A 56,870-nucleotide genomic window follows, 5' to 3' on the forward strand; every position below is an offset into this window, starting at 1 on the left:
TAGTCTATAGCAAATGATCAGTAAGTAGTCTAATAGCAGATGATCAGTAAGTAGTCTATAGCAAATGATCAGTAAGTAGTCAAATAGCAGATGATCAGTAAGTAGTCTAATAGCAGATGATCAGTAAGTAGTCTATAGCAGATGATCAGTAAGTAGTCTATAGCAGATGATCAGTAAGTAGTCTAATAGCAGATGATCAGTAAGTAGTCTATAGCAGATGATCAGTAAGTAGTCTATAGCAGATGATCAGTAAGTAGTCTAATAGCAGATGATCAGTAAGTAGTCTAATAGCAGATGATCAGTAAGTAGTCTATAGCAGATGATCAGTAAGTAGTCTAATAGCAGATGATCAGTAAGTAGTCTAATAGCAGATGATCAGTAAGTAGTCGATAGCAGATGATCAATAAGTAGTCTAATAGCAGATGATCAGTATGTAGTCTATAGCAGATGATCAATAAGTAGTCTAATAGCAGATGATCAGTAAGTAGCCTATAGCAGATGATCAGTAAGTAGTCTAATAGCGAGGCGGTCAATGCGCACAGGGGGTGAACTTTCAAACTTTTCAGGCCAGGACCCAGAAAATAAGGCGTCAGAGAGCCGCGGCCCAATGCACATCGTCAGGCTTTTTTTTTTTTTTTTTTTGCCAAGCAACCGATTTTTTAAGCCAAATATCACTTCAATCCTATTAAGTTAGTTCAAGTTAGTTATTAATTTATATGTGCTATTTATGAGAGGGCTAACTTGTTGCAAAATAATAATGATAATAATAATAATAGCCTCATTAAAATACTATTGTTGCTTCGGTTGTTTTCAGTGTTTTATGTGCATAATCTGTTATTTAGTTTGAAATGTTCGTTGAAATAAGTAGATTTTTTTGTTTTTGTTTATTTATTAAGTTAATATAAAACCATATAGTCACATTTTAGAATACAATAGAATATAATACAACTAGAAACACTGTCCTGGCCTGCTTCTAAGTTCAGTGGCCTGACAAAAAAAAAAAAAAAAAAAAAAAAAAAAAATGATTTTTATTTTTTTAATCATCTCGCGGCCCACCCGTGGCTGCTCGCGGCCCACCTTTGGGTCGCGACCCCGACTTTGGGAACCACTGGTCTATAGCAGATGATCAATAAGTAGTCTATAGCAGATGATCAGTAAGTAGTCTAATAGCAGATGATCAGTAAGTAGTCTAATAGCAGATGATCAGTAAGTAGCCTATAGCAGATGATCAGTAAGTAGTCTATAGCAGATGATCAGTAAGTAGTCTAATAGCAGATGATCAGTAAGTAGTCTATAGCAGATGATCAATAAGTAGTCTAATAGCAGATGATCAGTAAGTAGTCTATAGCAGATGATCAGTAAGTAGTCTAATAGCAGATGATCAGTAAGTAGTCTAATAGCAGATGATCAGTAAGTAGTCTAATAGCAGATGATCAGTAAGTAGTCTAATAGCAGATGATCAGTAAGTAGCCTATAGCAGATGATCAATAAGTAGTCTAATAGCAGATGATCAGTAAGTAGTCTAATAGCAGATGATCAGTAAGTAGTCTAATAGCAGATGATCAATAAGTAGTCTAATAGCAGATGATCAGTAAGTAGTCTATAGCAGATGATCAGTAAGTAGTCTAATAGCAGATGATCAGTAAGTAGTCTATAGCAGATGATCAATAAGTAGTCTAATAGCAGATGATCAGTAAGTAGCCTATAGCAGATGATCAATAAGTAGTCTAATAGCAGATGATCAGTAAGTAGTCTAATAGCAGATGATCAGTAAGTAGTCTAATAGCAGATGATCAGTAAGTAGCCTATAGCAGATGATCAGTAAGTAGTCTAATAGCAGATGATCAGTAAGTAGTCTAATAGCAGATGGTCAATAAGTAGTCTAATAGCAGATGATCAGTAAGTAGTCTAATAGCAGATGATCAGTAAGTAGTCTAATAGCAGATGATCAGTAAGTAGTCTAATAGCGAGGCGGTCAATGCGCACAGGGGGTGAACTTTTTTAATTGCCGTTTTGAGAGGGTCGAGCGCGAGGAGGATAAAAGAAGTGAAATAAAGAAATCAATATTCAATTAACATCGACTGTGTGAATTTGTGGCTTTCCACGGAGAGCAGTGGGAAGCCAGTGGCACTGCGGACTGGAGAAAGATGATTATATACCATATTACCTTGTAGCGTGTTGAAGGAACTCACAGCTCCGGGGGGGGGGGGGGGGGGGGGGGGGCATATTTAAGGGCTTTACCTTGTTAACCAATCAATGTGCGGTCACATCAGCATTGTAATTTAGTGTTGTGTTACTGACTGTATACATAATCAGAGAGAGAGAGAGAGAAAGAGAGAGAGAGAGTAGGGTAAAACTGCAGTGGAGTTACATAGGAGGGGCCTGTACTGTGCGTTGGGGGCCTGTACTGTGTGCTGCACTACTGTGAGCGAGAAACAAAGTAACATATAATATAGGACACTAGAAACATAAAGTAACATACAGACCATAAAGTAACATACGGAAAATAGGACCAAATGTCCAAAATATTTTTGTCTTAAACTGAATATCAATTGTATTAGGAGTAACCAAATAAAGCATTCAATGCAACCAATTGTCTATAGTGTAGTGCCGGAGGAAAGAGGAATAAACGGAGGTAACGTAATGCTTGTTTAATATACAAAGCATTGTCAGTAAATACAGAACACAAGAGCACATGAATCGCTAGCACAGTAATGACTACAACTGCGAGTGCAACCGCAATAACTGTCCCCTCTGGCCGCGGTGCCAGATCATTTGTTCCCTCCCACTACACAACACAGTCAGAGGAGAACACGAACCAATACTGTAGTCACTAGTTTCAAGTTTCAAGTTGCTCCCGTCGTAAGGAGGACGTAGCGGAGTCCTGTGGCCATCGTGACGGATGAACACGAACCTTGCAGAGTGCAGCTCCGGGGGCATCCTCGATGTAGGGACCCCATGCTGCGTAGTTGGGACCGGGACGAAAGTCCTGCCGCTGTCCAGCAGCGAGGCGCGCTGAGCAGCGGCAGACCAGGGCTCTGTCGACCTGGGAATAAAGTCACCGGGGACCCGTAGCGGCTGTCCAAAAACCAGCTCGGCCGACGACGACTGGAGGTCCTCCTTTGGCGCTGTCCTGAACCCCAGCATGACCCACGGGAGATTGTCCAGCCAGTCGCCGTCCGTGAGGCTGGCTCGAAGGGCGGCCTTCATGGAGCGATGAAAACGCTCGCAGAGCCCATTTGCCTGTGGATGGTAGGCGGTCGTGCGGTGGAGCTTGACCCCCAGACTCTCCGCCACCGCCGCCCACAGTTCCGAAGTGAACTGTGAGCCCCGGTCAGAGGAGAGATCAGCCGGGGTGCCGTAGCGGGAGACCCACACCGCGTTGAACGCCCGGGCCAGGTCGGGGGCCGTCGTTGAGGAGAGCGGAACTGCCTCCGGCCAGCGAGTCGTCCTGTCCACCATGGTGAAAAGGTAGTTGTATCCGTGCAAGGGGGGCAGCGGTCCTACTAGGTCCACGTTGACATGGTCGAACCTCCGCTCGGGCACGGAGAACTGTTCCAGGGGGGCCTTGATGTGCCGATGCACCTTGGCGCGCTGGCAGGCGGTGCACGTGTCGACCCAGGCTCTCACATCCCTCTTGAGCCCTTGCCACACAAACTTCTCCGACACCAGTCGTGAGGACGGCTTCCTGCCAGGGTGAGACAAGCCGTGTATGGCCTCGAAGGCAGGGCGTCTCCAGTTGGCGGGGACTACCGGCCGCGGCTGACCCATGGAGACGTCGCACAAGAGCGTAACCCCCGCGTCACCGAACACTACCTCCTCCAGGCGCAGTCCAGTGTCCGACGACTTGAGAGCTTAGATGGCAGGATCGGCGGCCTGGTCCGCAGCCATGCTGACGTAGTCCAAACCCAGCTGCACCGCACCGCCCACCGCCCTGGAGAGACAGCTGGCGGCTGAAGAAGGCAAGAGGCTGCCAGGCGTCCCCAACCCACTGCTCGTACACCGCTCCCACAGCAAAGTCAGAGGCGTCCGCGGTGAGAGCGGTGGGCGCCGAGGGCGAGGGGTGGGCCAACATGGCCGCGCGGGCCAGGGCCTCCTTGGTGTCTTGAAAAGCCTTGACCCGCTCCGCCGTCCAGTCCACCGGCTGCTTCAGCGACTTGCCCTTCTGGGCGTCGTACAGAGGCCGCAGGATGTGAGCGATGTGGCGGAGGAAGCGATAATAAAAGGTCACCATCCCGATGAACCCCTTGAGCTCGCTGACTGTGCAGGGGCGCGGAAATGCGGCGACAGCTTCCACCTTCGAGGGGAGGGGGGTCACCCCCTCTGCGGAGACCCGGTGCCCGAGGAAGTCGATGGCGCCCCGCCCGAACTCACACTTCGCCGGGTTGACGATCAGCCCATGCTGGCTGAGCCGTGAGAACAGGGTTCGGAGGTGGGACAGGTGCTCCTCCTCTGTGGCGCTCGCTACGAGGATGTCGTCCAGGTAGACGAAGAGGAATGGTAGGTCCCGGAGCACCGAGTGCATGAGGCGTTGGATGGTCTGCGCCGCGTTCTTCAGGCCGAACAGCATTCGCAGGAACTCGAAAAGCCCAAAGGGCGTGACGACGGCTGTCTTGGGGACGTCCTCGGGGTGCACCGGCACCTCCCCCCTAACCGACCTTTCAATCACAGTCGAGAATGCAGCTGTGACTGCGTCCCCGACCGCCAAGAACCTTGGTGTTGTCCTCGACGACCAGTTGAACTTCTCTGCTCACATCGCAGCGACGACCAGAACCTGCCGATTCCTCCTGAGCAACGTCAGAAGGATACGCCCCTTCCTGACAAAAGAAGCCACCCAACTCCTCGTCCAATCAACAGTCATCTCCCGCCTCGACTACTGCAATGCACTGCTTGCTGGCCTCCCGGCCGCGTGTAGCTTTATGCCAAGCAAGCAGTGCAAAAATTTACCGTAGTGGCATGCAGTAATGCGCCTTTCATTTTCCGCCGCCCAGCGCCCAGGTCGCGCGGAAATAGGCTGTCTATTGCCATTCTCTTTGACAAACTCTAACCATAACCAGCTCCTTAACAACGCCTAAACTTAACCGTTCTAACCTTAACCAACTCCGAAACAATGCCTAACCTTAACCTTAACCTTAACCATGCCTAACCTTAACCATAGAAATTATATTGCCATTCTCTTTGACAAACTCTAACCTTAACCAGCTCCTTAACAGCGCCTAAACTTAACCGTTCTAACCTTAACCAACTCCGAAACAATGCCTAACCTTAACCTTAACCTTAACCATGCCTAACCTTAACCGGCGAAAGAATACACGTTAAAAAAAAATCACGTTAAAAAATATTTTCGATGGGATTCGAACTCGCCAGCAAACAAGCCATAGGATCCACAGCCATGTGTCCTTGCCAATTGAGCTATTGCTAGATACTGAATAAGGGGCGGTGACTTATATATATTGAGCTCCGCTCGTGTCGGATCTCATGCGCATGCGCGGGCACCTCGCGCGAGCACGCCGGCGCACGCACGCACCTGAGCGAGCACGCCGCCGCCGGTGCACGCACGGTAGCATTTGTCTGAAAAGAAGGGCGCTTTACCGCACTAGCGTGCGGTGACGAATGCGGAAGCATTTTTGCACTGCTTGCTTGGCATTAACGTACAGGCCTCCCGGCCACTGCCACTAAGCCTCTTCAACTCATTCAGAACGCAGCGGCCCGCCTGATCTCAAACCTACCGAAGTCGGCCCATGTCACCCCACTTCTTAGGGACCTGCACTGGCTCCCCATTGCTGCACGAATCCGCTTCAAGGCCCTCGACCTAGCATACCGTGCGGCAAAGGGAACCGCTCCCGCCTACCTCCGGTCAATGGTCTCTAACTACACACCCTCAAGACCCCTACGCTCTGCATCTTCTGGCCGCCTCAGACCTACTCCTATCCAAGCTCCGGGAGGGTCATCAAAGAGAAGTCGCCTATTCTCAGTCCTTGCCCCACAATGGTGGAATGAACTACCCACCCCAGTTAGGACAGCCGAATCACGTCCAATCTTTCGCCGTCGACTAAAGACGCACTTCTTCAACCATTATCTGAATAAAAAAAAAAAAAAAACTAACCCTAACTAACCGTACTGTCATGCACTTGTCCTAATAAACTAACCTACACTGTAGCACTCAACACTTTGATGAACATTGCTGCTCAGCTGATAGAGTTGTGCCCTTCCTGATGGCTTGTCGTACAGAACTTGTAAGTCGCTTTGGATAAAAGCGTCAGCTAAATGACTAAATGTAAATGTAAATGTAAATGATGGTACCCCCGTACCAGGTCCACTTTTGAGAAGAAGCGATTGCCTGCCAGGTTCGCCGCAAAGTCCTGGACATGGTAGGTAACGTAATGCTTGTTTAATGTACAAAGCCACGTCAGTAAATACAGAACACAAGAGCACATGAATCGCTAGCACAGTAATGAATACAACTGCGAGTGCAACCACAATAACTGTCCCCTCTGGCCGCGGTGCCAGATCATTCGTTCCCTCCCACCACTACACAACATAGTCAGAGGAGAACACGAACCAATACTGTAGTCACTACAATAGACTAGAATTTTTATCTTAAACTGAATATCAATTGGATTACCAGCCCTGACTGTCTAAACTTAACCTCTTCTGGATGAGGGCCTAAACTTAACCCTTAGACTAGATTACTTTACTTTGTTTCTCGCATGCGCAGTAGTGCAGCGCACAGTACAGGCCCCCAACGCACAGTACAGGCCCCCAGCGCACAGTACAGGCCCCTCCTATGTATGGGGCTGCGGCACTGCAGTTTTATGCTATGCATACAACAGCCACATGCTGGAACGTAACAATTAGGTATTACAATGTTTTCATCTATATAATTTCATGGTACTGTACTGTACAGTACGGTACTGATGTAAACAAGATGAAATCAGCCAAATAAATCAGCATAGTTTATTTTTTTTTGAAGTGGCCCTTTAATGTTTATATATTTATTTTAAGCTGCCATGACGTCACTCGCCACCAAAGAAGAAGAAGAACAAGAGTCCTAACCGGGCACCCGTATTGAAGTTGGAGAAGAAGAGGTAAGAAGTAAGTACAAAACAAACTTTCATATTTAGCTAATAATTAGCAATGCACGAAGTATAGTCATGTTTATTGTTCTGTTGCCAATATTGTCATATTTTAGACTTAGTAAATCCGCTTCTTCTTGTGTTGAGTGTTGACTGCAGATAATAAATAACTAGCGTACCGCTGGCTAGCTTAACGTTGGTTAAAAATACTCTGGGGAGCTCTCTAACCTGTGACATGGAGAAGAACGTTACAGAGCTGTTAGCTCAGAATGTCAACAACTACGTTTGTACTGCATTTAAAATGTTCATGTCTATGTAGTTTGTCAAATTGTTATCTGTGGTCCTGTTTTGTATCGCTTGTCTGTCTGAGACCAAGGACCACAATGTGGAAATAAGTCTTCTTTTTGTGTAGCATCCTTGACGTTTTTCTGGAATGTTTTTTTCAAATCTTTTTTATGTCTATAAAATAAAATAAAATCAAGGATACACGGCCGATAGCTATAGCTACCACGGAGGTTTATGTGCAACTAACGTTAGCCAGCAAGCTTAGCAGTTCTAGGTTATGTTTATGTCGCTGTTAAGTTAACCTCCACACAAGAGTTGATTGTCAATGTACAGTAGTTTCTTTGTCAAATGTATACTCTCTTTTTTAGACTATTTTTGTATCGCAACAAACGGTACTGTATTTGTAGATGGTATGTCATAAATGTCTAGATGTAGCAGTACTGTCTTATTTGTATGTCAGTATGTCGTATATGAATTGAAAATGGGGGACCCTGATGTAAACAAGACGAAAGTCTTTCTCTGGTCTGCATCCCCTTGACAATTGTGTGTATTGAGCCGTACTGTATTGTACCCATTCTGCAATCTGTTAATACAATTTTCAATTCAATCAATCAACCTCCACGAGAGTTGATTGTCTAATCTGATCTATTTTACATTAGTCAACTAAGACCTGCTGTTACGTGTAAAGTGATGGACATTGTATGGCTAAGGCTAATATTATATCCCTGGTCTGACATTTTATGTGATTTTTGGTGTTGTGGAATATTAATAAGGCCATTCATTGACCTTCATTAGCATTAAAATCGCAATACTGTCCTGACCGGACAAGGAGCTTTTGATATATATTGAGCCTAGTTGTCATTTTCGACTTAATCACTGCTCCAAGTGTCTCTTTTTGGATGGACTGAACGGCCTGTCAGTTTGTGACAAATCAGATAGGCTTCTCCGAAATAGAAGGCTTCTAAACGTGTGCCTAATCATATTTGGGATGGTCTTCTATCTTTAGCCTCATTGATTGATTGATTGAACATTTTATTAACAGATTGCAGAATGGGTACAATACAGTACGGCTTAATACACACGTTTTGTTTTTTTATCCACTTTTTCTCCTTATTTGTTTCTATTTTCTCCCATCCCAATTTCGCATTGCCAATTCTCCCCTTCAATTCTCCCCTCCCCTGTCTTGAACGTTGCTAGACTATGCTTCCCACTGGTCGGCTGTAGTGAGGATAGAAGCCTTGCATCACGTGTCCCCTCCGGTACACGAGGAGGCAGCCTGTTGCATCTTTTCACCAGACAGCGCAGACTCTCAGTGGCGAGGAGTAACGCGTGGGAGGCTCCCGCTGCCCCAGATACTTCCTGTCTCTGCTGTGCAGGCGCACCAACCGACCTGTAGGAGTCGCTGTCCACAACGTCCAATCCCCACCCATCGACTTTCCACCCGCTGACTCTGCCAATTGAGATAGTATGACGACTGGCCCAAGCCGCAGGCAATGCTGACTCGGGGAGTCGAGAGACTCGAGACCGGAGTCTCTTGAATTGGTGACAAGCGCAATCTCCGCTACGCCACCCAGCCGCTAATACACAATTGTTAAGGGGATGCAGACCAGAGAAAGACTTTCGTCTTGTTTACATCAGGGCCCCCCATTTTCAATTAATCATAACATTTATGACACACACAACATACTCGACTGTCGGCATCAGCCACACAGAACATATTATGCATTTTATGCACTGGTATAGTCAAATGCTTATAGTCTCATCTACCACTTTTGGATGAGAAATATTCGCTTCACTTGACACTCGCTCCATTATCCTATATTGTTTTCTTCCCATTAGCGCTGTTTGGAATAAGACGACATGGGCAACACCAGTGACAGGGTGTCCGCGAAGGCTCATCGCTCCGACAGCGGGGCGGGCAGCCACAAGGACCAGGAACCCAGCAGTAAGCTGGTGGACAGCACGGATGACCCCAACATCTTCAACACGCACGGGCCAGAGTCCAAGGTACACGCCACTAATAATAATAATAATAATACATTTTTATTTATAAAGCGCTTTTCAAAAACCCAAAGACGCTGACAATGAGCAAAACGAATGAACAGAACCACAGGGAATAAGCAACAGTATGAATACGCAAGACATAAAACCAACGGGTAACAAGTAACTAATACAGAGTCCAGTAGGGGAACAGTCAGGGAAGTAAGGAAACCGAGGGGGGGGGGGGGGGGGGGGGGGGGGCAGGAGAGGTAGGGAAGGGGAAAGGGAGGTGGTAGGTTGGAGGAGTCTGCAGGAGTCTCCTGAAATGGTGTTTCTATATACCATTATGACAACTGAAAATACGTTTAATCTTTCATCAATGTCTCTGTTCAACTGTCATGTTGATGTAGTAGATATATATATATGACTACCATACACTGGCACACATCACACTACACAATGACTACCATTACACTGGCACCAGGCACACATCACACTACACAATGGCTACCATACACTGGCACCAGGCACACATCACACTACACAATGGCTACCATACACTGGCACCAGGCACACATCACACTACACAATGGCTACCATACACTGGCACCAGGCACACATCACACTACACAATGGCTACCATACACTGGCACCAGGCACACATCACACTACACAATGGCTACCATACACTGGCACCAGGCACACATCACACTACACAATGGCTACCATACACTGGCACCAGGCACACATCACACTACACAATGGCTACCATACACTGGCACCAGGCACACATCACACTACACAATGGCTACCATACACTGGCACCAGGCACACATCACACTACACAATGGCTACCATACACTGGCACCAGGCACACATCACACTACACAATGGCTACCATACACTGGCACCAGGCACACATCACACTACACAATGGCTGAACGGCTCGGGAGACAGGGATTGATACCAGCCAATTAAGGGATGATTAGATGGCCTTGATGTCGGAGACCTGATTGGGAATTTGGCCAGGAACGTCGGGGAACCCCCCCTACTCTTTGCGATAGGCGTCCTGGGTTCTTTAATGACGAGATTCAGTCAGGAGTCAGGACCTCGGTTTAGTGTCTCATCCAAAGGACATGACTTGCTATGTATCCCCAAATATTTTAGCAACTATTTCCCTAGTGTTAGTGAATCACACAGCCACAGAACAAGATCTAGCATAGCAAACCTGCATCCTCCAAGGTGTAGAACAAAGATGGGACAGTGCTCATTTGCTCACAAAGGAGGAGCACAGGAGTGGAATGAGTTGCCTTTGACCACTAAACGGATCTTGAACCTGTATAGTTTCAAGGTGAACGTTAGGAAATGGCTCCTAGAAAATGTCCCAGAGTAACTAAGGACGGTTCTAGTTTTGAATGTAGTGTAGTTTTAGTGTGTCTGTAAATCTTTTACACATTTGATTAATAATGATGTTTTTTCTCCCATCCCAATTTTTAGTCGTTATGCCAATTCCCCCCTCCCCTTCCTGGTCGTTGCTCGCATGTGCCCCCCACTGGTCGGTCTAGGGAGCCCTGAAGTCTATCGGATGCTTCCTCCGAGACATAGGAGACAGCCAGCAGCCTCTTTTCACCTGACAGCGCGGACTCTCATTGGTGAGGTGTAACGTGTGGGAGGTCACACTACCCTCACCATCTCCCTCCCTCGCTGTGCAGGCGCCCTGACCGACCTGTAGGAATCGCTGTTTACAACGACCAGAAAACCACCCCACCGGCTTCCCTCCCGCTGACTCTGCCAATTGAGTCAGTATGACGGCCGGCCAAAGCCGGAGGCAACGCTGAAAGCTGGATTTGATACCAGTGTCTCTCGCGTTGGTGACAAGCGCTTAGTCCGCTGCGCCACCCAGCCGCCTGGATGCATGACTTGTTGTAACATGTAATGTATTTTAATAATTGTCAAATAAACGAAACTAAAACTAAAAGCCTTCTCCCCTCCAGGCGTCGGGAGAGAAGGAGTCCACCCCAGACCTAGATGACCTGGTGAAGACGGGCCCTCAGTCCAGACCCACGGTCATCCGCTGGGCCGGAGGAGGGAAGGAGGTCTACATCGCCGGCTCGTTCAACAACTGGAACAACAAGATCCCCCTCAACAAAAGGTACACAGGTGGGCTGTTTTGAGTTCCAAGTTCAAGTTTCTTTATTAGTTGTCATACACAAATACAGAATACTTTTATATGAAATGCAATTTTCCTGTTTTGCTCCTGAGAGTGTGCTAGAATAGAATAAAATAAAATAGTAGTAGTAGTTTATTCAGTCATCATCTCACACAATACAATATACATCATCATTTAACAATATTTGATTTTACAGTGACTGAAAAGGTACAGACTGAAGCATAATGCTTATATATGCCTGTCCTATATTCTTAACAAAAGATTAAGACTCAAACAGTATTCTAAAAGAAAATAGCAAAAGAAACAGTATTATTCACCCTTGTATAGTTTTCAAAAATAGCTTTACAAACCAGAAAAATAGAAAGTCAAAAGTACGTAAACAAGTGTAAACAAAAGTGTTCAATATACATACAATATACAATACAGAGTAGAAAAAATTTGTTACAGTACAATGCAGAAATGGGATGAGGTACAATTTAGGGTAAGGTGCAATGAGGTATGAGTTGTGGTGCAAATCTCTTTACCAATAAAGATAAAGTGTCTAAAGTGGGTGCTACAGTGAGTTGTTTATTTAAGATAAGCTGTAAGCCGTATTTCGCCTAAAGGTACATGCCTAAGTAAATGGAAGATTGCTCCACTTTTGCAAGGTCAATTAGCATGTTCTTGGTATCTAGGAACATCTAGGGACCTGGGGGTATGTATTTCCAGTGTCAGAAATATTGTGCCCGTTACTAGGCTTGAGTAAATTGTGATGAAACAAAGGAGAATATAAATTATGATTTATGATTTTTGCATCTTTGATCAAAAATTGATACGGGTAGGAGAAAATGCTCACTGAGCTCATTCACCACCTTATTGAGATCATGTGTACAAAAAATCTAAGCAAATGAACCGCGGGAAGATGATTAAACGGAAGGATTTGTAGATACAGTAATTAATGATGATCGATTTTAATTATAAATTAATATTTGACCTTGAACTTGACCTTATTATGGCCAAATCTATGGATAGGGAAAATGCTCCTCATTCCAATGGCAGGGTTGAATCTGGATTTAGTCATTTCCTTTCCATACATTTGTATTTCCGATAAATCGTATAAAACATTGGTAAAAATGAAAATATACACTTTGACTACTGTTTTTGATAGGGTTATGGTCTTTACTCTTGGCTACAAAAAAAAATATTTAAAAACATTGACCTTAAAGCCCAACCTCTAGGTTAAACCCTACTGATCAATTATGGGTAGTTTACATCATTGGTATATAATTTCATTATTTATTTTTTTCCATTTGACACCGGAAATGCCACTCTGAAAGAGTTAAAAAGGTCCACGCACGAATAACATGCACGCGCGAATCAAAAAAGCTTATCAAACGCCGACGTCACAACAGGACAACAGGTGCATATTAATGAGCCGAATCTAAAAGCTTATCAGACGCTAGCACCTAGCACGGCCGTGACGTCACTCCAGGAAACGTATGCCTTATGTCCGTCCGGGTCATAGTACTAGATCAATGGTGGCTCACTCGGTGCATCACAGTTAGCCTATATCTCCGCCGTCCCTGCTACACGCAGTCGGGACCACTACACTCACTGACGTTAGCCTATTAGCCCGCCGTCCCTGCGGGTGGTTCTCTCCTCTTTGTGTGCCCCCGTCCCCGCGGAGGAGCTTGTGGGCTCGACGGCAGCGGCGGCCGCAGGGCGCCGGAGCCCGCAGCGCTAGTTAGCTCATAGCTATCGTGTAACACTAGCCTTTGCGGGCTCGGGCGCCCTGTGGCTGCCGCCGCCGTCGCGTCCATGGGCCCCCCGGCAGGGCATCCGTGGGGACGGGGTGTACAGAGAGGAGAGAACCATTTTGGGTCAGCCGTTCATGCCGGCCAGCGAGCCGGATGTCGGGATATGTTGTTAGCACAATAGCTACCAAGCTAAGCTATGTTATCTACTAACGTTATAAACACAATATGTGTACAACGACACAATGATTTACATTATTACAAATATGGTAACGTGGTTGTGGCTTTTACAAATAGTGGTTAGCTTTAGAGATGGATGGATGGCTATAATCACGGAGCAATAGTGAGGTGAAACGGATACATTTCCATTCGGCTAGTAGTAGCAAGCATATCTATGGTAGCAAGGCTCTCTGCCTGCCACTAGCTGTGTGACTCTCAGCGCCCCCTGGTGAGCCCCCTGTTGTCCTGCACCTGTTGTGACGATTACACACGCACGTTATGAACAATTGATTAAAATATGCACGTGCGTGGTGATTGTGTTGGGCAGACAAAATGTTTGATAAAAACGCTAAAACTGGGTCAATTTCAATACTTTTTTTCCCCTTCTTCATGAAAGCCACTGTTGGCCTAGTCCACATTGTTTATTGAACAAAAATACAACATGGAGGTTGACCTTTAACATCCAAGGGCCCACATGTGGACGATTCTTTGCCGACCTCTAGTGGCTCGGGTGTGCATTTCTTTTAATACAATATATAGATGGAATTAAAGCCCTATTTGTTGCCTGTCGATTGCCCTTTCAGGTGACAAAATCCGTTCAGCGGTTCTCGAGTTACATGCCGATATGTGAGGCGTGCCCCAAAGTACGCAAAAGTACACATTACCACCCCCGACTCCCGGGGCTCTAGCTCCGTCAATCATTTGGCGATCTCGGAAAATCTTTGCACAGGGTTGTAGCCAATGAGTGTGGCTTTCCAACGATACCCCATGATATGATAATTGGGGATCTAATACGGTCTCTATTGATCGATGATAAAGAAAAGCTTAAGGCTTAACAGGCTGTGTGTGCTGTGAGTGTATTTGATGGTTTGTGTTACATAGTGTTCCAAATGGGAGATATCTTGCAACATGCTGCTCATTGCTCACTCTCTGATTACATGACCTTGAGAGTGCTGTGCCAGCGCTTGTCGCAGGGTTAGATTTGACTGATACAGGTCTGTTTCACTCTCTCTCTCTCTCCGAAGCCATAATGACTTCGTAGCGATCCTGGACCTGCCCGAAGGGGAGCACCAGTACAAGTTCTTTGTGGACGGACAGTGGGTCCACGATGCCGCAGAGGTAAACGACGCCCAATGGCAGCCTGTGAAACGACTCTCCCCAACTGTAACGCATTATGTCTTTATATAATATTTCCTGTATCTTATAGGGGTGGGAATCACCAGAGCCCTCACCATACGAGATACTATCACGATACTTGAGTCATGATACGATAGCGATACTAAATATATTGCGATATTAATATTGTGATATATTGCGATTTATTATCTTTTTTCAACTGCAAAGTAAAACTTTGTCAACATGTTTTATCTAATAAAATAAAGTTCAGTCTGTTCATCTCACTTCAATAATTTTTATTGCAGAACATGGTATTTTCTCAAGCAGACAGATGTCAACACTGTAATCTGTGTTGCATGTACCTGACAAACTGAACTGTTTGTATTACAGTCATATTCCAACTTAACTGAATGCACATGTGTGCGTGTGTGGACTACTGTACTATTACAGGTATTGAAATGAACAATGCAACTTCCTTATACAATTTTTTTTTTTTTTAATTTTTTTAATTTCTTTTATGAATAATTAAATATCGATACTTGCCGTCCCTGTATCGATACAGTATCGCCACGCAACGTATCGCGATACTACTACGTATCGATTCCCCCCCCCCCCACCCCTAATATCTTATAATAATGATATTATATATCATTCCAGCGTTTTTAAATATCCGATCATATTTTGTTTTCGTGTCTCCCTCTTTCCTCCAGCCGGTGATCACCAGCCAACTTGGCACCATCAACAACCTCATCCATGTGAAGAAGTCTGACTTTGAGGTGTTTGACGCGCTGCAGGTGGACTCTCTGGAGTGCTCCGACACGTCAGGTCTGTCGGCACCTTGACCCTTGACCCTTAACCCTAACACAGACATGTTTGACCCGCTGCAGGTGGACTTTCTCTGGAGTGCTCCGACACGTCGGGTCTGTCGGGCACCTTGACACGGACATGTTTGTTTCAGACGGCCGAAGCGAAGTCTTTGTCTTTTTTCTATTACCGGTAATACAGGGTAGGGTGGAACATTTAGAAAAGATATTGGTGTACCTGTAGTAGGGCTGACCTCGACTAGTCGAATAGTCGACTAATCGATCGAAAGGAGCCGTAGTCGACTGCCAACCTCTTAGTCGAATGCAAAGAAAAAATATTATAATTTATTTATATATATATATATTTTTTTTTATATAAATCATTCTTAACCAAAAGCAAAGAGGCCTAGAAGCGTGGCTAATGCTAATGGCGCGCATACCAGTGAGGCTAACTGCCTAAGAAAACGGGCACAGAGGCACTGAAAGAGGATTTCACCTAATGTTCATCTAATGAACACACTAGACTAGACAAATATCAAGATGTATCCATCAGTGGACCAATTGCATGCTTTCGCAGAGGACAAGAAGCCTTCAGTCGACTCCTTCAGACATTAAGCACCTCCCACAGCCCAAATGGAATGATCCCCCCCAAAAAAGTTAAAAACAAAAAAAAGTATATATATTTTGTTTTGCATTCGGGGGGGGGGGGGGGGGGGGGTAGTTACTATGGGCAAATTTCGGCCAATCAAAGTCGACTGTACAAATCCTTAGTCGGTGACAGGCCTAACCAGTAGTGACCCATATACACGGTTAATATGTTAATATTCATCGGACAACGTTTCAACCAAGCAATCGGATTGGACAGTTGGGCCTTGGCAGCTATGGTAACTATTCCCAACTGAAAAATGATATTGGCTGATAAGATAACTACTTGTGGTGATGTGACGGTGGCCCATTCAGTCACATAGAACTTACACTCTTAAGAATGGCAGCAATAATGTAATTGGTTTGCACCATATAAAGTGCATGATTACTGTAAAACCAAATAAAGATCAATTGTTTGCCGTCTACGCCACTTTTGTTTTCGAGGTTAAAGTCCCCGGGTGATACCATTTAAATTAAAACACATAGGTTCGTTATTATAGAGAGAATGACACTGAACCTGTTCATTAGGTATAGAAATATATATCTATTATAAAGGATATTACTAGCATAGAATGTAGAATACAATGATACAATAATACCAAAAATACAATACTACAATAATACCAAAAATACAATACTACAAAAACCTATGGCGCCAACTAACTAAATAAACTAATAACCCTTAAAATATTTGCGGCTACAAAATGTGCAATACGGCAGTGTGCAAATAAGCGTGGTGCAAAACCAGCAGTCTAGCATGGGTGAAGTGTGTGTGTGTGTGTGTGTGTGTGTAGGAAAGATGCCGTCTGTCTCCAAGCCGGAGAGCGCTGGACGTCCGTGTACGTTTTGATAGTTTGTTTTTGGATTTAGACCAACATGGAAAAAACGGAAATGCCATGGTTTTTACGTATTTCCGTTTTAAACCAAAATCTAAATACAGAGCCGTTTTTCGTATTTTGTTGTCAGAATCAAAAGAAGAAAAGGAGAAAACCAAATGTAAATACCGTACTTTTCGGACTATAAGCCGCGGCTTTTTTCCCCATTTTTCGACCCTGCGGCTTATATAACGGTGCGGCTTATATGTGACTCGACGTGACCAAACCCGAAAATGTTAAAATCTAAATATTGCTTTTTTGACTGCATTGAAATGTTATTTATCTGTTCCCTTATTTGCTAAACTTAATACAACTTGTAAATGAGTTAATTCTTGTTATTTGTCCGACAGTATTGTGTCCCAATGCTAATTACATATGGTAATTAAACATTAAAACACCTGCGGCTTATAGTCCAGTGCGGCTTATATATGTACACATCATTCAATTTAGCTGCTGCGGCTTATAGTCAGGTGCGGCTTATAGTGCGAAAAGTACGGTAATGGGCCAATTTTGGTTTTTGCCCATTCCTTATTTCATGATTCCTTTTTGATTTGAAGAACGGACCCACGTGACAAGTAAATATATCAAAGTAAAAGCCAAGAGGATAGTTTAACATTATGCAAGCACATAACGTTATAAATAAATAAATTAAATATCTGGATTTTTTTTGTTTTTTTGTAATGTCGGATTGAAAAAAATACTCACACTCCTACCATTAACTCATTCAATGCCAGACCCGATGATAGTCGGGTTAACTCGCCGACCGTTCAGCGCCAATCACGAGTATAGTCGGGTTTTAATCGTTATTTCTTTTATTAGCGATATCTATTCATTTTCATCCATCCAGCCTGATGTTATCGTTGGGAATGGGTCTGAGCTCGCAAAAGGGCAAATACCGCCGCCTACGCCTTCCAGCGGGTATTGCACTCTATTAGAAATGGTGTAGTTTATTTTCTGGGACGATCCGAGCCATGCGGGCGGGGTTTAAATACTCAGGCGAGGTAGGCCTTTACAACGGTGGCATGGAACAGTAACCCCGCCCGCCCGCCCGTTCATGTGTAACACTCGGTAATGTGGGAAGGACCTCCACGAGCAGTATTTGGAATGGCGATCAGATAATTGGATTATTTCTTTTGCATTACATCAGATACCAGGTAAGGACTCTATATAAAATCTTGCGTTGATCTGATATTTCTTTCTACCCCGATCGAAGCTGTCTCTGTGTGTGTGTGCCGTTGAGTGGGAGGAGGTGGCGGGGGAGCGCCGCGCTACTAGGGCCATTTCATTCTTGCATGAGGAAGGATAATAATGATAATCTAGCGTTGGTTTCAGGAAGATTCGATAATCAGGCGAAAAATGTCAACGTGTTTAGTGTATTCCACTAAAGGGCTATTATCGCGTCTTTTCCTGGGATTACTAAGAATCACAAACTATATTCTTATTTAAAACGGAAATGTACGGATGAAAAAACAATCCGTTTTGTACATACACAAGTTAACACATTGGGCCTCATGCATGAAGCGATATAAGAACAGATTTTGTTCTTAACTAGCATTTCCTCTTACTTTGTTCTTACCTGGGGTTCAGCAAAGTTTTCTTATTGTTGCTTTTTTCTCAGGCAAGAACATAAGAGTGGTCGAGAGCACTCGAGAGTACGCTCTATCATGTCTCTGGAAAGTAATCCACTCGCAATCTGACATTGGTCGCACACATGCATTGAGTCATGAGTCGTGAGACGCCCGTGTGTGTGTGTCAGTGACTAATGTCAGATTGCGAGTGGATTACTTTCCAGTGACATGATAGAGCGTACAGGGGGACACTGAACACAACACTGCTCCAGGTAAGACCTAACTTTGCTGTTACTCCCGGAGGCACAGAGAAGTGGGGCAGACTGGTGTCAATTCTGATCAGCGTTTTTTCAATAATGGAATATTCTCCGCGATGCAACGAAACGCATCTGACATACCTCTGGCAACACCGCAAATCAAAGGCAATCGATCCCGCCCCGATATATTTGATTCCCTGTTTATTTAATATAATTTGTGGAACCAAATAAAGTATTCAAATGTGTGTCTTGTGTGTGTGCGCTCGGACGTGCACTAAGGCTGCCTCGCTAAGCCGCTTATTTATTTATATGTATTTATTTCTGGAGCATTAAATGCATTTATCCTCTCTGGTTGGATGGTGTATTGTACTTGTGCTGTATAATAACAATACATTTTAATCTAATCTCATTTTGAGATCAGTCGCAACTCGCAAACCGCTTCCTGTTGAATGGATCAGCATGCAATACCAGAAACTCTCAAGCTGTTTTGCATACACCTCACCTGCCTTATAAGGAGCATGCAGGCGTGACTCTATGCAAATTAAGTGAGTGCGAACGCGCATTTGAGTTTAAGAATGAGTGGGATGCATGATGCAACCGACCTGGGTAAGAACAGATTTGGACGTTAAGAACGGCTTGATGAATGTGGCGGTGGCTTTTCTTATTGTTCTCTTAACAAGACAGGTAAGCAAGAATATAAGAAAAATAATAAGAGAGTATTGTTGAATGAGGCCCATTGTGCCTTTGCTGTCGCAGCCCCTGAACTGTGGAACAGCATCCCCACCTCCATTAGGCTTGCCCCCTCGATAGATGCCTTCAAATCTAGGCTCAAAACCCACTTCTACTTATACTAGCTTTTCCTGTTCACTGACTCATGCCCTGTTTTCCTATGTGTTTGCCTGTGTGCCCTCCCATAAAACGGAGTGTGATTGTTGTCAATATGTATCTATATGTATCTACCCTCTGTACAGCACTTTGGTTGACACGTGTCATGTTAAATGTGCTATATAAATAAATCTGATTGATTGTGTGCCGGCAGGGGGTGCGCTATTTATCGCTTGGATGCCACCACTCTAGTCAATGAGAGGGCGAGCACATTTGCAAACGCATAAACTATATCTTAAAATTATGGCTATGTGTCTAATACGCCCGTCGCTTATCAATGACTTGCTTGCAGTCAACATGTACGAAACGGATTGTTTTTTCATCAGTACATTTCCGTTTTATACCGTTTTGAATAGGAGTATAGTTTTGAAGATTTTATAGTGATTCCAGAAAAATCCGTGAAAATAGCCATTTACTGGAATACACAAAACGCGTTGTAATTTTTCGGCCTATTTATGAATAGTTTTCAAATAAACGCTAGATTATCGATAGTATATGTGTACTTATGCACGCTAGAGAAGCGGGCTGAAAAATCTATTATCCATGACCTGGTCAGCGCTAACGTCATACACGCACACACAGCCACACACGCGTTGTGAAATGTGTGAAAAAAACATCTGATTACCCCAAAACTGGTCAAATAGATTCCTTACCTCAGATCAGATGTTCTGCAAAAAGATTATTCCAATTCCTGATCGCCATTCCAAATATTGATCGCGTTTATTGATCCAACGTTAGACCTCGAAACAGATAATCCATGCTGCTTTCGGTTGCCTCAATGAATGCAATAGTCTCAGGTTACATGCCTGAGAAGTAAAATGTGGAATCCGGAGTTTTTTTTTCTCATGTATTTCCATTGAGTCCATTCCAATGGGTGCAATACCATCCGGGAGACGATAGGGGGCGGTATTTGCCCTTTTCGAGCTCAGAGACAGTCCCAATGATAACGTGAGGCTGGATGGATGAAAAATGAATGGATATCGCTAATAAAAGAAATAACTATTAAATAACAAGATTTCTCGTTGGCACACAATGCATGGCGGCCAACAACGAGATTTCTCTTCGTTGGCACACAATGTGTTAAGGGACAGAAAACGTCATAAAAATATTACGTTGAAATAAATCTCCACTCCCCCCCCCCCCCCCCCCCCATAAATCTTTTATTCAACTACAGCCCTGATTATAACCTCCAAATATGAAATATATTTTATAATTCTAACCCTTTAAATGCCAGTGTGTGTGTGATGGCATCACAAATTATTGTAAAAAAAATAAAACTACACATAAACTTCAATATATCGAATGCAATGTGGATTTTTCTGGGGGGGATTATTACAGGCTAGTATATGTCAATGATTAGCAACAACACTGATTTTGATGGATTTAGTTTTTTTGTAATATCGGATAAAATAAATACTCTGCCAATAAATGCCAGTGTTAGCTAGAGACCTATGCCTAGAGAGTAACTATGCCAAAGTTACTCATAAAAGTAAAAAGGTACTGTATAGTTCAAGGTCAATGTGAACCCCCTGCTCCCATGACCTCATAACATCACCTTTTTTTTTAACCCTTTGCTAGTTTGTAGTGCAGAGTCCTATTACCTTATTTCACACTAGAAATGAATACAACATCACTTTGAACAAGAACACGTTTATTTTTCAACAAAAAACAAAACATTCAAACGTGTTGTTGTGTGTGAGTTCAGTTTTTGTAACAGCTGTGGCAGTATGTACGCATGTGGTATTTTGCAAATGTGCATTTTACACTCTCAGCAGGTGATGATAGTGGCCTTCTTTCTGTCGGCGGTGCACCGCTGCACACATGGTGGCCTTGTTGTGCTAGCCGCCAAGCTGCGGTTTGATGATCCCCCCGGCGTCAGAGGAACGACAACAAGCTCGTTGCCATTTCAACGTGTTGTGGGAGAAGTGGGAACACCGGCTCTCGCTGCTCTGCAACCTACGACGTCTGTGTGGACGGACGAGCAGCTGGTTGCATTCCAGAGGCCGCTGCAGCTCCAAGCAGCAATAACATAATAATTAGTGCTGTTGGGTGATTAAAAAAAATGTATCTAATTAATTACAGGATTAATGCCTGATATTCTATAATCATATTTCAAATAGCATGTGTCCGGATGGCAGAATTCAGTACTGTATCTATACAAAACCTTCTGATTAATCATCTTTCATTTATTAATTTGCTTAGATTTTTCAGGTCTGGTCAATTTTAGCATGGTGTTATTCACAGTCAAAGATAAAAAAAAAATAATGTAATTGATATTCTCATTTTGTTCATTACAATTTACTCAAGCCTAGTAACAGACACAGTATTTCTGACACCGGGAATACATTCCCTGAGATCCATAGATGTCCCTAGAATCAGATACCAAGAACATGCAAAGGGACCATTTAAAAAAAAAAAAAAATCTGTAACTGTGTATTCTACATTATTATGGAATGAATAATAAATTAAAAAAAATACAAATTAAATAATTATTTTTTAAAATACATTTTGAGTTAATTTTCATAACGCGATAATTTGCTGTGTAATTAATTAATGCGATAAACTGACAGCCCTAATAATAATACATATTTTATATAGCGCTTTACATAAGGTACCGGTATCTCAAAAGCAAAGTGTGTGTAAACACAAACAAACTCCGATGAGAAGCGGCAGCCAAATGCGCACAACGTTCTCTCAGTCGGAAGCGACGTGACGGTGAACAAAGTCACTATGGTAGTAAGTAGGGATGCTCGATATTGGCTTTTTTACCGATACCGATATTCCGATATTGTCCAACTCTTAATTTCCGATACCGATATCAACCGATATCAACCGATACCGATATATGCAGGGTTTCCCACCCCAAAAAACGGAATAATTTCAGGTAACTAATAATTTCACTGGATATATATATAACAAATATTGTTATTGTTTTTTATTTTTTTTAAACCGATACCGATATTTTCCGATATCACATTTTACTGCCGATATCGGCCGATAATATCGGTCGGCCGATAATATCGGACATCCCTAGTAGTAAGTCATACTCGCAAGCAGCATGACTAGTAAGAGTCAATCTAGAGCAGAGCAGCAGAGCAGGGCAGGGCAGATGGACGCAGACCTCAGCTACAGCAGCAGTACATCCCCAGCAAACCAGCCAGATACGGGATCAAGGTGTGGGGGGTGGGTGGCCTGTGACGCCGGGACCTCATGTGCCCTGAGGATGCGGGTCTACACGGGGAAGCAAGAGGGCTGGGAGGCCACGGAGGTCAACCAGGGGAGGAGAGTCGTTCTGGAGCTTACGGAAGGACTGGCACGACATACCTGGCTGTGACCATTTCTTCACGTCGTATGGACATGGGGAAGAATAGAATGGTATAGAATAGAAATACTTTAATCATCCCGAGGGAAATTTGACACTACAAATCGCTCGCAGTAAACAAAGTCACGAATAAGAATAACGAAACAAATTGCCTAAGAATAGAATAGGCCTGAGAATAAGATAATAATAATAGAGTACGGACCGGGATTCACATTTCATATGTCATGTATATACATTCTAGTATAAAAGATACAGTAAAAAATATACAGAAGTCTACAGTAAGTGTAATATTGAACAGTTGTCGTTTTAAAAGTAAAAGTCCAGGAAGATGGTAACTGTCACTCTGTGCTGCGTCGATACTTTCCGTAGCCGCATTTCTGGCAAGACGCTCTCTGATTGGCCGACGCCTGTTTCTACACTGGTTAAGCTTAGGCACTCTTTCGAAGTTTGTTAAGGTTAGAGTTTGTCTTAGAGCATGGCGATAGAACGCCAGGTAGTTTGCAGGCTGTTCTCGACGCGGAAATGGGCAAAGACACAGCTCGTCACGCGATTGGGCAACAGTGGCCAATCAGAGAGCGTCCGCCAGAAATGCGGCTACGGAAAGTATAGACGCCTCTCTGCTCAGTGATGCATTGTAAAGTCTGATGGCTGTCGGAATGAAGGACTTCCTGTGCCGTTCAGTGCTACATTTAGGGAGTGTTAGTCTGGCACTGAACCTGCTCCTCCTGTCAGCCGAGTCTGTGTATAGTGGGTGGGAGGGGTTTTCCATGATGGCCTGGAGCTTAGCAAGGCTCCTCCTCTTCGCCACCACCGCTAGAGAGTCCAACCACGCTACTGGCCTTCCTGACCAGCTTATCCAGCCGGGTTGAAACTGCTGCTGAAACGCAAGATGGGCCTGGTTGGAACAATCATGTTTACAACATCCTGGACGTCTCCGCATTCAATGCCTTTGTGCTAGGGCTGCACGATTCTTGCTAAAATGTGAATCACGATTTTTCTCTCTAAGAATTGAGATCACTATTCTCTCACACGATTCTTATTTTTTCAATAAAATCATTTATTGCACTCTTTCTTAAATGGGTAACATATATGAAAGTGCTTGACTTAAACATAACGTATATGAAAGTGCTTGACTTAAACTTAAAAGTATCTTGTAACATACAAAAGAACTCGAGTCAGAATCGTCATCATTTAAAAAAGTTAAGTAAAAAGTAAAAAAATAAATAAATAAAAAAATTACATTCTTTTAATAAAATAAATTGTCATAATTTAGAAATGAGATTGCATAGGTCTATGAATTGAGATCGTGCAGCCCTAATATGTGCTGTGGATCCAACCTGGAACCAGGGTAGCTGTACAGGCGCCACCTGTTCCTGGAGGAGCTGGGAGCAGCACTGGCGACTCCACAGAGGCCCAGAGTCGCTGCCAGGATGGCTGAAGCACAAGGGCAGACCAGTGCCAGTGGGGATCCAGGGCCCTCAACAAGGCCACCATGTGGGGATCCAGGGCCCTCAACAAGGCCACTATGTGGGGATCCAGGGCCCTCAACAAGGCCACCATGTGGGGATCCAGGGCCCTCAACAAGGCCACTATGTGGGGATCCAGGGCCCTCAACAAGGCCACTATGTGGGGATCCAGGGCCCTCAACAAGGCCACCATGTGGGGATCCAGGGCCCTCAACAAGGCCACCATGTGGGGATCCAGGGCCCTCAACAAGGCCACTATGTGGGGATCCAGGGCCCTCAACAAGGCCACTATGTGGGGATCCAGGGCCCTCAACAAGGCCACCATGTGGGGATCCAGGGCCCTCAACAAGGCCACCATGTGGGGATCCAGGGCCCTCAACAAGGCCACTATGTGGGGATCCAGGGCCCTCAACAAGGCCACCATGTGGGGATCCAGGGCCCTCAACAAGGCCACCATGTGGGGATCCAGGGCCCACAACAAGGCCACTATGTGGGGATCCAGGGCCCACAACAAGGCCACCATGTGTGCAGCGCACCGCCAACAGAAAGAAGGCCACTATCACCTGCTGCAAGTGTAAAATGCACATTTGCAAATACCACACGCGTACATACTGCCACAGATGTTACAAAAACTGAACTCACACATGCACACGTTTGAATGTTTTGTTTTTTGTTGAAAAATAAACGTGTTCTTGTTCAAAGTGATGTTGTATTCATTTCTAGTGTGAAATAAGGTAATAGGACTCTGCACTACAAACTAGCAAAGGGTTAAGAGGTGATGTCATGAGGTCATGGGAGCAGGGGGTTCACATTGACCTCTGTGTTATCAAGGATACTTGACCTATACAGTACCTTTTTACTTTATGAGCCACTTTGGCATAGTTACTCATGGTCTCTAGCTAACACTGGCATGTATTTCTTTGATCTGATATTACAAAAAACTCAATCCATCGAAAATCAGTGTTTCTGAACATTGACATATACTAGCCTATAATACCCCCCCCCCCCCCCCCCCCCAGAAAACTTTGCATTTGATATATTGAAAATATAAAAATGTTTGATTTTTTTTACAATAATTTGTCATGCCATCACACACACTGGCATTTAAAGCGATAAACATTTAAAAATGTATTGAATTTGTGGTGGTTATGATCAGGGCTGAAGTTGAATAAAAGATTTATGAAAATAAAAGTGGACAATTATTTCAACATATCATATCTTTATTGCGATTTTGAAGAGGACAATTTTGTCCCTTACTGGTAAGAGTGTAACACTTTTTTTTTCCAGACATGAGGGTTAATTGAACGGAAAAAACGGATGAAAAATATTCAGATCTAAATAAGTACATGATGATGTACTAGATGATATGTTCTAGTTCTATTGATTAAAGAAAGTGCAGGACATCTGTTTCTTATATGCTGCTACATGTTTGGATGATGTTTGTGTGGGTTATGAGCTGTTTTAATCTGTACAATATGACTGCATTCAAACTCTAATTAGCCTGGAAGATTTGGCCCAGTTCCTGCAAATTAGGGTCCAGTATTTGTCTGATTTATGTGGGTGGTTAGTTTTGCTCTTTGACCAATATCCATGTACTGGTATATCTTCATACACCGCCCCTTGTCGTGTATGACGGCACTTGTCATAGTGTTCTGATGTGGAGTTTTATTACATTCAGGGCTGTACCGAATGTAATTTTTTTTAACATTCGAAGCTTCTATTGAAGTATTCGAACAAAGCTTCGAATGTGTCGTCATATTTTATGACTTATTCAAAAAAAATAAAGTGTGTGTAAATATCCTCAAACTAAATCCTCAATTTGAATAAAGTGATTAATCTGATTAAATGTATCAACTTTCTATATAACTCATCAGTTTCGTCAACATAAATAATCCAATCAGGGCACGGTTGGTGATGGTGACGTCTCGATGGAGCGCCGAGCGGATGCAGACAGGCTACATCATTTATGATAAATGTTTTATTTACATTTGTATGACGAGTCATATACTATAATAGTATAATACTATAATATTAGTGTAGCCTAATCTTTATCTGCAACTGTGAAGACAAACCCCATTGGTTTAAACAGAATGAATAGACAAATTTTTTATATATATATATATATATATATATATATATATATATATATATATATATATATATATATATATATATATATATATATATATATATATATATATATATATATATATATATATATATATATATAAGGGATGCTCGATATTGGCTGCTATATAAGGGATGCTCGATATTCCGATATTGTCCAACTCTTAATTTCCGATACCGATATCAACCGATACCGATATATGCAGGATTTCCCCGTCCAAAAAACTGAATAATTTCAGGTAACTAATAATTTCACTGGATATATATATAACAAATATTGTTATTGTTTTTTTTTGTTTTTAAACCGATACCGATATTTTCCGATATCACATTTTACTGCCGATATCGGCCGATAATATCGGTCGGCCGATAATATCGGACATCCCTAATATATATTAATATATATATATATATATATATATATATATATATATATATATATATAAAAGAAATTAAAGAAAATAATAAAAAGAAATTAATTCAAATGTTGATTTAGAATGACAACATTATGAACGAAGCTTGGAACTATTCGGTGCGGCCCTAATTACGTTGTATTTCTGTCTGCCGTGTGTCCCCTCAGATCTGTCCAGCTCCCCCCCAGGGCCCTATGGACAGGAGCAGTACATGTTCAGACCCGAGGAGCGCTTCAAAGCCCCGCCCATACTGCCCCCGCACCTCCTCCAAGTCATCCTCAACAAGGACACCAACGTGTCGGTGAGCGTCTCTCGACCTTTCACCTCTACCTCTCGTCAACTCTCGTCTGCTGCTAGAACTCACTAGCGGTGGGAAATCACCAGAGGCCTCACGATACGATGTTATCACGATACTTGAGGCACGATACGATAGTATTGCGATTCAAAATATATTGTGATACATGCTGAGTATTGTCATATTAATATTGCGATATATTGCGATTTATTACCTTTTTTCAACTGCAAAGTAAAACTTTGTCACCATGTTTTGTCTAATAAAAAAAGGTTTTCAGTCTGTTCATCTCACTTAAATATTTTTATTGCAGAACTTGGGATTTTCTCAAGCAGACAGATGTCAACCCTGTAATCTGTGTTGCATGTACCTGACAAACTGAACTGTTTGTATTACAGTCATATTCCAACTTAACTGAATGCACACGTGTGTGTGTGTGTGTGTGTGTGTGTGTGTGTGTGTGTGTGTGTGTGTGTGTGGACTACTGTACTATTACAGGTATTGAAATGAACATTGCAACTTCCTTATACAAAAAGAAATCAATATATATATATATTTTTTTAATAAATAAATAATAGAATATCGATACTTGGCATCCTTGTAGCGATACAGTATCGCCACGCAAAGTATCGCGATACTACTACGTATCTATATTTCCCCCAACCACTAGAACTCACCCTTCACTAGGGCCGTCGCTTGTCCCTAAGAATACCATTCAGCTATGAATAGGCTCAAATGCAAATTCAAATGAAATATTAATATTAAAGGTTAATAACAGAGTTTTTCTTGTAAACGGCTCGCTTTTGTTTTTATTCACATTTTCACTCAAATGGACATCGTTTCCTATTGTGCTTCTATAGTCTACAAGCTGAATGCATTTCCTACCTCATATAACCTTTTCAAAGTCCACTTTCGCTGTTCTCTTGGCTCTCGCAAAGTGTTTAAATATCCCATCCGTGTTCAGTTTCACTTTCAGCTTTGCAAAGTTGTAAGTCCGACCTCCTTTGATTGACAGGCAGTTTGCTTGTTATGAATGAATGCATGAATTAATAGTTTATTTCCAACAAAATAAAAATAACCTAGAATAACCAAAGACATTTTAAAATACAAAGATAATTTGCTGTGAATAATAAAAAAATAAACAAAACAGTCTCTTGTCCAAAAAGGAATAGGAAGAAGCAATTAGCTTATCAGGTCCTCCCCCTTATTGCAATAAACCTGTAACAATGTTTTCAAACACAGTGTTCAATTGTCTTCCAACAAACGATCACTATTTATCTGCTGTAACATGAATTGCCCAGTTTGGGCCTTAACTAATAAACTTGACCTTGACCTTGTCCATCGATCAAGTTAATATATAATCCGATTTCAAGGAAGATCATATATAGGCCAATCAAATTGAAGCACAAGGGCATGTTTACTTGCCTCCAGTGCACTGTTTTTAACACCATGCTAACATTGAGTCAGCACCTTCTTGAGATCAAGTGTACATACGGTAATATCTAAGCAAATGAATAAAGGGGAGATGATTTACAGCGTTTTTTTCTTTTTAGATACAGTACTGAATTTTGCCACCCATGCAATTTGAATTATAATGCATTTGAATATCAGAATATCAGGCCTATAAATTACCTTATTATGGCCAAGTGACTACTCACCTTTTTCCGATGCAGTGCACAGAGAATTCACATTATTCACAGCGAGAAACTCTTATTTTCGAAAGATTTTCAAATCATTGGTAAACAAACGTAGTGCTGAAAATATACACTTTGACTGCTGTTTTTTTTTTTTTTTAAGATTTTTTTTGGCATTTTATTGCTTTATTGGATAGACAGAGGAAGGATGGGGGAAGATATGGGGGGAGGAGAGATTCGGCAAATGTCGCCGGGTCCGGGAGTCGAACCCGGGACGGCCACCCTGGCGCCCATGACTGCTGTTTTGACAGGGTTAGTTAGGGTCTTTACTCTTGGCTACATTTGAAAAAGTAACACAACATTAATTACCGTAATACGGTCTGTATTGATCCATTCATGATGAGAACGGCAGGGTCCCCCAATCAGCTTAACAGGTTAATCAATGTGTCGTTGTTACTGCTGGCTCACTCCGCCTCTTCCCTTCCTCCCGCAGTGCGACCCCGCCCTGCTGCCGGAGCCAAACCACGTGATGCTGAACCACCTCTACGCTCTCTCTATAAAGGTGGGTTGTGGCAGCAAGACTCTTTAGACGCTTTATTTATCCTCACAAAGCCCCCGCCCTCTCTTCTTGATCCTCCAACCACGTCGCTTTTCCTCTGAGCAACAGTTGGGAGGGTTGGAGGATCAAGAAAAGTTGCATGAGTAGCCGACACAATTTAAAGAAAAAAGTCAAATCATGGCTCCTCGACAATGTCAAAAACTAGATTTTAAAATGCATGAAAATGTTTAGGGGTGCACCGATGTATCGGTCGGGTATCGGTATCGGCCGATAAGTGCCTTGTTGACTGCAATCGGCCTATCGGCCGATAAGCTCGAATGTGCCAATGGCAGTAGCCGATAAATATCCATCAATTTGTGTCACGTCAAAAGGCAAAAAAAAGTTCAGTCAAGCGACCTGCACAACGCCGCCCCCACACACACACAAGCTACTGCATCAAAGTTACTACTTATGATTAACAAAGGCATTTGTTTTGTGGCATTAACGTTATATAGTTAGTGTTACACGTTCAATAACATCAGCATATTATTTACCCGAACATAGCAAGTAGGGATGGGTACCTTTCACATTTGAACCGATACCGGTACCGGTACCTGTGAATCGATACCGGTACCCAACGGTACCTTTTTTCGGTACTTTAGTCTCAAGAAATTTAATTTACCTACCTCAGTCGTAAAAAAAAATCCAAACTTCAAATAACTACAATTTCGACAGTTTTCAGCTTGTCATTGCTCCGACTGCTTTGTTGTTGAATCAAGTAAAATCCTAGGTAAGCATATATTGTGCGTGAGAACGTTGACATGAAAAGAAAAAAGTAAAAAAAAAGATTAATAAAAAATATTTTTATTTATTTTTATTTTTATTTTTTTTCGGTTTCTCACTTGATTCGATACTCGGTAGTACCGACGTGTTTCGGTTCGGTACCTCAAAAGTACCAAATTCGGTACCCATCCCTAATAGCAAGTAGCAAGCATTACTCAATTCATAGCTCAGTTCCTTCCGTTGCTCAGAGCCCGTACTGAGTTGTACCCATTCTGTTAATAAAGTTTTCAATCAGACAAATGTATAGAAAAGCTTTGTTTTATTATAACATTCGTTGCAGTAAAATCATTATGCCTCGTTTGGTCATCCTGCGGAGCGCTGGTAATCTACTCGTGGCCGGCGGGGAGCTAACGTTATTAGCACGTTGGTTTGTTGTTGATCTCTCGCTGCAGATCAATGGCAGACATCCAGGAAGTAAAAAACAAATACGCGCTTGCCGATTGGTGGTAACAGCAGAGGCGGGTGCAAGCGGTGTGACGTAATTGGCAGAATCGACTGTCAATCTAAATTGTTCTGTTGCATTGCTTTGGTTGAGAGCTCTGGTTGAGACAATAGTATCCAGCTGCAGCCCGGCAGACCATACTGAGAGAGATAGTGCTACATGGCATGGTGGAATTAATACCATAAACATATTTCTTGATGTTTCCTTTTTTTAAGTAAGTAAAGAGGCCTATGTTCATATCGGTGAGCACAATTTGTAGCACAAAAAGAGAGACGTGTAGCCTATTTATTTAATAATTTATTTATTCATTTTATTATTATTATTTTATTTGTTGCCATGGCTAAAATAATAGTCAAGCATAGGGCTAAAACATTTTCATAAACAATAATATAATTTTTTGTTATTTGGTTATAATAAGGGCTTTTCTATGCATTTGTCTGATTGATTGATTGAAAGCTTTATTGACAGATTGCAGAGTGGGTACAATACAGTACAGCTCAGTGGACTGGAGGATGAAGACCAGAAAAAGACTTTCAGCTTTTTTACATAAGGGTCCTCCATTTTCAATTCATCAAAACATTTAGAGACATACTGGTGATACAGTAGTTTCATAAAAAAAAAATATTATAAAATTTTTTTGCCACAAATATCGGTATCGGTATCGGCCGATTGTGTTAGTTGAACAATCGGTATCGGTGGCAAATTTTCATATCGGTGCATCCCTAAAAATGTTGTCTGATACATTGTCGTCTGTGGCTACGTTTGTACTGCATTTAAAATGTTCTATGTCTATGTAGTTTGTCAAATTGTTATTTGTGGTCATGTTTTGTATCGCTTGTCTGCCTGAGACCGCAATGGAAATAAGTCTTGACTTTTTTGTGTAGCATCCTTGACGTTTTTCTGGAATCTTGTATTTTGTTTTAAATGGCTAATAAAATCAAACGAGGGCGGGGCTTGAGATACCGCAGGCCAATCGTGACGGCACTGATGTCTCTCGTGTCTCCCTTCTCTCCCCCCCCCTCTCAGGACGGAGTGATGGTGCTCAGCGCGACTCACAGATACAAGAAGAAATACGTCACGTCTCTGCTTTACAAACCCATCTAGAGGAGACGAGTGCCGTGCCGCTCCCACGGTGCTTTTTAGAGAGCGGCGTGTTTGTATTCTACTGGTTTTAATCATCACATTTAGCCTAGTATTTGCACTGAGAGAGGACAGTTGATCTGCAGGCCAAGGGGGCCGTGACTGTGAAAAAAAAATAAGAAAGGCTCCTTTACACACTCTGAACAAAAGCAGCACACTGACTGAAGTTGGTGGTGTGTGTCGTCTGCAGTAATGCACAGTTTTCCACTGAGAACCACTGTGTGTGTGTGTGTGTGTGTTGGGAGCACTATGGGGGGGGGGGGGGGGGTTCTTTGCATGCTGGTGTGTCACAAAGGGAATTTGGCTGCGTCACATGTTTTTTTACTAAGATATAGTCGGATGATGACTTTTCTAAATGCCTAGAGATGCATGGATACAGTGTTGAAGGGTGCGTCGTTCTATTCACCGTGCTTTTACTAGGAACAAAGGACCGATGGACACTTGTCGTCTTCACAAAAAAGTGGGAACGGCGGTACAAAGACGTTCATCAGGTTGTCTTACAAGACAAAAGGAGAGACCATCTTAAAACCTCTTAACTGGCAACGGCCCGGGCCCTCTTCAGGACGATTTTGCCCACCGGCGCGACACGGCACTTTGCTAGTGGCTCAGTCTGCATTTTTTTATAAAACATATAATACATAGAATTAAAGCCCGACCATATCCGTTCAGCGGTTCTCGAGTTACACGCCGATATGTCAGGCGTGCAACTTTGTACAAGCGAGAGTCAGATCGCCACCCCCCGACTCTCGAGGTTCTAGGAACTGTCGATCATTCGCCGATTGCGAAAATGATTGGACAGGGTTGTAGCCAATGAGTGTAGCTTTCCAATGATACCCCACGTGGGGTTGTGCGAATCAGGGATCTAGGTGAACATTTACGAGCGAAAACAGGAAGTGAAAAATACACGGAATGCATTGCCGTCGATGAGGAAATGGATTACTGGAGAACTTATTTATTTTGTACACAGTTTACCAAAATCGCTCAATCAATTTCGCAATCAAAAAACGCTCTAATGAAATTTGGACCTGTACTACATAAGACTTCAGGCTATGGACCCATGTTTCTTTCCAGCTTTCTTTTGGGGATATTGCAACTACTACAGAAAAACGTGAGTACACAATTACAAGTACAACTCAATGCCCTATGCTACTCTATTTCATTAGCACTAAAAGTGATTTTTCTTTATTGTGTAAGACACTTCAGAATGTTATCTTTCAAAAGAGACCAGGCTTATGCATGTGCTACAAGTATAAAGTATAAAGATACGCCTTTCAAAAAAAGTATGCAGTCCTCAAGTTCAAATTTAAAAAGGGCCACTTTTCTGGGTGCCTGTTAGAGGTTAAAAAAAAGGTTTTAAGATGTAAGACGACCCGATTTGAAGGTCTTTGTACAGAAGCGTTCCCAATAAATCCTTTTTGACTGCAAACGGAGAAGGTGAGGCAGGCCTTTGTTCTCCTGGTGCCGGCCCGCGGTCTTCTGTCCATCTACCCGCCCGCGAAGGTTCTGCTCCCCGATATTCACTTAAAAAAAAAAGGATGTTCTGAGCGAAAGAGGGATTATGAATGGGTGTGGGTCGTTCTGTCTCGTTCCCTCTCCATGGCACTGAAACGGTTACGTTTCCCCGTTAACTTAAGGTCAACCTTTGTGCGTGTAGAAAACAGTCCGAAGCTAGGTGGTGATGAGAGCAGCAGGGCTGTATAATGAGTAGGCCGCCTGTCCCCGACTAAGGATTTGTATAGTCGACTTTGATGCAAAAAATATATATAATTATATATTTTTTATTTTGTGGGGGAGGGGGGTCATTCCATTTGGGCTGTGGGGGGTACTTAATGTCTGAAGGAGTCGACTGAAGGCTTCTTGTCCTCTGCAAAAGCATGCAATTTGTCCACTGATGGATACATCTTGATATGTCTAGTGTGTGAAATCCTCTTTCAGTGCCTCTGTGCCCGTTTTCTTAGGCAGTTAGCCTAGCTGGTATGCACGCCATTAGCGTTAGCCACGCTTCTACTCTTTGCTTTTGGAAAGAATGATTTATAATTTTCTTTATTATAATTATATATATATATATTTTTTTTGCATTCGACTAAGAGGTTGGCAGTCGACTACGGCTCCTTTCGATCCACTAGTCGAGGTCAGCCCTAATAATGAGACGAAGTAATGAAGGGTGAACAGTGTGACTCTGCAGAGGAGAACCTTCTTTCAGACGGAGATCATGTTTAACGAGGACGGTGTGGCTCATACCTTTTGTGTTTAAAATAGGGCTGTCAAAGTTAATGCTTTAACTTTGGAGATTAATTTAAATGATTTAAAGCGTTATTTTTTTTTATCTAGATTAATCTATGAAGTGAAATATTTTCAACGTTCTGAACTTTCAGCAGTATCTTTGCTTGTTCTTTTTTTGCATTGACTCATGCACCTTTTAGAAAATTGTTAATATGATGTATATTACTGGTAGTTCATACAAGTTTGTGTTGATTCTACATTAATTCCATGATTTTACTCAAGTAAACATCTGTTACAGGCTTCGGTAGAAAAATGCGATTTTTAATCTAGATTAATTACAGAAAATTGTGAGATTAATTAGTAAAAAAATAAATGTAATCTATTGACGGCACTAGTTTAAAAGCTTCTCCGTTGCATGTTGTGCTGATCTTCTTCCATTACGTCCCACCGCCGAGCCAAACACCAAAACACAGATGAGGGGGCGGTTAGGTGGCCGAGCGGAGATTGCGTTCGTCACCAACCCCGGAGCTGTGAGCTGGATTCGCCTGTTCGAATCCAGCTCACAGCTCCGGGGTTGTCACCAGCTTGGCTGGCCGTTCACACTAATACAATTGGCTGTATTAGAGGGTGGGAGAAGCTGGCGGGGTGGGTCCGGGTCGTTGTAAACAGCGACTCCTACAGTTCGGTCGGGGCGCCTGCTAAGCGCGGATAGGACTTGAGGGGGATAGTGTGATCCTTCCACACGCTACGCCCTCTCGATGAGAATCCGCGCTGCCAGGTGAAAAGAAGCGGTGATTGGCTGGACGTGTGTCGGAGGAAGCACGTGGTAGCCTCCACTCTCCCAGATGATCTGACTGTGGGGGGTAAGTGCGCAGCGACCAGGAAGGGACTGGGAATTGGCATACGACTAACATTGGGATGGGAGAAAATCGGAGGAAAATGGAGGGGGGAAAAGATCAATAATAAAAAAAAAAAAAAAAAAAACACAGATGAACTCAAGAGAGTTCCAAAACCTTCAGCAGATGTAATAATAATAATAATAATTAATTCAATTTGTAAAGCACTTTATATATTTGTGACAATCTCAAAGTGCTACAGGGGAGATAAAGATATAAAAAAAAAATTAAATGAATAAAAACAATTACAATGAATAAAACAACCAATGAAATGGAAGAAACATACAGATACAAATCTAAAAGAAAAAAATAATAATAATTCAGGCAAATGCCTTGTTGAAAAGAAATGTTTTTAGGCCCCTTTTTCTTTTGTTTGTACCGGTTATGTTTCAGTCCCATTATCCAAATTACGCTTGCACCAAAATCCTCATAATAATAATAATAATGATGATGATGATGATGATGATGATGATACAGAGCAAAGTCGTCTCTGAGGAATGGAGCTCTAAGGGCTGCAGGCCTGTGATTGGTTCTGCTAGTGCCTTTATATCTTGACACCAGGCCGCCAGCACTTTAACCCTTTTACTGCCACACTACAGAAGGTTAACCCTTTGCCGTCGGTAGTGGGATAGTAAAAAGGGTTAACCTTCTGTATTTTGGCAGTGAAAGGGTCAAACGTCTGTATTGTGGCAGTGGAAGGGTTAACCAGACTGAGCAGGAATGTTGAAGCGTTTAACTATGCAGCAAACAAATCGTACTGTAGATTCTACTTATTTTTTTGGGGGGGGGGGGGGGGGGGGGGGGGCTCTAAAGTTTCAATCTGCGTTTTATAGAGATATTTGGTGTGCTATATATATATATATATGTGTGTGTGTTTGTGTTAATTTCTATTTATGAAATAGGAATGTGCTGTATTCATCAGTCACATGTGTATTTATATACAGTGGCTTCTTATACATCCAAAGTATGACGGTTGTCATTGCATGTATTGAATGTCTATGATTTATGAGTATGGTTTCATCAGCGATGTCTCCTGATTTAACATTTTGATTTGATTCTCTTTCAAACCAACTGCCAATGTTCATGATGATTGTAACCTCACTCTTGGTTTCTGAGATATAGACCCACGAGAAATGAATAGGATCGTAATATAATTTCATTCTCCACACACTATTCGAATGAAAAGAAATACATAGTAACCTGTGTGTGTATTATCAGCAGCAAAAAAAAAACGCAAAACATTTGGAGCCATTTCTCCAATATCTCTTAATTGATTAGGAGAGCCGAGTGTTTGGAACGCCTTTTGAGGCAGAAAAAAGCCTGGTAGTTATTTTTACAACTATACTTTTGGAGTAAAGTGGTCGTCCTGTCGTTTGAGTTTAAGAATCTCTTCCGTTTGACCTTAATATTAGTTCATACAATTTGACTTGAGTTTATTTAATCAATAATAAATATATATATATATATATATTTTAATATCACTTAAAAAAAAGACCGCAAAAGAAAACATTTATCGGAAATAATTCGACGAGAGTTGAGCCTGGCAACGGGTTTAGTTTGAGAACATTAGAGACGATTCAATTGGAACAGTGTCTCTGAGGTCTATATAAGGAGTTATATTTGTGCCTATATTAAGGGAAACTATACAAACGGGTTACGGCTCCATTAGTCTAAACCAAACTTGAATTCTACAGCTCTATCATGTTGTTGTTGTTTTTTAAAGAAATAAAAGAAGCCTACCAGAGGAGCTGTGTTACTTAGTTTGACAATAAAAGATATAAAACTGTGACCTCATCCCTTTATTTCTCATTGGTTGGGGAGATGTTACTGCTTTAATGTGTGGCATCTGTCCTATTGATTGAAAACTTTATTAACAGATTGCAGAATGGGTACAATATACAGTACGGCTCAATACTAACAACTGCTAATATAAGAGGATGAAGACCAGAAAAATACTTTTGTCTCGTTTACATTAGGGGCCGCGTGTGTAGTCTTTTACCAACGCCCTTGCAGTTTTCCCGCGATCTGATTGGCCACTGACGTTTCTTCTCTCAGCGCCAATCACGTAACGCCTAGTTCTATCACTGGTTAAGCTTGGGCGACTCTTTCGAAGTTGGTTAAGGTTAGAGTTTGTCTTTAGAGCAGGGCGATAGACCACCAGCCCTGATTCCAAACTCTAACCTTAACCAACTTCGAAAGAGTCGCCTAAGCTTAACCAGTGATCGAACTAGGCGTTAGCTAGCTAGCAGGCTGTTAGAGGCAGAAATTGGCGCTGAGAGAGACGTCAGTGGCCAATCATATCGCGGAACTGCAAGTGCGTTGGTAAAAGACTACACGCTTAGGGGCCGGGTGTAAAGGTACAAGTATCCATACCGAACCGAACGGCTGTGTACCGAATGAATACAACGGTATGTTAACCACTAACGACCGCCCACCGGGGGTTGTTTTTTCACAATCCGATATAATTATAATAATAAAAAAAAAAATTACAAATCGATTATTAATTTCAATATAGAATATTCGTTTGACAGCCCTACAAGTACAATTAGTTACTGCACACTACATCACCCCTGAGTGGAACATGGAAAGCCAAACTTTCCCCCACTGTACCGAAAACCCGTACCGAACCTTGACTTCAAAACCCAAGTTTACATCAGGGTGCTCCATTTTCAATTCATCAAGAGGCTCAAATGATCCGATATGTTGATATAGCTGAAGATGTGTTTCTGTGTGTATTCACTTCACTCGTGTTATTGTCCATAACTTCTGCTGTACGCAGATGTAGAGTTGACCCATGTCTCTTTCTGCGGCTGATGGAAGTATGCATACCACTAGGGTTGGGCTTAATTCACTGTCGATGAATTCAACAAAGTTGTTTTTTCAGAATATTTTTAATAATGAAAAACCTAGATGGTTGATCTAACCAAGCTTACTTTGAAATGAAAGTGAAATCATGAAACTGATCAGCCTGGTATCTATATCTGTCTTGTCTGTCTGTCATCTCTCTCTCTGTGTGTGTGTGTGTGTCTGTCATCTGTGTGTGTGTGTGTGTGTCTGTCATCTGTGTGTGTGTGTGTGTGTGTGTTTTCCATTGACTTCACTTAAGTTAAACCACACAGACATGTGCTTTTTTTTTTTTTTTTTAAACCTTTTATTCTTCCCCAAAATCCATCATTGATAATAATGTGCTAATAGCCTCCAACACTGACTGGAGGCCTGTATTGTCATTCTAGTTCACTTCATCATCACCACACAGACACACAAGCTCAGGAAGCAAGTCGCGCCTCAGTCACATAGCATAGCTGTCAATCAAATAGCACTATATATACATATAAAACCTATAGGACCAACAATACACCGTTTCATACTGCTGTTGGGATTCCCTTCTACACTACAAACACGCGGTAGAAAGGCCTTGTTTTTACGCTCTGACAAGGTAAAGTACTGAGACGATCGAATCGCCGGTTCGATAAAAAAAAAAAATAAACTGCGGTTTCTCTAATTGAAATATGCAATTGACCCATCTCAAGCCCCACCCGCCCTCTTTTCTTGATCCTCCAATCACAACTGTTGCTTTTCCTCGGGACAAACTCAGGGAAGCGACGGTCGCAATTGGGGGGGGATCGAGAAAAGAGGGCGGAGCTTGAGATAGGTCCATTCTTCAAATCTACTCCTTTTACCATCTTTGATTTAAAAAATAATAATAAAACACAACAACGATCAACTTGGTATTCCTGTTATAATATTTAGACAAATTACTCGCCACCTTTTCTAAATAGTGAAGCGCAAACAAGACTTAATTTGGCAATGCTAATGTCGTGTCCGTCTAAAAGACACAGATACCTAGTTCAAGGCCGTGTCTACAGTGGAGAGTAAAATCGCAGAAGCTCTCCAGCTACATTTAAAAAGGCAAAGCGAAGCGACATTATCCCACAGCCTTAACCCTTTCACTACCACACTACAGGAGGTTAACCCTTTCACTACCACACTACAGACGGTTAACCGTCTGTAGTGTGGTAGTAAAAGGGTTAACCGTCTGTAGTGTGGTTGTGAAAGGGTTAACCCTTTGTCGCACAGCAGTGAAAAGGGTTGACCTTCTGCGTTGTCGCGGCGAAAAGGGTTGACCGTTTTGGTAGTGAAAGGGTTCATAATACTGTGATCCGTGACTTTAAATAACATGAAGGCGTGGCTTGTTGTGTGGATTCAAAACGGATTACAGCCTATGAGACTATTTATTAAGAACTGGCACAATTCTTCCAACATACACACACACACACACAACCAACAATGGTCATACAAAGCAGCGAAGTGAATGCACACAAAATAGGCAAAACATATTCACAATACAAAATGATGTTTAACATCAAAACGAAATCATATCAAGTAAAAGCTATTGCACAGCTACCCAGATATTCCACTTTTGCGTAAAGCAAAAGGTAGGATGTGATTATCCTCCACACACACACTGAAAAAGGTCAACCGAATACAGAATAACAGCGGGTCATTTACAGCATGAAAATAGCTCAAATGTACAGCGAGAATACACACATCAGAAGCAATTGGGGAAGGACTTAAAATTGTTAACACTTTTTTTATCAGTAAGAACAGATGGTCCCACCAGTAGCGTGCCAAAGTTTGTATTAACTAGAAACACAATAACATTTATTGCCGGTTGCCATGGGAATGCTAGGATGGAATCTGAACCAAAGACAGATCACTTGAAACAAAACACAACTCTCTCCCCCATTTTAGAATCAAATTTCCCCCTAAAAGAACGTCGTTTTAGGACATGGAAGTGTCACTTGTCGTATACCGTGTATACCTAGTCTTGTGGGAAAGGTCCAACTTTTTCGAATTGATTTGGTCCATATTACGAGCTCACGTGTGAACCGCATGTCTAAACGGTTACCGTCTCTCTGGTTCTCTCACGTGTCGACCACGCGTGTAACGGTCACGTGTGAACCACGCGTCTTAACGGTTACAGTGTGTCTGATTCTCGGACGGGCTTCTCTCTGAAAGAAGCCCCAAAAAAACACGTCTTCCATCGCGGCGGCGCTGACGATCTCAGTCACCGCCGGGGTCAGACTTGACGACGACCTGGTGTTTTCCATTCGCATGGGTTTTTAAAAGGCAAATAAAAGTTGACATAATAATAACAAGTTCAAAGTTCAAACTTTGGCAAGTATTGGCGATTCCTCCGCTCCACAACAAACTACACACGGTTTTCTTAAACGTCTCTCTTTTCGAAGTCTCTCTCTCTCGCTCTCTCTCTCATGCATTGACACTGCAGACGAAAAAAAAAAAAAAAGAAACTCTACGATTCCTTTAAGTCGGTAGTATTTTTTAGAACCGAGTCGTAGGGTAATAATATTGCAACCTTGCGGTCTTCTCGCCTTTTTATATAGGGGTACATTTTGTAACGTTCCAGTGTCGGGCAAAGAAAAAGGAAAAAAAAGCTGGTGCGATCATTCAATAAACAAACGTCATTATTGCACATGCTCGTATGAGAACCCCTGTGGAGGGGCTTGAATACGCGTGTTCGGCTGATTCCATTTATTATAAGCCTCTCTCCTCGGACCCCCACCCTCGACTGTACATACAATCTATAGTCCTGAATGAACCCGGATAGGTAAAGATCCGGTACTTCCGGTACCGGCAGAAGGTGGGGGGGGGGGGCCTAGAAGAGGACCGTGGACTGAAACAGAACCTCGTACTTTTTTGTTCTGCTGCTACTCAGAACCCGTCCCGACTCCCGACCCACTCACTGGCTTCCTTCACATCACGATATATATATACGGTATAGCGACTAGCCTAGTACACGTTTTACTTAGTAGTGTTCACCCTATACTTACATTCCTCCATTGTGTCGTGTGATAATAATAATAATAATAATAACAACATGATGGATGTCGTTTGCATTTGCATTGTATTTGCAAAAAAAAAGAATACAAAATTATTCTTCATTCATTTTAAGGAAGTGCCACAAATAGTAAAACTTGCATTTCTGTGGCAGTTGAAAAGTTGAGGATTTCTTGTCTTTGAATGAGCTGATTTATCGTGTACGGGTATTGTATGAAAGTGTGTGTGTGTGTGTGTGTGCATATGTGTGTACTGTATATGTGTGTGTGTACAATTCCTTTCACAAGCCATGAGTAAACGTGCATTAACACTTATCCTGTCCACCAGCTGTCTGGCTCTTAGGAGAGGATGCCCTTTAATAGACACAGATCTGAGACCAGTTCATTCTTTTCAAAACTCCTAGTCTGCCGTAAAAAAAACAAGACTGGGGAGAGAACGCAAATCTGATCCGAGATCAGTGTCTTAACTCATTCAGCGCCAAAAACGAGATATCTCGTTTTCTGAAAAGCCAGCGCTTGCTTAACCCTTTCACTGCCACACGACAGAAGGTTAACCCCTTTACTATCACACTACAGACGGGTTAACCTTCTGTAGTGCGGTAGTGAAAGGGGTTAACCTGCTGTCGTGTGGCAGTGAAAGGTGTTTTAAGGAACAACCTCTTCCCCCAACTCCCCCCCGTCTGTATCTCCGGTTAGGTCGGACAGACACACGACGCACTACTGAAACCACCGGAGTCACACACGTCTCAAATACTTTCTTCTGTTACGCTTCACACAACAAGGCAAACTGCAGCAGACCGTACCACTCAAAGACACTGACGACATGTAGGGGGGGGGGGGGTTCATGGGAAGGGAGAGAGAGTGAAGGATGAGAGGAGAGGGAAGATGGGGGGGGGGGGGGTGACATTTTGGGTAAGGCTCAAGGTGCGGGTATCTTAGATAAGATAAGATATTCCTTTACTGATGCACTTAGGGAAATTCTGCGGGACGGGGGGACGCAGAGGGTACATGGTACGGGGGGTAGATGTAGAGGGTGGGGCAGGTAAGGCTGAAAGGGTGTGGAGTGAAAGGGTCTCGGCTGTGTTGTTTTCGTGGGGGGGGGGGGGTCGAGGTCAAAGTTCAGAGGTGGTAGCGTTTAGGCTGGTGCTTCTTTTTTTAACAGGTCAGAGTCTCGATCAGGCATTGGTTGCCGCGTTTCCTGGTGGCGGGAAGACGCTGACTGGCTGTAGCCATGGCGACGAGGGCCCTGGGGGCGTCGTCGTGGAGCTTCAGGACACTCCGCTGGCTGGAAGCACTTCCTGGGTTTTCAGCTGGAGGGGGAGAAAGGAGAGGGGGGGGGGTTACTGTCTGTCTGCTGGATAACAGCCACACAGCCCGGATGATGAACACACAGCCAAATGGTTGGTGGAGGTGAAATGGTTAACAGGGGGTTCCCACAGACATTTGCTAAATGAAATTAAAGGACTTTCAAGTACTTTTCCAAGCACTATTTTTCATCTTTAAAAGGGCATTTAAAAGGATACAATACGATTCACTTTTAAATGCTTTTTATATTAAAAAAAGAAAACTGATCCAATATTTATGGATTAAAACCAATTTCCGACAATTAGTTACACTTTAAATAAAAAAAATATATATTTCTTGATTCAGAACAATTTTATCATGGATGAACAAAACTTTCAATGCGAATGGTTGATTTTAATTTCAAGGATTTTTTAAGCACCTTGTTAATTTTTCTTTTGCTGTTTTCAAGGAATTCCAGGCCTAGACTTTTTTTGGGTAAAAAATCAAGCACTTTAAGCAATTCAAGGACCTTGTGCCAACCCCGGATTAAAGAAAACAACACTGCAACCAGGAGCGGAGACCGCCGGGGTGACGTTAGTCCTACTGACTGGTACTAAACAATTCCCCTCCACTATGTGGTCGTCGAGCAGCTGAGAATGACTGATTGGCAATGATCGCCGTTCAACCCCCCCGTCACTCAAACACGCTTACACACACACACACACACAGACCACACCTGTTGTGTGTTTATGTCTAGTGTCGGGTGGTGTGTGAGAGGGTGGCGAGGGCATTCCTCCTGATGCCAGGACCCCCAGCAGTGAGGCTTGTTTAAAAGCCGGCAGGCTATATCTGTGTGTGTGTGTGTGTGTGTGTGTGTGTGTGTGTGTGTGTGCGCGTGCGTGCGTGCGTGTGTGTGTGTGTGTGAGCGAAGTGATCTTTAAATGACTTGAGTGATCTTTAAATGACCCACATGCATAGAATGGAAACTATGCAGCCACCCACACACGTTTCATGGGCTGTGGCGTTCATTGTGTGCTGTGTGTGTGAGTGTGTGTGTGTGTGTGTGTGTGTGTGTGTGTGTGTGTGTGTGTGTGTGTGCGTGGGTAGGTGGGGGGGGGGGGGGGGGGTGGTGGTGTGTTTACACTGAAGAGTAAACAGTTTCATCGTTAACGGAATGACACTCAGAAGTAAACACAGCCACACAAGAGGGATGAGTTCGAATTTGTCTAATAGTCTCCACATTCGATTTTCATGTCAGAGTCGAAAAATATATATATAATTATTATTATTATTATTATTATTTAATTCTTTTAAGTGAAGCAAACCATTCTTATTGAATACATTTTATATTTAGAAAAGATGCACATGCTACTGTTTCTGTTGGTTTATTAAAACCGGTTGATAGGCCAATGCAACGCTGTTATTATTATAGGCTACGATGGTGAACGGTGTCATTTTGATTTATTGTCGGTCAGCTGAGCCGATCAACGTTCTGAAGGATTATCTGAAGTGCCTATGTATGTGCAATACCCTTTAATTTGAATGATCCATTCTTTAAAAAAAAAATGTATCCACTTTTTCTCCTCATTTTTCAAATTTTTTCCCATCCCAATTTCGTATAGCCAATTCTCCCCTTCAATTCTCCCCTCCCCTGTCTCGAACGTTGCTAGATTATGCCTCCCACTGGTCGGCTGTAGTGAGGATAGAAGCCTTGCATCACGTGTCCCCTCCGGTACACGAGGAGGCAGCCTGTTGCATCTTTTCACCAGACAGCGCGGACTCTCAGTGCCGAGGAGTAACGCGTGGGAGGCTCACGCTGCCCCCGATACTTCCTGTCTCTGCTGTGCAGGCGTCACCCAACCGACCTGTAGGAGTCGCTGTCCACAACGTCCAATCCCCACCCATCGACTTTCCACCCGCTACCTCGGGGGTCGAATTTTCGAATATTCGGTCTTAAGAACAGTAGGCTATTCGAAAATGATTTTGGTCAGCCATGCACATCCATAGCATACAGCTTTGTCTGTCTGTCTGATAGGATGGTTAAGCGGTGATGTCACAGCCATACAGCGGTCTGATAGGATGGTTAAGCGGTGATGTCACAGCCATACAGCTGTCTGATAGGATGGTTAAGCGGTGATATCACAGCCATACAGCTGTCTGATAGGATGGTTAAGCGGTGATGTCACAGCATGAGAATAAACCCCACGCAGAGATAGAAGTTGCCCCTGATCACAGAGCTAAGATGAAATAACCAAAACGACCACAGGGGGGGCGAAACACCTGGTGCTCTGGTGGGACAACCTCTACCTCCTCCTAAAGCCAGGGCGTGTCAAACCTTTACCAGCATAAGAAGAGGAAGAGGAGGAGGAGGGGCACAGGGAGGAGAGCCTCAGCTCATTCTTCTGGAGGTACTCAAGAGGAAGGTCACACAGGGGGAGATGGGAGGGGGGAGGGAGAGGAGAGGAGAGGAGAGGAGAGGAGAGGAGAGGAGAGGAGAGGAGAGAGGAGAGGAGAAGAGGAGAGGAGAGGAGAGGAGAGGAGAGGAGAGGAGAGGAGAGGAGAGGAGAGGAGAGGAGAGGAGAGAGGAGAGGAGAGGAGGGGAGAGAAACAGAGGGGAGAGAGGAGAAGAGGAGAGGGGAGAAGAAGAGAAGACAAGGAGAGGAGATGAGAGAGGAAACAAGAGGAGAGGAGATGAGAGGAACGGAGAGGAGATGAGAGCGGAAACAAAAGGAGAGGAGGTGAGAGAGGAGAGGAGATGAGAAAGGAGAGAGAGGAAACAAGAGGAGAGGAGATGAGAAAGGAGAGAGAGGAAACAAAATGAGAGGAGATGAGAGAGGACAGAGGAAACAAAAGGAGAGGAGATGGGAGAGGAGAGAGGAACAAATGTAGGATGAAGGAACAAGTAAGACAGAGAAGTGGAGATGCAGAGTGACTGATTTACACAAGGAATACAAAGACCGACTGTGGAACCAGACATCGTACATACTACACTATACAGTAGATACTACACTATACAGTACATACTAGGGGTGTAAAGGTAGACGTATCCGTACCGAACCGTTTCAGTGTGTACCGTACCTTAGCAAACGGCTGTGTACCGAACGAATACAATGGTATGTTAACCACACTAACGACCGCCCACCAGGGGCTGTTTTTTTCACAATCTAATTTCAATATAGACTATTCGTTGACAGCCCTACAAGTACAATTAGTTACTGCACACTACATCACCCCTGAGTGGAACATGGAAAGCCAAACTTTCCCCCCACTGTACCGAAAACCCGCACCGCACCGTGACTTCAAAACCCAGGTACGTATACCGAACCGTGGTTTTTGTGTACCGTTACACCGTACAGTAAGTACACGTACACAGTGCTGTGGCCTAGTGTATATGGAGTACGCATACAGCTAGCCTACTCTATCAGATATACAGTATGAATGTATGCGTTTCCTTACCTCCAAGTTTGCTCTTGCTTTCTTCAGCACGTCGCGAGTCCTCGACACTGTAATAATAATAATAATAATAATAATAATAAAAACGATTAAATTAGATGTGATATTTAAAGATGCATTATTCAGAATATTGGTCATAAGTATATATATATCCATGATAAACTCCCTTCAACCTGGCCTCACTCACACACACACAGAGACACACACAGAGACACACACACACACACACAGTGACTCACGCTGGCTGACGATAAAGAGCTCCATGCTCTCCTTGGAGCGGCTGGTGCTCCGCAGGTTCTGGATGGTTCCGTGCAGAACTTCCTGCTGTTGCGAGATACGCAGCCTGAGGGACAGGACCTCCTCCTGCAGACACTGCTCCTACACACACACACACACACACACACATAGAAGTTATTATTAGGGCTGACAGTTTATCGTGTTAATTAGATTAATTAATTACACAGCTTAATTATCGCGTTATGAAAATTAACTCAAAATGTATATATTTTATATTTTTTAAATCTCATTCATTCCATAAGAATGTAGAATACGTTTTTTTTATCGGGTATCACAGTGGCTAAAAAGCCGATAGCATCACGATGGTTCCAACCGGAAAAAATGTGCCGAAAGGTCTGGATTATTACGTATCTCGATGTGATCTATCAAGAAATATCTACAGCAAGAATTTTGGGTCTCAATGAATCCAAAATGACATTGTGGTTAGAAGTGGTGGAGAGAATAAAAGCTAGCTTATAATGGTAATGTCTGGTTAGGAGCGAGGGAAAATGGATGGATTATCCAATGGGGGGTCCGGGAGGGGGGGGGGTACGAGCTGGAGCATATGTGTGTAGGTTTTGAGATAACAGGTATTAAGGGTATATCCTATATAAGACAATTAACTAAATGGTGATTTCATTGGATGTGCACTGTCAACTAATACTTGTATATCTTATCATGTGTTGTCATGTTTGTTTATGTGTTTGTTTAAAAAATTATAAAAAAATTAAATACAAAAGAACGTAGAATACACATTTACATACTTTTTTTTAATATGGTCCATTTGCATGTTCTTGGTATCTGATTCTGACTTTCTATTTTATACTTATTATACTTATTTCATACTTATATAATTCATCTAGCACACTCTCAGGAGCAAAACAGAAAGAAGCATTTCATACAAAAGTATTCTGTATGTCTGTGTGACAACTAATAAAGAAACTTGAAACTTAATTGGGACTCTGCATTCAAACGGGTGCCTCTGCCGTTCCTCCTTTAATAGCTCAGATTCTGGGTCTGTGATGAAACACACTGTGTTCTGTACACCCTGTGACCCGTACCTTCTTCAGGCTCTGTGGGGAGCGGTCGGCTCCGGGCAGGGCGGCCCTCCAGAACATCTTCAGCAGAGACACGGCCTCCTCTAAGATCTGCCTCAGAGTCTTGGTGTTGGAGAGAAGACTCTTCACGCAGCCGTAGTCCAGGACCTGCAAAACACACAACTCTGTTACACCAGGGGTTCCCACGGACGTGGCAAAATGAAATTCAAGGACTTTCAAGTACTTTTCCCAGCACTATTTTTATCCATTTAAAAAAGGCATTTAAAATGATACAATTCACTTTTAAATGCCGAGAGAAAAGTCGGATCCAATATTTATGGCTTAAAAACCCATTTCCGACAATTGGTTATACTTTAAATTCAATTTCTTGATTCAGAACAATTTTTATCATGGATGAACAAAACTTTTCAATGCGAATGGTTGATTTGAATTTCAAGGACTTTTTAAGCACCTTGTTAAAAAAAAGGGCTGTTTTCAAGGAATTCCAGGCCTTGACTTTTTATTTTTTATTTTTATTTTACAACAACAATCAAGCACTTTAAGCACTTCAAGGACCTTGTGCGAACCCTGTCTGTTACATGCCGGGACTGCGATTCCGTCTTTAGAACGTTAAGAGTCTAGAATATTTCCACGGCAACGTGCGTCGGCCCTTTCGTCCCCCCTCCCCCTCCTCCCCCTCACCCCCCTCCCCCTCCTCCCCCGCTCACCAGGTCGTTGATCTGGTCCTGGTTGCCCTCCAGCAGTGATTGGCTGAGACAGGCCTGCAGAGCCGTTTCCATTCGCTGGACGAGACTCCGCCCCTCCAGGACCTGCTGCTGCAAGGCGCTGAAGTCGTCCACGTGGCCGATGGCGTGGCGGCCATTTTGGTTGGCAAACGACCCGTCGGGCGCCTCCCCCTCCAACTCCGAGTGCGGGTCGAGGGGCTCTGTTGGGGGGGGGGGCATTAGTTTAGGTTTAAGGAGGAAGTTATAGCACTGTAATGTTGTTTATTCACTGTTATAGGTGCTTATACCAAGGTGTTATGCTAGTTTCAGATTAGTACGGTTGAAGAAATAGCCAAGTGTCACACAAAAAGTCAAGTCATTGGGTTAATAGTCACACCGTTGGCAGTAGTGCTGTGGCTGTCCTCCAGGTCAGAGTAGGCAGCGTAGGGCGAACCACAGTTAAAGAGGCCAATGTCCCTGACCGGTGGAGACGGAGCCGGGTCTGTGGGACAGACACACACACACACACCAGGCTAGTGTTAGTGTTAGTAATGTTAGCTGATCTCTGAGCCTGCTAGTGTTAGCTGAACTCTTAGCCTGCTAGTGTTAGTAGTAGTTAGGATTCAGCAGAGCTGACACACATTATTAGTTTCAATTGCTTAACAATTCACATGCTGTTAGTTAGTGGAGCGTATGTGGCAACAATGCGTCTGTAATATATATAATTGAATATGTCGACGTGTATTTCTCTCTCTCTCTCTCTCTCTCTCTCTTGCTACCGGTCAGTCCTACTCTCTCAGAGAGCACCTGGCTTCCTCTGTGGAGACGTTGAGATGTGTGAAACCACCCCTGAACCAAGATGGCAGCAAGGGAACTGTCTCTGTCCAGTGGTTGTTCATATTCTGTTCGTTTTTTGTGTGTTTTTATTAGCTTTTAACACTTTGAATGCCCATAACGAATATTCTCGGGTTTACCCCCGCGGGTTGAATGCCCATAACGAGAATATTCGTTTGTTCTCGTTTTTTTTTTATTATTAGCGATCTGAATTCATATTTCATCAACCGAGTCTACCGTTGGTAAATCAGCCACCCCAGGCGCTCAGATGTGAAAAAAGCGCCCCCTATCGTCTCCCAGATGGTAATTCACCCTTTTGGATTGGACTCAATGAAAATGCATGAGGAAAAAAAAAAACCGGACTCCACATTTTACTTCTCACGCATGTAACCGGGGCCGATCAGCTTCATGCTGGACCCTCAGCACAGCGTGGTTACTGTGTTTTACAGTATACGCGTGGGATCAATAGGAATCTATTTTACCAGTCTTAGGATAATCAGACCCGTTTTCACGGAGATATAAGCTTTTCCCCTATAATGTGATATGGCTGTTTGACTGTAAGAGCGATCAGGAACTGAGAGAATCGATTTTCAGCGCGCGGCACCAGCGTGCACACGTACACATATACTATCGATAATCTAGCGTTTATTTGAAAACTATTCATAAATAGGCCGAAAAATTACAACGTTCTAGAATATTCCAGTAAAGGGCGATTATCATGGAATTTCTTCTTTTTTCCGTGAAAACGAGGGCTTTTCAAGATGCTATCAAACGGAAATGAACCGATAAAAAAACAATCCGCTTCGACAATGTTGACTGGAAATGGGTCATTGATAATGCGACGGGCAGATTAGACACATAGCCATAATTTAAAACATAGATTAGGCGATATTAACGCTAACATTGAAGCGGATGGTAGGCATTCAAGCACTAAATGTATATATATTTTTTGTATTCCTGTTGGGGCCTCTTGGACCAGATCGACGTTGTAAATATGAAACCGGTTCTTAATGTTTTATCTGGCTAAATAAAAAGGTAAAATAAAATATATAAAATCTCAGCCACACGACTCTCTCCACGCGGCCTCTCTCACCGTGCAGCAGCTGCCTCCGGTAGAAGCCCTCTCTCTGGGGGCTGGCGGTGAGCGCGGACAGGGAGGCGGCGATGGTGCGCGGCGACCCCCCGCCACACAGCAGCTTCTGCTCCAGCTGCTTGTGGAGCTCCAGCTGTTTCAGGGCGCCGTTCTCCTGGACGCTGCTCTGGAGCTGGGCCCTCAGGCTCCTCACCTCCCCCAGGAGCTCGCCCAGCTCCACGGGCAGAACCGGCAGCTCGCACAGGAAGCCTGGAGGGGGGGGTCGAGGTCAAGGTCAACTTTATTTGTATAGCACATTTACAAATGACTAAAAGCCAAACCAAAAACACATACAATGCAATAAAAAATCATGCTAACTCAATTGGCAGAGTTAGCGGGTGGGAAGTCGATGGGTGTTAATCTGGACGTTGTGGACAGCGACTCCTACAGGTCGGTTGGGGGACGCCTGCGCAGCAGAGACAGGAAGTGGCGGGGGTAGTGTGAGCCTCCCACACGTTACACCTCGCCGCTGAGAGATCGCGCTGGCAGGTGAAAAGAAGCGACAGCTGCCTCCTCGAGTACCGGAGGGGACACGTGATGCAAGGCTTGGTCCACATTGCAGCCGACCAGTGGGAGGCATGGCCTAGCAACGTTCGAGACAGGGGAGGGTAGAATTGGACAATACGAAATTAGAAAAATAGAAATTGGGGAGAAAAAGTAGATAAAAAAAAATACAGACTCAATCCTCAAAATGTTTTAAAGTAAAGATCTTACTATATGGCTATTATTCTTTCAAAAATTTCAGAGTATAGAAAAACAACTGTGCAGGTATAGCTCCCATCAGGGGCGGAGCTTCCTATAGGCGACATAGGCGGTTGCCTAGAGCGCCACCCAGAGGGGGGTGCCAAAAACTGCACCCAGCAAAAAGAAAATTTAATATTTTTTTTCTTTTTTTTGCTTAACAGTTTTTGCACCCCACTCAATATCTGCAACCAATATTATGTAATGTAAAAGCTTTAGGTGTTCACAGGTGTCATTATTATTATTATTGTTTGTTAGCTAAGTTGTTTATTTGTTTTAATTCTTTAGTGTGCACTTTACATTTATTCTTAGCTCTTGTTCTTGTTTGTAATAAATACTGTATAACCGTTAAGATGTTTTGATTTTTGTTGGGGGGGGCCCCAAATGTGCTAGGTCCGGCCCAGGCTCCCATTGAATATGAAGAGGGCAGGTGAGGCGAGGGGGCTGACCTTTGCTGGACTTGCTGCACACGCGGTCGTAGACCTGCAGCTCACTCTGCAGCGAGTGGATGAGCTCCCTGCTCTCACAGTACTGCTGCTGCAACAGCGACACCTGGTGGTGGATCCTGTCGGGACACAGTACAGGTGACACTGTTAACACTGACACTGACACTGATGTACTGATGCATGAACACAGACCTGTCTGTCTGTCTGTCTGTCTGTCTGTCTGTCTGTCTGTCTGTCTGTCTGTCTGTCTGTCTGTCTGTCTGTCTGTCTGTCTGTCTGTCTGTCTGTCTGTCTGTCTGTCTCTCTCTACCCATCTATCTGGGGGCAACAGTGGCTCAGAAGGTAGAGCGGTCGTCTGGTAAGGGCGGAGTGTCCTTGAGCAAGACACTTAAACTCCTAACTGCTTCCGACGAGCAGGTTGGCACCTTGCACAGTCGCCTCCACCATCTGTGTGTGAGTGTGTGAGTGAGTGAATGGGTGAACGTGAGACATAAGTTGTAAAGCACTTTGGATAAAAACACTATATACATGCAGTCCATTTATCTATCTATCTATCTATCTATCTATCTATCTATCTATCTATCTATCTATCTATCTATCTATCTATCTACCTACCTAGCTACCTAGCTACCTAGCTACCTACCTACCCACCCACCCACCCACCCACCCACCCCTCTCTCACACACACTGACCTGTTGGTGTTGTCCTGGCCCGCCTGCCGCTCCTGCCTGAGAGAGTGGATCTGCTGTCCCTGCTCCTGACTGTGGCTCTGCAGCCGCCTCAGCTCCTCCTTCCACTGCTCCGCCTCCAGCTCCGCCTGCTTCAGGCGGGCGTGGCCCGTGAGGACCGCCTCCCGCAGCTGCTCCGCCTCCTCACACGCGTCTGAGGGGGGGGGGGGGGGAGGGAGGGGGAGTGTTGTAGAATCAAATCCACTCGATCCAATGATCCAATGAAAACCTCTCTTTGTGCGGCGGTGATACGCATACGTATAAAAATTATGTCTTTCAAGTTTCAAGTTTCTTTATGAGTTGTCATACAGAAATACCGAATACTTTTGCATGAAATGCTTCTTTCTGTTTTGCTCCTGAGAGTGTGCTAGATAAAATAAAAAGGTAGTATAAAATAAGTATAATATAAGTATAAAATAGAAAGTCAAGTATGTAAACAAGTGTAAACAAAACAAAAATGTTCAATATACATATATACAGTATATGTACAGTATATACAATGCAGATACAGTACAGTGTAGAAATGGTGAGGTATAGCTTAGCTTGTGGTGCCACCTTGTGGTGGTGTGGTGCCACCTTGTGGTGGTGAGGTGCAATGAGGTGCAATGAGGTATGAGATTGATGTGCAAATCTCCTTACCAATAAATATAAAGGGTGTTAGTGTCTAAAGTGGGTAAAGTGGGTTCTACAGTGTGTTGTTTATTTAAGGTGAGTGTGTGCATGTGGATGTGTGTGCTGTGGGTGTATTTGATGGTTTGTTATTGTTCATTGAGCATCCTGATGTCCCAAGGCTAGTCCTGCATGTATCAATAATGCGCATGTCGGTGATTTTATGTGTTGTGCCATTATTACTATCTAAAATGTAATAATTGTTGAATATTACTATAATGAATATGTATATGAACCAAGCATCCTATGATCTCACACTCTTAGGAGCAAAACAGAAAAAAAGCATTTCATGTAAAAGTATTCTGTATTTTTGTATGACAACTAATAAAGAAACTTGAAACTTGAATCTAAAACCGAGTTTAAAGCTCAAGCGGGTTGTTATAGGCGCAGTACCTGAGCTGGCCTGCAGGCGTGACTGGAGAGCCAGGTTGTCCTCCTTCAGTAGCCTCATCTCACTGGACAGCTGGGTAACCGTGTCCAGGCCTTGGATGTAGATGTTAGTGGGGGCCCCTGGGAGAGACACAGGAGAGGTAGGTGTTAGTGGGCGCCCCTGGGAGAGACACAGGAACACTTAAAGATACCATTTCAAAGTGTTTGTGCTTGCTTTTGTTTATTTTAATTTAAAAAATGTTCATTTAATTTCTTGAGATCAATGATTTGTTTCGATTTTATACTGTTTGTATTTATTTACATGTTCTAAATAAAGATTTCAAATCAAAAATCAAAGTGATACCAGTGAAACCATTTGATTCTGCTATCGGTACATTCTCATTAACCCTTTCACTACCACACTACCAAATGGTTAACCCTTCCACTGCGTCACGACAGAAGGTTAACCCTTTCACTGCCACGCGAAAAGGGTTAACCCTTTCACTAACACACCACAGAAGGTTAACCCTTTCACTGCCACATGACAAATGGTTAACCCTTTCACTACCACACTACAGAAGGTTAACCCTTTCACCACCACACTACAGAAGGTTAACCCTTTCACTACCACACTACAGACGGTTAACCTTTCACTACCACACTACAGACGGTTAACCCTTCACTACCACACTACAGAAGGTTAACCTTTCACTACCAGACTACAGAAGGTTAACCTTTCACTACCAGACTACAGAAGGTTAACCTTTCACTACCACACTACAGAAGGTTAACCTTTCACTACCACACTACAGAAGGTTAACCTTTCACTACCAGACTACAGAAGGTTAACCTTTCACTACCACACTACAGACGGTTAACCCTTCACTACCACACTACAGAATGCTAACCTTTAACTACCACACTACAGAAGGTTAACCCTTTCACTGCCACACTACAGAAGGTTAACCCTTTCACTACCACACTACAGAAGGTTAACCCTTTCACCACCACACTACAGAAGGTTAACCCTTTCACTACCACACTACCGAAGGTTAACCCTTTCACTACCACACGACAGACGGTTAACCCTTTCACTACCACACTACAGAAGGTTAACCTTTCACTACCACACTACATAAGGTTAACCCTTTCACCACCACACTACAGAAGGTTAACCCTTTCACTACCACACTACCGAAGGTTAACCCTTTCACTACCACACGACAGACAGTTAACCCTTTCACTACCACACTACAGAAGGTTAACCCTTAATGTACAGTGTGTTGCGTGTGTGTGTGTCTACACGTCAGCTACCTCCTCCGTGGCGCCCCCCGGTGGTGGCCAGCCTCTCCTCCAGCTGCAGACGGAGCCTCTCGTTGGTCCTGATGGACTCCTCCAGCCGCTGGCGCAGGCACCGCACCTCCCTCAGGTGCTCCTCCATCAGGTCCGCCGCACCTGGAGACAAGCAGCATGGTTTTGTCTGAGCTCATTATCAAGCATCCCCAGCATCACGGTCTCTGAGGTCTGCTGACCAGTCTCTCTCCTTGTTGTCCCTAAATCCAGGCTAAAAAAACAGGGGGGGGACCGTGCATTTGCGGTTGCAGCCCCCAAACTGTGGAACGAGTTGCCCCCACCCCCCCCCCCCCCCCCACATTAGGCTGGCCCCAAAGTCCCATCTTAAAACACATTTGTTCTCCCTAGCTTTAAAAAAAAAATTAATCTGCTGCTGTAATTTAGTTTGTAGTTCTGTGTCCTCTGTATTGTGTTTATGTGTTTTTTTTTTACTATATTATGGTTTTTACTGTGAAGCACTTTGGTCAACCGTGTTGTTTTTAAATGTGCTATACAAATAAAGTTGGATTGGATTGGATCTTCATTTACTCGTCTATCATTTTAAAATGATCATTCAGTCTATATGTCAGTAAAAGCAGAGAGAAAAACAAGGTGAGGTATCATACCTGAATGGCTAATATGTCCCGATTGGTCTCCTGGTGATGGCCCAGGGTAGCCTCTGATTGGCTGGACCGTATTATCCCCATCCCACAATGTCCCGCCCCCCGGCAGCGTCAGACCCGGGGGGTCGGAGGTCAGAGAGTGGCCCCCCTCCGGTATGCCCCCCAGCTGGTAGGGATGGAAGGTGTGATGGGAGGATAGCTGCTGGCTGTAGGGGGAGAGGTCTGAGTGCTGCTGGTGGTGGTGGAGAGGGGGGCCGGGGGGCGAGAGAGGGGACGACGGGGCCTTGCCTTGAGGAGCCATGATGAAACCTGTAACCATGGATACGAAAACAAACGTTGTTTGAGACACTCACTCTCACTCTCGCTGTTTTCACGGACAGTCGTCCCACTGACTACTGCTGCTGCTTCCGTTACCATCACCAGGTGTTCCCACAGACATTGCAAAATGAAATTCAAGGACTTTCAAGTAGTTTTTCAAGCACTATTTTTTCATTTGAATAAAAGGGCATTTAAAAGGATACCATTCACTTTTAAATGCTGTTTTTATAGAAGAAAAAAAAATCGGTTCCAATATTTATGGCTTAAAAATTATTTCCGACAATTAGTTACACTTTAGATACATTTATTTCTTGATTCAGAACAATTTGATCATGGATGAACAAAACTTTCAAGTGGTGAATAGTTGATTTGAATTTCAAGGACTTTTTAAGCACCGTGTTAATTTGTTTTTGCCGCTTTCAAGGAATTCCAGGCCTTGACTTTTTTCTTCTTAAAAAATCAAGCACTTAAAGCACTTCAAGGACCTCGTGCGAACCCTGCATCACATTATCCATGTCCTTGAGATTTTGAACGACAACCGAGTCACCACCACCGCACACGCATGCTGGCCCCGCCCCCTGGCCACGCCCCCTGGTCACGCCCCCTGGTCACGCCCCCCTCACCCCTATTCTGCTCATTCATCTGCCCGTACAGCCTGTCCAGGTCCTGGCGGACAGCGGACACGGTGTGGGCCCTGGGCCTGGGGTCAGCGGACACGGTGTGGGCCCTGGGCCTGGGGTCAGGGGTCACATACTGACCCCAGAGATCAGTGCCAGGTGGGCCGGGGAGGGAGCAGGACACAGGCCCAGTGAGGAGGCCTGGAGGAGGAAGACGGGGGGGATGAAGAGGAGAGGAGAGGAGAGGAGGAGGAGGAGGAGGAGGAGGACAGGAACGTGGAAGAGATGAAGGTGAAAAGTGGAGAAGGAAGAGGAAGGTGAGATGGGGAGGAAGGTCTGTATTTTGACAGGGTTTTAACCCTTTCACTATCACACTACCAAAGGGTTAACCCTTTCACAACCACACTACAGAAGGTTAACCCTTTCACTACCACACTACAGACGGTTAGTGTGGTAGTGAAAGGTTAACCTTCAGTAGTGTGGTAGTAAAAAGGTTTGAAGTTCTGTAGTGTGGTAGTGAAAAGGGTTAACCTTCTGTAGTGTGGTAGTGAAAAGGGTTAACCGTCTGTAGTGTGGTAGTGAAAAGGGTTAACCGTCTGTAGTGTGGTAGTGAAAAGGGTTAACCTTCTGTAGTGTGGTAGTGAAAAGGGTTAACCTCTGTAGTGTGGTAGTGAAAAGGGTTAACTGTCTGTAGTGTGGTAGTGAAAAGGGTTAACCTTCTGTAGTGTGATAATGAAAAGGGTTAACCTTCTGTAGTGTGGTAGTGAAAAGGGTTAACCTTCTGTAGTGTGGTAGTGAAAAGGGTTAACCTTCTGTAGTGTGATAGTGAAAAGGGTTAACCTTCTGTAGTGTGGTAGTGAAAAGGGTTAACCTTTTGTAGTGTGGTAGTGACAAGGGTTAACCTTCTGTAGTGTGGTAGTGAAAAGGGTTAAACCTTCTGTAGTGTGGTAGTGAAAAGGGTTAACCTTCTGTAGTGTGGTAGTGAAAAGGGTTAACCTTCTGTAGTGTGGTAGTGAAAAGGGTTAAACCTTCTGTAGTGTGGTAGTGAAAGGGTTAACCTTCTGTAGTGTGGTAATGAAAAGGGTTAACCTTCTGTAGTGTGGTAGTGAAAAGGGTTAACCTTCTGTAGTGTGGTAGTAAAAAGGGTTAACCTTCTGTAGTGTGGTAGTGAAAAGGGTTAACCTTCTGTAGTGTGGTAGTGAAAAGGGTTAACCTTATGTAGTGTGGTAGGAAAAGGGTTAACCTTCTGTAGTGTGGTAGTGAAAAGGGTTAACCTTCTGTAGTGTGGTAGTGAAAAGGGTTAAACCTTCTGTAGTGTGGTAGTGAAAAGGGTTAACCTTCTGTAGTGTGGTAGTGAAAAGGGTTAAACCTTCTGTAGTGTGGTAGTGAAAGGGTTAACATTCTGTAGTGTGGTAGTGAAAAGGGTTAACCTTCTGTAGTGTGATAGTGAAAAGGGTTAATCTTCTGTAGTGTGGTAGTG

At 43.4% G+C, this 56,870-nt stretch overlaps 2 protein-coding genes across 2 annotated transcripts in view; one reads left to right on the forward strand and one right to left on the reverse strand.

Moving 5' to 3' along the window:
• The first annotated feature begins 7,031 nt into the window (after positions 1-7,031).
• prkab2 (protein kinase, AMP-activated, beta 2 non-catalytic subunit) lies at positions 7,032-32,066 on the forward strand. The gene is made up of 8 exons (XM_084312478.1): positions 7,032-7,095; positions 9,201-9,368; positions 11,336-11,493; positions 14,489-14,582; positions 15,290-15,404; positions 27,108-27,241; positions 29,360-29,428; positions 31,716-32,066. Exons 2-8 carry the CDS (start codon positions 9,222-9,224, stop codon positions 31,791-31,793), a joined length of 795 nt encoding a protein of 264 aa, XP_084168604.1. The 5' UTR covers positions 7,032-7,095; positions 9,201-9,221; the 3' UTR covers positions 31,794-32,066.
• A 9,895-nt stretch (positions 32,067-41,961) lies between these two features.
• Positions 41,962-56,870, reverse strand: part of LOC311227630 (myomegalin) — a gene marked incomplete at both ends in the record, with an annotated part of 76,988 nt that continues 62,079 nt past the window's right edge. The window contains 14 exons of the mRNA XM_084313353.1: positions 41,962-42,116; positions 44,432-44,492; positions 45,547-45,593; positions 45,783-45,921; positions 46,881-47,024; positions 47,585-47,802; positions 47,979-48,083; positions 49,509-49,757; positions 50,738-50,853; positions 51,427-51,616; positions 52,525-52,641; positions 53,815-53,955; positions 54,459-54,764; positions 55,397-55,591. Coding sequence (XP_084169479.1) covers positions 41,962-42,116; positions 44,432-44,492; positions 45,547-45,593; positions 45,783-45,921; positions 46,881-47,024; positions 47,585-47,802; positions 47,979-48,083; positions 49,509-49,757; positions 50,738-50,853; positions 51,427-51,616; positions 52,525-52,641; positions 53,815-53,955; positions 54,459-54,764; positions 55,397-55,591 — 2,183 coding nt within the window. The remainder of the gene's footprint in view (positions 42,117-44,431; positions 44,493-45,546; positions 45,594-45,782; positions 45,922-46,880; positions 47,025-47,584; positions 47,803-47,978; positions 48,084-49,508; positions 49,758-50,737; positions 50,854-51,426; positions 51,617-52,524; positions 52,642-53,814; positions 53,956-54,458; positions 54,765-55,396; positions 55,592-56,870) is intronic.

The sequence above is a fragment of the Notolepis coatsorum genome (genome assembly GCF_963971535.1).
Source record: "Notolepis coatsorum genome assembly, chromosome: 4".
In the NCBI taxonomy this organism is placed as follows: Eukaryota; Metazoa; Chordata; class Actinopteri; order Aulopiformes; family Paralepididae; genus Notolepis; species Notolepis coatsorum.

What these genes read in the sequence shown, in the direction of transcription:
- prkab2 (XM_084312478.1), top strand. Translation starts at nt 9,222, where the DNA reads ATGGGCAACACCAGTGACAGGGTGTCCGCGAAGGCTCATCGCTCCGAC. An exon ending in GGGTCCACGATGCCGCAGAG is followed by an intron (nt 14,583 to 15,289) that starts GTAAACGACGCC and finishes TCTTTCCTCCAG; the next exon opens with CCGGTGATCACCAGCCAACT. An exon ending in ACAAGGACACCAACGTGTCG is followed by an intron (nt 27,242 to 29,359) that starts GTGAGCGTCTCT and finishes TTCCTCCCGCAG; the next exon opens with TGCGACCCCGCCCTGCTGCC.